Here is a 72,089-nt window from a genome sequence, read left to right as displayed (position 1 = left end):
GAACTCAAACTATCCATGCAGAATAGTTAGAAACCCAAGATGCATCCATTTGTAGTGCATAGTAACTCCCTCCCCCCCCCCTTTTTTATCAAGTGTTGGAGCATTTACTGTGCAAGCTCACACTAAAATCCTCTAGCGCAGCTTGATAAAAGGGGTCCTGTATCTAATTATTGTACTTTTTGTTGTAAAGTACTTTCTCTTGTAAAGAAGTACAGGAAACATTTGTTACTTTTACCAAAGTAATAATTTCACCGATATTTACTACTTTTACTAAGTTACATCTGAGACTCGCAGTTAAAAGGAAAAATGGAAACAAGATATAAATGATAGTTCTTCAGTAAACAAAATAAAACAGCAAAATCTGGAACAGGATTTTGCTATTGCAAACTTTGTTATCCAAAGAGTGGATCATCTCACCTTAACTTTTGCTATTCAGGAATTACAGTCTGTGAGAACATTGGAGCCTGTATTTATTGAATGAGTAAAACAAGCAAAAAAAAATCCAATGGAACTGCAGTGATGTATCGAACAGCGAACAAAGGAAAAAACTTCAGGAATGATGTACATGATGCCAAGTCTTTAATCAACAAACATAGATATGAACAGAAAAGAATTTGTATCCAAAATATGGTCCTAGAAGGTTGATGAGGCGGGACCCGACACGGGCCGTGCTTCAAAGAAACACTTCTTCCTCAGGGGTCCTAAAAAGTATTAAAATCACATACTGGGATACCATATGGATTACAACTGGTTAAAAAGCAATTTTGTGGACAAATAAATGATTTGGGATAGCTCCTTCGCAGTGCAAAATTGAAAGCAGTGCAAAATCGAATGAGTTACTGGTCTCCAGTCAAATAGTGATGAGTTGGTTCACTTTAAAGCAGAGATGAAGCTGAAGCTGATTGTAATTCTTGGTGAAAGGATATATGTCTGTACTACAACAAATTGCTGGCCATCCCATAGAAAATTATACACTGTAGTGACTTTATATTGGATTGATAGTCATTGAAAGAGGAAGTCTGCTTGTCTGGCCTTAAGACTAAAGTGTTCCCACACATTTGACTTTCTTGCCTTAGTTCTCAAAACTATTCAGTTTGCCGTGAGATGAAAAGTTGTGAAAACAACAACACACAATGATTACAATTTTGAGAAAGCCTTATTTAAACTGGACAGCATGACAATGATGACAAAGATGAAAATGCAAGTAATGAATTAAACAGCACTGCTAATGTAGATAATAATGGCAATGATGATGATAATGTATTGATTGCTATATGGAAGTCAAGTGTTTGACAGAGATTTCCCTGATCAATACCTGCAGTTCTAGTCAGAAGACATCAGTAATATTACAGCCTGGCCTGATCTGAAGGGACATCTTATCAGCCAAAGACTGAATAATCCACTTCCTTCTAGTGCAGTTATTGGATTGAACTGAGAACAATAAAGCTGGGTTAAAAAAAAAAGTTAATCGTTCTTTTATTGTAGTTGTGGTACCTTTACTTTAAAAAGTATTATATTGGGCAATAACATTTTACTTTCACTTATATAATTTTTTTAATGTGTTTTCACTGTACTTTTACTTAAGTATTTAAATATACATTTATTTTTACTTTTACTTAAGTATTTAGACCTAATACTTTGAACAAACTGTGCATTTGTGCTATTGTGAGGTGTCTCATCTTGATTCACTATATATTTTCCCATCATCCTTTTTACCTGTTACCTTTTGTAGGGCTCTGGCTTTGGAGATGACTTGTGGAACATTGCATTAAGTACTACACATAAGATACAACAGTTATAAAGAGCTAAAGCTTTCGTAAGTCTTGCAAAATTCCTTACATAGAAAAATTAGACGCAGGGGACAGGCCATTACAATATTTTGACATTGCTCGCTGGTTATAGTTTATCAGTTCCTGTCAGCGCCTCTTAGGAGTAGAACTTCAGATTAAAGCAGAAATCAACAATTTACATTTTAATTTCCCTTGATTGTTTTCAGTGCATGCTGCCTACGCTTCTCCTTATCCTGTACCAAGATGACACAATAGGAAATGTACTCAGCAGCCTTTATTATGCAGATCAAGCTAGCAGGGTGATATATAGATGCACATTGCTTATATAGAGGTGGAATAAAAGGTGAAAATAGTAAAACAAAGCTTGTGTAAGGCCACACATGTGTGGCTGGATTCTATGAATGACAACAAAATCTAGGCACTAGAAAAGATCATCACTAAGTATGATTCTGTAAAGAGTACAAGGTTTTTACAGAATAGAGCTTAGCACTCATTTCCAAGCCCTGCTCTGGGGGTCAGGCTGATGCCTGCTTAAATGATGAATAATTCCCAGTGTCCAAGCTGGGCATGGAGATTACTTATTCCATAACTGTGCAGATTTTCTTATAATTTTCCAGGCCTGCCCATGCCCCTCTCACAACCACACCCTCTTTTGGGTTGCATTCTGTGGGACCTGGGAACCAGGGTTATGAATAGCATGCAGGCAATGTGTGTATAAATAAATTTTAAAAAAATAAATGAATTGATGTTTATTGGATTGTTATATAGTTTATTTGCATGCACTTCTTTGATCTGCACCATATTTAGAATCTGGGGGAAAAGGCATGCAATGACATGCTATTTCTATATTTCTGGAAATGATAAAGCAGAAAAATGTAAGAAAAAAAATTGCTACTTCAACCTAACATTTTCATTGTAGAAATATTTAAAAAATTATTTTTGGAAGGGACAGAACCAGTGACGGCAACAAGGGGGCAATCTAGGTATGAGAAAAGCAAGCTTAAGCAACCTTTCTGTACACCATGTCCTCCACAAAATCACATCTCCTACCACTTTGTCAAAAAACTACAAAAGACACTGCAAGGAAAAGTCCCAAGGGTCTTGCATAAAGAAACCCCTGACTACTATTTAACTAATTACATTATTTCACATATTATGGATACACCAATAATGGAACTAGGACCTATCCCACTACAAGTCACCAAGCAAAAAATATATTTTCAAATTGAGGTTTCATCTCAGAAACAGCAACACAGTCTCCTTCTGCTGCCAAAAAGGCACTCAGCACCTATACAGCAAACATCGAACCCCCAACTACCCTAATTCCCAGGACTCAAATTGGAAAAAACTCAGTGTACAAGAACATAACAGCTGCAGCACCCCTGCTAACTGTGCTTCTGCAAACTATCATTGCCTGGCAAGTTAGTAAATGAGAATGGAAAATAAACCCCAAGGTTTTAGATTTGAAAACTAAAGAAGCTCTGCCCCCTAGTGCACACTGCCTCAAATGGTAATCACATGTCTGCAACCAAGCATGATCCAGAGGCAGGATTCAATTTTGTGTGTGATTTCTTTAAGTAGTTAAAAGTACAGATGGTGCCAGATGCAAACTAAGACAGATCCTTAACAAATATAAAAAAGTGACCACAATCTAGAAAAAGTGCAGAGAAAAAACTGATCCAGAAACCCAGGAAGCTAAACTCTATGCAGTGTAATACTGGAAAAATAGAAATAGAAATGTATTTCCTTTTGCATTGTGCAAAATACAGAAATACTGTATCAGACATGTATATTCCCATAGCAAATAGAAAAGAAAAATCAAACACAACAAAAGAATAGGTTGTTAAACAGGAGAAACAGCATTTAGAGCAGCAAAATACAGTAAAATCTTGAATTGCAAGACAAGCAAAACATTTTATTAAATTTTAACTTGATAAACAAGCAATCTCTTGCAATACAAGTACATACAGTATACGCACTTCATTTGCAGTTACGACCCCTACAATATGGAATTCCCTGCCATTTTATATCAGGGCGGAAAAAAATCTGAACAAATTTAAAGGAAATCTAAAGAGCTATCTCTTTCGAGATGCTTACAACTGCTGAACAAACTTAGAAATAGCCAAGGTTATCTAATAATCTTTATTCCCTTGCTTCCCTATTGTTTACCCTTTATGTTTTCTTTACTTTTAAATTGTAGTTCTCCCCACTTTCCTATCGTTCCATGTTTGTGATGTATTGTTTAGTCGGTATTTATATGTTCAGTGTTTTCCCTTTATTTTAATACAATTTGTTAAATGCTTAGAAATCTTGATTTGCATTTTATCAAAATTGTAATAAACTTGGATCACATCATCACAATGATCTTCTCTCTCCGACGCTGCAGGAGTGTAGTGACTGTTTTAAATGAGCGAGGTCTTCCAATACAAGTACGTATAGTATTTTGTATTGATGTTTTTGGGTTGTGGAATGAATCGTCTGAGTTTCCATTATTTCCTGTGGGGAAATTTGCTTTGATATATGAGTGCTTTGGATTACAAGCATGTTTTTGGAACGAATTACAGTATAATCTCGTTATGACGGACTTCAAGAGACCTGGAAAAACAGTCTGTTATATCCAGAGTTGCATTTTTTAAAAACTTTATTTAGGTCAACTTGAAACGACGTACAATCAATGAACAACAGTCACTGCACAAGCATATCAGCAACATCAATAATAAAACCCAGAAAAACATTGGTATGGCACGAAATGATTACAAAACCAGAACTAAAAGATGTTCTAAAGCATTATGTTGTACTGTACTGGAAAGAAAAATAATCTGTCATTTTCTTCTGGGCTGCATTTTGAGACTATCACCGGCATGCCACGTGCCTTGTAGGCAGAGCCTGCATATCCGTTATAGCAAAAAAAAAAAAAACCCTACATCTAAAAGCGGCTCTGGAGACCAAATTGGTTGTCTGTTATATCTGAAAGTCCATTATATGCGATGATTTTCTGTATGTTTTTAAAGGCACATGGCTGTGACCAGCGGACCTCATCCACTATAGCTGAGGTTCCATTATAAGCGAGTCCGTTATAACGAGATTATACTATATGCTCGTAAACAGAGGTTTTACGGTACATTATATCCAGCCACTGGACAGGAAAGTAGTCTAGGACAATATGAACCAGAAACAAACTCTCCCAGTGGAGTAGTAGGGGGGGATGGTCCACCTTATGTGTCATCTGGGTGAGGACACAGACACCTGTCTTCCTTTCTGCCCCCCAACTTGCTGTCGCACTAGTGTTGGCTCTTCCTCTGCCGTCACTTCCGGGACCCACACCTAGGAAGTGACATCAGAGAAAGAGCTGATGCTGGGGGGCAGCAGCAGCTTGGGGGTTGCTTCTCATGCCAGGAAAGTTACAAAAGTACGGGGGAAGGGAAGCGGCAGGAGGGGACGGGGAAGGAGCGTATGGAGGTGGGCGCAGAGAAGAAGGTGGGGTGGGGCACCCCACCCAGGGCACCTCTCACCCTCACTATACCATCGAACTCTCCCCCACCCCCTATACAAAGCCGCATTATGCTTTTTTTAATCACAGGTGGCCGATGGTATCAGTTCTGACGCTCCTTTATGGCATATTTATACATTACAGTTCTTTTTTAAGTACACTGTATGAGCACGTGCAAAATTAGCTGGATTCATGCTATATGTGATGTCTGCATTGTATTTTAAATTTTTAATTATTGTAAGTTTTTAAGTATTGGTTTGTTTGATTATTTGTAGCTCTGAAACCCCTGATGCAGCCTATATGCAGGCAAAATGTGATCCATGTCGGGTATTGTTAAATACAGGACTTTTTTTCTATATATTGGACTTGGATCTGATCCTTTCTGTGTCTATTTCATTGCAGATTTGTGCAGCTTCTTGTGGATGTTGGCTGTCCTTGCCCACTACAATGATTTTCCCTCTGGGGAAAGGAAACTGCACAGTGCAAACATACACAACAAAGTCCTCTTAATGACTGTTAGATACCTGTCCATAACCCCCAATCTCTTATGTGGCTAAGAAGAGGTTGGTAAACTCCATGGGGAATTCTACATTGGAAAAAGAGACCAAGTAGTACATGTATCTGAGATTCCTGTGGATTTGAACCTATCACCCGGGGAAGATGGAGCAAGCAGCATCAGCTGCTCTGTAGGATGATAGTCTCCATGGGGAAGGGGGCCTACAGTGTGCAGTTAGAGGAGAAGGCTCTCTCTGCATGTTGATCAGCCAGATAGCACATCACCCTCAGACCCGCCATCAGATCTATGAATATGAGTACACAATTACAAAGAACCTCATTTTCACATTACTGGACTTCATTAAATATGAGGTATATACCGCACCGATAGGTGCATCGTCCTGAATCAGCCTAATGGTGCCTATCTGGAGTCACCTGGAAATTAGGCCTGCTTTCGGCATGCCTAAAATATAGGTGTAGAAACAGGCGCCTACCAGGGGCTATTTTCTAAGAGGCCGCCTAACTACAAACCACGCCCATACCCATCTCCATAGGTTAGTCATACCAGATATCTGGGAAAACCCGGACATGTCCTCTTTTTAGAGGACTGTCTGGGCAGCCAGGTTTGTCCAGGTTTTGGAAGTCCCGAGCTCGGGGGCCACGTCTGAAAGCCTTTGCCCATGTGCGGTTGTCACCATGATGACATCATATACACATTCATGTGATATTATCGCGTTGATGTCCAGGCATGTGCGAAAGCTTCCAAACATGGCCCTCGAGCTCGGGGAGTTTTTTTTGGGGGGGGGCGGGGCTGGAGGTAGAACGGGGTATTGCTAGAGGTGGAATGGGATGGGACTGGAGGCAGAACTAGGCGGGGCCAGGCATCTTCTTATTTTCAGAGAACAAATTTGGCAACCCTACCTTAGGTGCCTTTTTTTTTTTTAGTCCATCATATAGTCTGCACTTTATAATCAATTTAAATTTTACACAAGGGTGCCAGGTTCTCATAAAAGGTCATCAAAATAGTAGCAGAACTTCCCCACTATTTCACACGCAACCCTTATAAGTATACCTTCTTCATAGGATCCTCAGCGGCACCACTTAGAGCTCAATAAAATCTCATTGCTCTAAGCTTTACGTATCAGCTCATCATCGGGTCCTTTTTCTTTTTATGTGTAACTACTTATTTACTATTCACTTTTGTATATATTAACTTTTATTTCATTATTTTATGCATATACTTAGCTTAGATCATGTGGTCTCTGGCTAGGGATTTTCATGGCAACATGTTTCGCTTTCTAAGCTTTGTCAAGGCTTAACCCCTCACTATTATACCACCAGAAGCTATGACCACTACATCCTCAGATATCTAGCAACGCAGGCAGTGAAACTAGACCCCTCCATCTCTAACTTGCTAACAGCAACATGCGACTTCAAATCATTTCGAAAAGAAATCAAAATCCTGCTATTCAAAAAATTCATCCAGATATCTTAACCCCCCCCGTCCTTCCCCCTCCCCCTTCCACCTCCCTTGTAAAATTCCCCCTCAAATTTTTACTCCTCTTGTAACTCCCCTTCATAGACTCAACTATGTAACCAGCCCCCTAAATTGTAATTTCCCCGTAAATGTCCAGTTTTTCTTCTGATGTAATCCTCAAATTTCTACCCGTCCCTTAAGTTCTCCCAAAGACTCAATTTATATAACCAGCTCCCTAAACTGTAATTTTCCTGGAAATGTCCAGTTATCTTCTGATGTAATCCACCTAGAACTGCAAGGTACAGGCGGAATAGAAGTCACTAATGTAATGTAAAAGCCCATAGTCTGTTGTTGAGAAAGACACGGAGGAAGCCACTGCTTGCCCTGTATTGGTAGCATGGAATATTGCTACACCTTGGGTTTTGGCCAGGTACTAGTGACCTGGATTGGCCACCGGGAGAACAAGCTACTGGGCTTGATGGACCATTGGTCTGACCCAGTAAGGCTATTCTTATGTTGTTATGTTCTTAACATAGGTGCCCAGGTTCCATTGTAAAATATGCTCCTACTGTGTGGCCTTGGAGCACCTTTATAGAGGTACCTAGTTATAGAATTGTCTTTTATGTTGCGTATATTGTTTTTTGCTCTTGTCCGTACGTATATGTTGGTACTGTAGAACTAAGTGACCAACTAGACTAAGATTGAATAAACCTAAAAGATGACTTAAATCAAGTTGCGCTTCAGCACCACTAGTGAAGCATTGGCAGGAGGCTAAACATAATAAGGGGCATTTTCAACATGACATCTAAATCTAATTTTGGACATTTTGAGATAAATGTCCAAAAATCCAATAGAGAAAATGACTATTTTCAAACTAGAAAAATGTCTATCTTTGGTGGGAGTTTGTTTGTTTTTTACATGGCCATTTCCCAGCTGTGTTTGTACTCAGTGCATCTAGTATTTTCAAATTTTAAAAAAATCAAAATTAAAAATGCACAAATCCCAACAACTGGGACACAAGAAGTGCCAGCATTCTTAGCAGACTGGCCACACAGACATCCCAGGAGAGCAGTGGGGCACTGCGATGAACTTCACATAAAAAAATATCATAGATACACATCTCACCATAACCTCCTTACATTGTATGGTGAGCCCTCCAGAACTCATCCACAACCTACTGTACCCAACAATATACCTCCCCAACAGCCCTTTAGCAAATAAAACTTCCAAATGCCACTTTATGCCATGTTTTGGACATTTTTCTCTTGAAAATGAGCCCCAATATCTCAAATATACTGTAACATGGAGAACTTTATCCATTTCCACACTATCCTCAGCTGCACAAATGTATATATATTTGATTCAACTGCAAAAGAAATCTAGAAAAAGTATTTGCCTTGAGGTACAACTGAAAAAGGTGTGAGCAAAATCCAAAATCTCTGCCTTCTCCTTGCCAGTTTTCTGAAAGCACCTTGAGTTGAGGCAGCACATGAGTGAGGGGGATCAGCAATTAGCTTCTTTACCAGATCTCATTTTATCTCACTCTTCCTTCCATCTTCACCCAAATACTCTACTGGGGGAGGGGGAAGATGGGAATCAAGCAGTGAAGGGGATGCACTTGCATAGCATAATTGACCGATGTAGGAACTCTATAAAATCACATTCATTGTAGTAGTTTCCCACTTTCCCTTATTCATTGAAGATGTAACTCCTTCACCCTTCAGAACTTATTACATCAAAAATGAACAGGTTCCATAAATCAGACCATCAGTGACTCTTTGACTACCTGACATTTGCACCTTCATTTGCCTAAGTATCACCATGACACTAGTCTACAACTTCCATGCAAAGGAAGACTCAACATTCCATGAGGACTGTCTACAGTTCATTTTGCAGTTCAGAATACTGTAACCTTGAAACTGGCTACCAAACTTGTTATGTATTGTAAGAAAGCTAATTGTACTCTTTCAGCCTGGACACAGGATGTCTGGGTTTTCTTTCAATAAAACTTAAAAGCATTTTTTAAAGACCCTCATTGCCCTAATCAATAACGAATAAAAATCATATCAAAGCAAATACATTTAGAAGTCATCCAAAAAACAAGCTGAAAAAATGAGTCAAATATTAGCAGTGCAATTACTGTAGCCCCTAGCAGACTTCTGTCTGCATCATGTAAACCACAGATGATAGCATGACTGCTAGGTTTTGTCCTGTTAAGCCTCAGGACACTTCAGTCCATTGTTGCCTACAAAGTAAGGATGCTTGCAAAATGTTTGGTCCTATCACCTAGTGGAACTGTAGCCTGTACTCCTCATCCTGCATTTTTAATGACTGCTAATCTTAATCACTTCTTTCAATATAAAAAAAAATGCTAGTAAAACTTTGATACTATCTTAAAGAGGCAATAATGGAGAAAGAGGAACAGTTGCTTCACCAGTCAAATCAATTGGTCATGGGAATTTCACCCGAGTTCTTGGCTGTGGAACAGGTTTTCTACCTGCATTCTGAATTTTCATGATTTCCCCCCCTTTTTTAAAAGTATGTTTGGACTTTTTGTCCCTGAGTTCTTTGAAGATCTGAAACTAGCCCTGTTTTCCTTCATGTTTTTCTTTTTAAATATTCTCCCTTAAGCTCTCTTTGGATCCCATACTTTATCATCTGTGGTGGGCTTGTTATTTCTTGACTGGCATAAATAATTTCAATAATAGATTTCCTCAAATTTATTGCTTTGGGTTTCATTCCTGTGCAAGTATTTACTTGATTCTGTATTAAAGTTTGGACTTTCAGAACATCAAAGAAGAAATTGAGAAAAAGCTATATTAATTTAATTTAGTACCTTACCCCAGTTTACCAAAACTGATGGCAATAATTGTATTAAGCAGGATATAAGGGGGGGAGGCATAACCCAATATGTATGAGACATCCCTTGCCTGGGAACCTGAAAAGATACTAATATATAGATAATAAAAAGATAAAGCTGAGTTATAGTAAAAGGATATTGCTTGGTTAGCATTACTGGCAAATGTTAGTTTTTACATAGATGTTTGCTCCAGAATAGAGGAATCACCCTAAATGAAGATGTACAATGCACTGGAATAATTATCACATGCTAGGGGGTGTTCTAAGTCATTATTGTTGTTAGGGAAAATTACTACATTACTACTAGGGGAAATAGAACATTGCTGAAGTATGTAGTTTATTATTGGATCTTAATGAAGCAATTGTAATTTAATTGGAAGATGTGCTAACTATGTATGTTTGATTATTTCCTTTAATGATGTCATAAACCCAATAAAACGGCCTGTCGCTTGTAATTTGGGGAGATTTTTGGTTGGTATTCTACCATTTAGTAGAACGTCAAGAACTCTCAAGGTCTTGATGTTTAAACTACACTTTTGTGTCTGGTAATTATTTCCTTGGCCTCCTCCAGAGATGGATGAAAGAGCTGAGGGGTATGTAACTTGTTCATGTAGTCATTCAGAGCAAACAAAACAATTTATTTACTTAAAACATTTTTAATCAGCCTATCTACCTAGATAGAACTTCCATGGTAATGCGGTATACAAAAATAAAGTTATTATTATTATTATTATTATTATTATGAAGAACAAGCAAACATTCATATTAGATAAACAATATGTCACACCCCCAGTCTGCAGGCATGGGTACTGCAGCCTTACTTCTCAAATATAATGTCTCTAGCCATGTTACCTCAGGCTACTACGCTTTCTCAGAGGTGGGTACATCCAGAGAAAACACTAACCAAATCTTGACTTCAGGCAAGTATCAAGAAGAACCTGGTTAGGAGCTTGTGTTAATTAAAGAGAATCAGGTATGGTGTCACAATGTCCTTTCTTAGATTCGCTGAGATAAGAACAGAAGTGACACTGTTTAAAAGTGCAAATACTAAATTTATTGCACTCTGATCCAATAAATAGATTAAAATTGATTAAAACAGTTAAACAGATTAAAACTTTGTGATCAAATATGTTCTTACTCAAGTCTGATAGAATACACTTAAAAATAACTAATGTTCTCTTTCTCTAGTCTAGAACTATACTAGATCCAGTTGCACAAATCACACTCTACTAGCTTCCACAGAACAAGTTTCTAGACAACCTTCAGTTAAGAATTCTCCTAACCAAATTATTTTCAAATTTACTTTGAGCTCAAATTTAGGCCTCTTCTTTGTAAAACCGATTTTCTCTATTTCTTGTAGAACCACAGTGACCAAAGGTTCAACTTTTCCAGGTAAGTATTTATACTATATGTGTGTCAGTCTCTTAGTGTGGTATTTAAAATGTCCTTTTTTCTTTCTTTACTTATCTTTTCTTCAGGTTCTCTTGTTCATTGCTTCATTTGTCTTGTATTCTTCATATGTAATCTCTCTTAACCTAACTTAAAATAAAATAATTGGATAGAGTTTGCTGAATGTATGCTTCTGAAGTATAAGCTCAGGATACCTGTGTACTGGTTGGCTAAATACAGCAAAAAATAAAAATACTGTAAATGTATTTTCCAGACTGTTATTTATTTTCTTTCTCTAAAGTAGCTATATGAAAGCAGATTCAACTTCTGGACTTCTTCAGGAGACGCTGCCTCATATAACTCAGAACAATTTTCACTCAATTCGTACATTCATACCAGGCATTCTTTAAAATAAAAATGAGTTTCATTGATAAAGCTTCAGCTTCAGCTTCAGCTTTTCACAAGCTCAGAGCATTAACCCACCATCTGAAATCCTTGAAAATAAAGTAGTCAACTCTTTCTATTTTGTCTTAAAAATTAAAATTCCCCTTCAGCAGCTCTAGCAGAGTAAACAATAGTAAACTGTTATCACTTGGGCCTGTTTTACAAAGCCGCACTAGCGGCTGCTGCGTGGTAACGGCCCCGAAGCCCATAGAGATTTAAAGGGCTTTGGGGCTGTTACCATGAGGCTTTGTAAAACAGGCCCTTAGACTTTATTTCTTTTATAAATACAGTCTCCTCGCTTGACCTCCTCTTTAATGACTGTGCGAACTTAACAACCAGCTGTCTAACCAGTCGGTATTGTATGTTGTAAGAGAACTTTGATCATGGAAACGGTAGCACAGCATCTCAGTGTCAAGCATCTCATCTCGCATCACCCTTTCTCAGTCTTAGTCTCGTTCCCGCAGTCAGTTGGTATTCACTACACTAGCATTCGCAATCTCCAAGCCTATATATTATAATCTATACATCTGTACTTTATTGTGCACCCCATAGTACAAGATGCCTGGGCCCTCTCTAGTTCCTGATAACCCTGCTGATAACTCTGATGATGATGCTAATGACCCTGAACCACTACCATTGCCAGAGGTCATGGAAAGAGCGGATAGCGTAGCTAGTTTTAAGAAAGGTTTGGGCAATTTCCTGAAGGAAAAGTCCATAGTCTGTTATTGAGAAAGACATGGGGGAAGCCACTGCTTGCCTAGGATCGGTAGCATGGAATGTTGCTACTCTTTGGGTTTTTGCCAGGATTGGCCACTGTGAGAACAGGCTACTGGGCTTAATGGACCATTGGTCTGACCCAGTAAGGCTATTCTTATGTTCTTATGTACCACACTTTGAAGAATTTGATGACTAAAATGTTAATCTGAATGTATTTTCTTATAACTTTAATTTTTTGGTACATCATTTTAATAATTTTTGCTGATTTTATTTTATATTCTGTAATATGTAAGAGTTATGCAAATTAAAATAAAGTTATCAAGTTGGTGTTTCCTTTAGACCTTTTCTTTATATGGAATAAATAAAAACAATTCCCTGTATTTACAGTATGCAAACCTGATTTCCTCTATTCTGTTTATTACACTATACATTAAGGGCTCCTTTTACGAAGGCGCATTAGGGCCTTAATGTGCAGAATAGTGCACGCTAAAATGCTGCGCGCGCTAGCTGCTACCGCCTCCTCTTGAGCAGGCGGTAGTTTTTCGGCTAATCCAGTGCATGCGCTAAAAACACTAGTGCACTTCGTAAAAGGAGCCCTAAAACAATATCTAAAGATAAGAACATAAGAACATAAGAAGTGCCTATGCTGGGTCAGACCAGAGGTTCATTGTGCCCAGCAGTCCGCTCACACGGCAGCCCAACATGTCCAGGACCTGTGTAGTAGTCCTCTATCTATACCCCTCTATCCCCTTTTCCTTCAGAAAATTGTCCAATCCCTTCTTGAACCCTATTACCGTACTCTGTCCTATCACACCCTCTGGAAGCTCATTCCAGGTGTCCACCACCCGCTGGGTGAAGAAAAACTTCTAGCATTGGTTTTGAATCTGTCCCCTTTCAGCTTTTACAAATGCCCTCTCGTTCTTGTAGTTTTCGAAAGTTTGAAGAATCTGTCCCTCTCCACTTTCTCTATTCCCTTCATGATCTTAGTCTCTATCATATCCCCTCTAATTCTCCTCTTCTCCAGGGAAAAGAGCCTCAGTTTCTCCAGTCTCTCCGTGTATGAAAGGTTTTCCATACTTTTTATTAAACGTGTCGCTCTCCTCTGAACCCTCTCGACGGAGGCACTGGGGACACTAAGGACACAGGACGGAGGCACTGGAGGCACTAAGAACACAGGACGGAGGCACTGGGGACACTAAGGACATGGGAAGGAAGGAGTGAGGGAATAGGAAGGGACAATTGTTGGGCCTGAGTGCAGAAAGAAAGAAATGAAAGAAAGGATACACAGTCAATTAATAGATGTCCCCTTTTGATGAAAAAAATAAATGGTCACGTTACCTCTGACTTACTTTTCCTGAAGCAGAATCGGCAGCTGCACTGAGGTGCAGGAAGGACCTGCGATGACTCGTCTGCCGGCTCTGCTCCGGAAGAGGTAAGTTATGTCGGAAGGGGTGGACATGGCAGATGCAGTCATTGCGGGACTTTGCCACAACTCCCTGCGTCTACCGGGTCCACCACCTCCGACGTAACTTACTTCTTCCGGAGCAGAGCCAGCAGACGAGTCATCGCGGGACCTTCCAGCATGCGGCTGCTGAGTCCGCTCCAGAGTAAGTACGTCGGAGTGGAGTGGACTGGCAGCCGGCAGCCACAGTCATCGTGGGACTTGCTGCATGAAGGGAGAGAAAGGAGGAGGATTGCAGGAATGGAATAGTGGTGGAGGGAAAGAAAGGGAGCAGGGTGGTATGGAAGGGTGATGCTGATGGAATTGATGTACAGAGAAAGAGGAGAGACATAAGGGGGAAGGATATTGGAGGGAAAGAAAGGGGACAGATGCTGATTGAAGACAGGTGGATGGCGAGAGAAAGGGCAGACATTGGATGGTAGTGGGGAGCCTATGCTGGATGGAAGTGCAGATGGAAGAGAGAAGGGAGCAAATGCAGGAAGGAAATGGGAGGAGAGAAAGAGGGGAGCAGACGCTGGATGGAAGTGGACAGAGAGAGGAGAAGGCACTAGATGGAAGGGTTGGAGAAAGAGGGTACATGATGGAAGGAGGGGATAAATAAAAGAAGGGCACATGGTGGGGAGAAAAGGATTGAGTTAAGGAAACACTGGAGGGGTGAGGGAAAGAGGTGGCAAGCTTTAGATAGACAGTAAAAAAGGACATTGAAGAGAGAGTAGTAAGAACGTAATCTAGACAGATGCAGAAAATAAATTGAAAAGGAAAATGAGGGAAAAAAGGGAAAGGGATTGCAGAGGAGAAGTGTGGGAGAGGGAAGGAGAGGACAGAGATGCCAGACCAATGGGGGTGAAAAATCACGCTAAAATTGGGCTAGATATGGGCTCCCTGTGCCCTTTTACTCTTCCAACATCCTCCAAGGAGTGGTGTAGCGGTTTGAGCAACAGCCTCAGAACCCTGAGATTGTGGGTTCAAACCCCACACTGCTCCTTGTAACCCTGGGAAAGTCACTAAATACTCCATTGCCCCAGGTACATTAGATAGATTATGAGCCCACCAGGGCAGATAGGGAAAATGTTTAAGTACCTGATTATAAACTGCTTAGGTAACTTTGATAGACAGTATATAAATACATAAACAAATGCAAATGCAAATACCTGGATGTACCCAGATATCAGAAATGAATAACAACTTTATTTTTTGTATACCACCATACCCAGGGAGTTCTAGGCGGTTCACAGCAATTTATCAAAGTTATAAACATATCAGAGTTACAAATAGTGCACAAACAATAATGAACAATTGACAAAGAATGATAGGTTAGCCGGAGAAGGGAAGTATAGGTTATTGAGGGTAGTGGGAAGGGATAATACAGTAAGAAGGAGAGGGAGGGGATTTCTGTGCATTGAAGAGGGGGTGGGAGTAGTGGGGGATGGGGTATCAGGGGTTGTGTACGTGGAATAGGTGAGTTTTGAGTAGCTTTCTGAAGTCGAGGTAGGTAGGCGCCTCGAACACCATTTGGGCTAGCCATGGGTTCAGTTTAGCCGCCTGAAAGGCGAAGGTTTTGTCGAAGAACCTTTTGAGGTGACATAGTTTTAGTGAGGGGAAGGCAAACAGATAAATTCTGCAGGAGTTCTTAGTGTTGTAATTCAGGTTGAAGTGTGGGTTGAGGTAGGTTGGAGATAAACCGAGTACTGTTTTGTAGCAGAAGCAAACAAACTTGAATATGACTCTGGATTCGAACGGTAGCCAATGAAGTTTGAGATAGAAAGGGGTGATGTGTTCCCATTTATTTAGGCCAAATATAAGGCAGACTATCCAGATATAATGCAGCCACTGATGTTTATCTGGGTACTGATGATACCCTGGTACAGACTGGTACCCTGATAACAGTCTACCCTTTTTGCTGTCTAATGTTATGTGGAGAGTTACCCAGTTAGTAGGTTAATATTGCTACTAATTAGGTAGTTCCTGGCTCTGTCCCCTGACTAGGGTTACCATATTTAAGGATGGGAAAACCCAGATGCATGGCCCCACCGTGTTCTGCTCCACCCTACTTTGCTCTGCCTTCAACATGCCCTGTTCTGCCTCCATCCTCGCCCTGTTCCATCTCCAGCCCCACCCCCCCAAAAGCCTCATCTCTTTTGCCGACTGTCTGGAGGGCCTCCAGCATGTGCGGATGCGTGTGACATCATCATGCTTGCTGAAGGCCCTCCAGATGCGGCTGGTGTTCGGGGCTTTCCAAAATCCGGACAAACTATCAGGTTTTGGAAAGTCTGTCCGGGAACAAGGACAGTCCTCTAAAAAGAGGCCATGTCCAGGTTTTCCCAGATGTCTGGTAACCCTATCCCTGATCACTGTTCCGTTTGAGTGGGAGTCTTCCACTTACAATCCTACCAGCAGGGGTGCTGTTTCATTATCAGATTTTCAATAGTGAGGAACAGGCAAGCTCTGTAGGACTCCAGGAAACATGTCTCTTCCTAGCAATTGAAAACATAATGTTGAAGCCGCACCCCCACTGGCAGCAATGCAGTTATAGGACTTCTGCTCTGTTTAGAGCAGTGGTCTCAAACTCAAACCCTTTGCAGGGCCACATTTTGGATTTGTAGGTATTTGGAGGGCCGCAGAAAAAATAGTTAATGTCTTATTAAAGAAACGACAATTTTTGAATGAGGTAAAACTCTTTATAGTTTAGAAATCTTTCCTTTTGGCTAAGTCTTAATAATAATATTGTCATTTATAGCTAAAGAGACATATAATGAAGAAACTGTTTTATTTTACTTTTGTTATTATGTTAAACATACCGAGGGCCTCAAAATAGTACCTGGTGGGCCGCATGTGGCCCCCGGGCTGCGAGTTTGAGACCCTGGCTTAGAGGGAACAGGTCCTGACCAACTGGTCTAAGAGATTTGGTTGCTGAGCAGAAGGTATGTAATAAGCATATATTTGGGTGAATTAGTTCTTCAGGCTATGAGTAAAGTGAAGTGTGTTAATGAATTGTCTATGCATGGTCAAACTACATTTCTTTTATTCATTTCATTTAGAATACATGTATTAAATTCATCTGAAAATCTGTAATATAACTCCTCCTACAACAGTTTATATTTGGCAAATTCCTCCTATTTGATATCTGAAGGCCAAAAATAATTTTAAAAATCAAGTCCAGTGTTGTCGCCAGCAGATGAAAGTTAATTGAGTACATTGCATTTAACTTGAGACAAATAGATAATAGGGATCACAGGGAATAGTCATGAGATCAGTGAAAAATAAGAGTCCAAAATCTCTTGTGAAGACTATGCTTAAAGGCATTTATACTGCAATTATGTGGCTTGCTTATCTTTGATTTATTGGGCATGCAATATAAAACAGCACATTATTCTGCCAACAGAGGTGCCCTTCTATGCACCATGTGACTTTCCATCACTTTCCCTTACAGTGTGAGCTCTTTGCACTGTGATTGACTTTTTTTTCTTCAAGAAGATGTCAAAAGAATCTTAATTTCAGCCACTTCAGTGAACTATAATCAGTCTCCTTCCCTTAAATGCTAGCAACATTCTATCCACTAAAATTGTTCCAGGGAAAACTTTGATAATATTGGTACAGAAATGTGGAAGTTTGCCAAATATTAGCTGTCATGATGTCTTACTTTCCCTTGGATTGAATTGAACAGAAAATCCTGGAGGTGCTTTTCAGCTACAATATGTTGAAACATGTTGAAAGGCAGCCATGTCAGGGATGATAATGAAAACAATGTGTTTGACCCTTAGAAACATCTGACATTACACTATTGTACATGTTTGTGGACCATTTCCAAATAAGGTTAATATTGCTTCCATAAACGCAGAATTGTTTCACTAGTTATATAGTCTGGCCTTGTTTCCATTCATACTGCTTTATTCATGGCAGTGGTGTGGCAAGCTGAGGGGGGGGGGGGGGGAGTGATCAGCCTCAGGTGCATTCCATAAGGGGGTGTTCCCAGGGTTGGCGTTGTGGTCCAGCAGCCTCAATCTTCAAAACTCACTGCTCTACCGGCATAGGTTTTCCCTCTCTCCCTCCAATAGGGAGCATGGTGCAGCATTTTTCTAAACTCTCCCCTCCCCCCTGATGGGTACTGCTCTTTCTCATTGTCAGCAGCCTTAACAACTCATTGGTGTGCCGGCATCGGGCATTCATATTTGCCAGGTCCTGATTTTGCAGAAGCAGAAAGTAGCTTGGACCCAGCAGAGAAGATAGCCCCATAACAGCAGAGCAATGAGTTGTGAAGGCTGCTGACAATGAGAGAGAGAAGTACCCATCGGGGAAGGGAGATAGAGAAATGCTGCACCATGCTCCTTATTGGAGGGAGAGAGGGAAAGAAGAAAGTCTCCTAATTCGGGAGTGGGAAGTAAGAAGGAAGAGAAGGGAGAAGAGAGAGTGATGCCAGACCATGGGGAAAGGAAGGAGAGGAGATGCCAGAACATGAGGGGGGAAGAAGCGATGGAAGGGAAGGAGAGGAGAGGAGAGAGATGCCAGGGCATGGAAGGGAGAGAAGGAAAGGAGACAGAGATGCCAGACCATTGGGAAGGGAGGGAGGAAATGGAAGGAGAGGAGATGCCAGAGCATGGAAAGGGAAAGGAAAGGAAGAGATGGAAGTGAAGGAGAGGAGAGAGATGCCAGGGCATGGGGAAGGGAAGGGAGGCAGACAGAGATGGCAAACCATGTGGTCGGGTGGGGTGGAGGGAAGGACAGGAGAAGAGAGATACTAGAGCATGGGGAAGGGAGTGGAGACAGAAAGAGAAAAATGGAGAGGTGGTGAAGCTGTTCACCTTGAGTATTGCATTCAATTCTGGTCGACTTATCTCAGAAAGGTATAACAGAACTAGAAAAGATTCAAAGAGCAACCAAAATGATAAAGGGGATGAAATTCCTCTCGTATGAAGAAAGATTAAAGGTTAGGGCTCTTCAGCTTGGAAAAGGGATTGCTGAGGGGAGATATGACTGAAGTCTACAAAATCCTGAGTGGTGTAGAATGAGTACAAGTGGATTGATCGTTTACTCTGTTAAAAATTACAAAGACTAGGGGACACTCAAAGTTATGGGGAAATACTTTTAAAACTAATAGGAGAAAATTTTTTTCACTCAGAGAATAGTTAAGCTCTGGAACGTGTGATAAGAGCGATTAACGTAGCTGGTTTTATGAAAGGTTTGGACAATTTCCTAGAGGAAAAGTTCATAGTCTGTTATTGAGACAGGCAGGGGGGAAGCCACTACTTGCCCTGGATCGGTAGCATGGAATGTTGCTACTCTTCGGGTTTTTGCCAGGTACTAGTGACCTGGATTGGCCAACGTAAAGAAGGGCTACTGAGCTAGATGGACCATTGGTCTGACCCATTAAGGCTATTATGTTCTTATGAAGAAAGCAGAAAACAGTGATGACAAAAGGTAGAAAAAAGATTTATTTTTTGTTGCTTTAGATTAGAATATAGACATATTCTAGCTGTATTGATAAAAATTTATAAATAGAAAATAGAAATGATGTCATCATTTTATTGGACTAATTGTAATACTGTATACTTGAATATAAACCTAGATTTTTGGGCCAAAACAATGACCCAATATGGGGTCTTGGTTTATATTTGAGTCTTCCCCCTCTCAGAATCATCACAAGCCTCTCTTCAGGCCTACTTTAAGCCCTGCTGGTTCATTGGTGAACTAGGGTTTAGTAAAAGGGGGGGAGGGGTATATTTATTAACATTTATTAACCTAGCTACCACACTACTTTAATTTTTCCCATCTTTGTTGGCTGGCCATTTACTTTTTCTGTTTTGGGTTCCAGTTCTGGTTTCTGCTTTCCTCATCTTCTCTTAGCTCTCTTGGCATGATTTCCTGTTTGTCATTTTCCTGTCTAATTTTCCTTTCAGATTTCTTCAATTTATTTTCTGCTTCTCTGTCCAGATTTTTTTTTCTTACTAGTCAGTCTTCAATTCCCTTTTTACTAAGTGTATCTATAGCTTTCCATCTCTTTCTCTCACTCCTGCTCTCCTATTCCATTTCTTCTTATTCCCCAGTTTCTCACTAACTCTATCTATCTATTCAGCATCTGAACTTTTTCTCTGTCCATTTCCATCCAGTGTCTGTTCTCTTTTGCTCTCTCTCTCTTCCCTTCTATCAAGCATCTACTCCCCTCTTTCCCCTTTCCAACCAGCATCTGCCCTCTCTATCTCTGACCGTTCCCCTCTTTCTATCTAGCATCTATCAGCCCTCTCTTTCTTTCCTCCCTTCTATCCAGCATCTGCCCTCTCTCCGGTTTTAGGGAAAGGGACTTGTATACTACCAAACAAAATACACAGTTCCGAATCCCAGCTAGCAGCTTGATATGCAATTGTTTGATGCAAAAATTTCTTATAAGGACATCTTCGCACTGGGGGGCAACACAAACAATGAAGTTATCCTTAACGGATAATCCACCTTAAAAAGTGTAAATTGCTCTAATAAATAACCAGGTGTCTGACCATGTATGGCTTTGTAACAAAGAGTCCCAAACGTAAACCAAACTCTGGCCTCAAAAGGCAACCAATGGAGTTGCCTATAATATGGAGTAATGTAGTAAGATTTATGGATGACTAATCAGTTACATAAACAAATATGTGCCTGTTTTAGTCAGATGCTAGGGAATACCATAATCTCCTTACCCAAGGTTCGTTATTTTGCCAGTTTATACTAAGAATAGAGACCAAGGCTATATGAAGAATTTTATTAGAAATATAAAAATATAATTCATAAGCCAGCAGCAATAATTAATTATTGTTCACAAAATATCCGAATACATATATGAAACTCAGTACATAGTTCTCACACCACACTTGCTAGATAAATGAGTAAAATTAATTCTTACACTCTAAATAATTCCTTATAATAATAATTCCTGATTAGCAGCAACTAAAAATATAGCTTATCACCACAGGTACTTCACTTCCTTGTCCCAAAGACGATAGAATTCTCTCTATAACCCAGCTGAAAAGACAATAGAATTCCTTATTCTCACCACATAGATCAGGTGTCAGCAAAATCGGGGAGAAGGAATTGGTGTCTTTTCTCCGCTTAGCAGATATAGAAATTCTTCTGATTAGGAACAGTCCGTCAGCCACTGGAAAAGCTGTAAATTAGGTTGGCAGCAAAGGTTTCCTTTATGTGATGGAATCCAGATTTGTAGAAAGTCCGATTTCTCTCTCTCAGGCAGAGAGTCACAAGAGGTAACTTTTCAGGTCTTAATTATTATAGAAGAGGTGCAGAGAATCCAAAGTTAAGGTGCAAGCTCCCTTACACCTCAACACAGAATAATTAATAATTAGGCACCTTCTATTTGGTTTGCGTCGGACCAATCCAGCAACATAATTTAGATGAATAGCCTTTTTGTATAGAGTCTCGCACAGGCCGTGAAACAGAGGCGCCTTCGTTAGATAAGAATGGCATAGGAGCAATGCCTCCCTCAAGATTCACATAGGCTGAGCATGTAGGCATAGCTGGATGTCCTTGACTAGAATACAGTTCTGGTACATACCCAGAATGCATCAGGCATCATAAACAGCAAAGATGTTTTCTTCTTTCTCTTCTTGCATGGTTCAGGCTGGAATGATTTCTTGCAGACAATGGATCAGGCTTTATGACGTCAGAGAGGCCTAACCTTCAGGTGTGAATAAGGAAACACCCCTACAGTAATAGGATTTGATTTCTTTAAATCAAAAATTAGACGCACAGCAGCATTCTGGATTTTGTGCAATCTATGTAAATTTGACTGAAGGCCTGCCAGATGAACTAAGTACCAGAGATTGGACCAGTATTCTGAATACAATGAGATTGAAAAAAAGACTTAATTGTGCGTAATTTCTTTTAACAATTATTTGTTCCCACAATTACTTTTTAAAAAGCATCTCTTGGTATACTTTTTTTTACATTCCAATCTCATCTATGCTAACAATGGTGCAAATTCTGCCCAATCAGCTCATACAGAGGGATACAAGGACGAAGGAGCTCATTTACAACCACTCCTGTTCAGGAGACCCTTTCTGAATGCTTTGGAGCCTATATTTTAAGTTATGCCACCGCAAGCTGCATTCTAATTCAGGATTCCCAGTGTGCTGCTGAAAGTCTTTTGAGCTATGTGGCAACTTATCGAAAGGCATTTAATTCACATTACCTCTCCAGAGCTGCAAAGTAGTCTTTCAGTGCACTGTAACTGCCTGAATAGCATCCAAGAGAATCATTCATTCATTTTGTCAGTTCATGCTACGATGACTATTAGAATTTTATTAAACTATATAACATCTTTTCTGACTTTACTGGCCATGAGCAACTACTTGGTTTCTCACTATGAAACATAGTTTAGCACCTGCTCCTTAAATTCTGAGTGACCCTGTTAGCTTTAACACAATGTTTTATAACATTTTCATAGATCAGTCTTAAATTCCCATAACACCCTTTATATGCACCATATAGCACTGGGAAATGATGATCCTTAGCATTCCAGTGGAAATTCCAGTCCTTTCAGAGGACAAAGTATTTCAGATTTTCTAATGAATAACACATGCTGCACTACTCATCTTGCTTTTTACTACTATTAATTTGTTTCTGTAGCGCTACCAGACGTACGCAGTGCTGTACAAAGTCACAAAGAAGACAGTCCCTGCTCAAAAGAGCTTACAATCTAAACGGACAAGACAGACAAACAGGATGGCATGGATACAGTTAAGGGGAATGGTTAATTTGCTGGCTAGGTTGGAGGGCAGAGGGGAGTACAGGACAATCAAGCCATTGTGACATCACTGATGAGGTTGTCTCTTAGGCATTGGTGGAATGAGGCATTATGACATCACAATCTCAGCTCTGCTAGACATACAGTGCTGTACACATTATATGTAGGTACTTTCTCTGTCCCTTGTGGGTTCACAATCTAAGTATTGTACTGGGGCAATGAAGAGTTAACTAGTATTTTACTGTATGGTTCAGAACAATCCCACTCTGCACCAGCTCCATCGTAGTTCCAGGATCAAAATAGTGGCTCTGATGCCTTGTAGTAGTTTCATGGTGCTACCACTAGGAGTCAGTCTGCCAATATTGTCTTTTCAATTGCTATGAAAAGGCAGGTTCCCTAGAGTCCTGCATAGTTTGCCTGTCCCTCAGTTTTTAAAATGTGATAGTGAAACAGCCACCCCCCTCCAGGACCATATGTGGAGGACTCCTACTCAGCTTAGAAGAAACAGTGGGCTAGATTCACTAACCAATCATGTGACCGATCCGTGTCCAATCCGGGCAGATCCGATGGATTCACAAACCGGCAATATTCTAATGGGGGCGATCAGAGGAATGCCCCCATCCGCCAACATGGATCGTTAATGTGCGATCCCAACACATGCGCAGACCATCTGTAAATGGTCTGTGCATGCGTCTAAGACCCATCTGAGCTGCGACTTTTTTTTTTAACTGTTACTTTACTTTTAGTTGCTCAGCGAGCCCGTGGTTTTAACCCGCTTTAAACCCGTGCGTTAAAACCACAGGCTTGCAGTGTGGGAAAGGGCAGAAGAGATTCAGGGCAGCAGGCAGGAGAGATTTGGGGAAGAGCATGACGGTGATTTGAGGTGGCAGGCAGGAGAGATTCAGGGCAGAGCAGGCAGGACAGATTCGGGGCAGAGCATCGGAGTGGCAGGCAGGAGAGATTTGGGGCAGCAGAGAGCAGGGCGTGCAGAGAGCAGGGCGGCAATGGATATGGAGAGTCGGAAAGGACGTTTGTGACTGGTCCCCAGCAGTCGCTTCTTGGGTTGATCGGCCAGCCCAGTCGGATCATAAAATTTGTTTTGTGAATCGCGTCCCTGCCTACTTTGCATGCTGTTCCTCTCATTTGCATGCGTGGATCAGAATTGGATCGGCAGAGAGGTAAGTGAATCAGGCCAGAGTAAACTCGGGTCGCAAAGGGAAGTTCGGTACATGATCGGTTTGCCTAGTGAATCTAGCCCAGTGATAGTAAGGCAAATCCTTTCATAATTCCTAATTATTGCCAATTACATTCTTGTTAACACCACTAATTGATTATCAACTAATTTATCTAATTAGTTTGCAGGCAGTTCTGTGATCTGTGCCCAAAACTGCACACCCAACTTTGGGCAATCTATAAAGAAATTCTGAATTAGATCCAATTTTAGCCTCTAATTATCGTCCTGTTGCAAACATACCGTTGTTAACAAAGATTTTGGAATCTATTGCTTCAAGGCAATTATCGGAATATTTGGATGAATTTTCTATACTTCTTCCATTCCAACATGGATTTCGTCCAAACCATAGTACTGAAACTCTCCTTATTTCATTGGTTGGGAAAGTTCAACATTTTCTGGTCCATGGCCATTGTGCTGTTTTGTTGCAATTTGATCTTTCGGCAGCTTTTGATGTCATAGATCATGATATTCTTATACAACTTTTGATTAATATTGGTCTAGATCAGGGGTGTCCAACCTGCAGCCCAAGGCCCGTGAAGTATTTTGTGCGGCCCCGGTCGAGGACAATGCAGTGTTTTCCTCTGCTGCTGCCGGGTGTTTACCATCTTGCCGGCTCCCTCCTGTGTCTTGCTGCAACGTTTGAAAGTTTGTGCGGCCCCAGAAACATTTTTTTCGGCCAACGCGGCCCAGTGAAGCCAAAAGGTTGGACACCCCTGGTCTAGATCAAAGAGTTTTGAATTGGTTCTGCGGTTTCTTGAAACTACGATCGTATCAAGTACACACTGAGAATACTTGGTCGCCTGTCTGCGGAGTACCTCAGGGTTCTCAATTATCTCCCATATTATTTAATATATATATGATGACATTGAAATATTTGAATTTATCTATCTCAGAATCAATTTTTACGTACGCTGATGATATTTTCATTTTACTTGAAGTTGATCCATCATTATCGAATTTAACAGTAGATATTAATTCTTGTATTTCAAGACTTCAAGATTGGGCTTCTTTTGTGTGTATGAAGTTAAATGCCACCAAAACCAAACTGTTATGGTTTGGTCCTGTTATACACAACTTACCTTCTTCTATAAGATTAAGTTCGGGTGATACCCTGAAGATTGAATTTTCATCTGGATTCCTTGGATTTGTCTTGGATTCCACTCTTTCTTTGACTAACCAAATTAATAACATATCTAAAAAGTGTTTTTTTTAGTTTACGGATGCTAAGGACAGTTCGTTGTTTTTTTCATCAACATCACTTTGCTATATTGGTCCAGGCTATAATATTAGCTTCTCACTAGTATTAAGGAGTTAATAATTACTTGTGTTAACAAATCTATTTTATAAAAATACTCCACAAGTTAGAAAAACAATATGTATATTGAAAGCATAAAATGCTATGTAATAATAATAAATATTAATTAATATAAGTGAAGTGCTCAGTCACTAACCGATCCGTGCTGTGGTATGCAGCCTATGCATGCTAGGAGTGGCCCTAGAGCAGTGCATGGTTTAAAGGCAAATCTCCATTTAAACCTCCATCTGATTCATTAGGTGACTTTTCCTCCTTGACCCATAGAGGGAGCCAGAGAGCAGAAGTGCAGGTGGCCCATCCCCCACTCAATCCTAAGGTAACTCACAGGAAATCCTTTTCACCTGAGGGTTGGGGGCGGGGCTGCAGACTGCTTGCTCACAGAACTAAGCTTCTAGAGAGTCAGAGGGTGGAGGGAGAGAAGGAGGACAGGCAGCAGCGCTCAGGGCTGAGAGCTCTAGATAACGATCAACTGCCAGAATGCATGGAGCTGACAGAGGCTGGAGAGGAGGCACCTTCCTGTATGATTGAAGAGCCTCATGATCTGGAGCTGGACTCGGAGCCATTTGCTGAGCCTTTGCATGAAGTCCTACCAATGGAAGTTTGTTGCATGAAAAGCAAGCATCTGGTATTGCCTGAGTGAGTAGCTGATGCCTTGCTATTTAAGTGAACTTAAAAAAACTTATTTGTTTTTGCAACCTTTTTTGTTTCTCTTTCTGAGAGAAAAGGACTGTGGCCATTCCCGGCAGTGGGGTTTGCCCCGCGTATTAAGTGGTGGGATAGTGGGCCTATTTTGGCAGTTTGTCATCACATGGAGCACACTGCCTGGCCAGCATGTCCTCTGATGGAGGAGTTAAAATCATAGCTCTGATTAAGGCTGAAGTATTCAGCTCTAAAGACTGTTTTTGGTTTTAGAGGGTTTTTTTCTTTAAATGTATGAACTGAGTATTGGCTTTGGGATCAGCCCAGTTTTGAAGAAAGACTTGTGCTTTAGGAAGTTGGGAACTATATTTTTGGACAGAATCTGCTGTGAGACTGCTCATATATTTTTGATTATTGTTTCTTGGGACTATTCCTATATGCAGAAAACATCCTGACAAATTTTATGTTTATTTTGAGTAAAAGAATAAAACCCAAGTTTTTGACAAGAAACCTTACTTAACCGGTGTTGCGGTGTTTCTCTTCATTTCTTTTCTTTGTGCTATCCGCAGCGGCGCACAAGAGTAATTCTTGTCCCAGTGGCTCAGGGCCCATTGTCCTGAGACGGCTGGTGACAGTGCATAAAGTACTATTAAAAGTACAAGCGCTGGTTGTACAACAGGGACCATCATTGCACTCTCAGTCCCTTAACTTTCCTTATTCAGTGTTAATAATAAAAAAAGAATGAAAAAATCACTTATCTTCAGATGGACTTAAGGAAGGTAGCATGGTATTAGTTCAACTCCAGTGCTCATAACAGGTTTCAATCTCAATTAAAGAATCCCCAAGTTTAAAACTCCCATAGCCTCCCTTCGACTCGAGTTTCGCGTGGGCATCATCAGGAAGGGGGCATCAGCTACAGGCAAGAGGGAATCTCCTGTCTAAACTGGTCCTCATACGTCTATTGGTGCAAACCTCCTATAATTTTCGTCACCCTCCTCTGGACCGCTTTAAATCTTCTTATGTCCTTCGCCAGATATGGTCTCAAGAATTGAACATAATACTCCAAGCGGGGCCTCACCAAAGCCTGTACAGAGGCATCAACACCTTCTTTCTTCTACTGGTTACACCTCTCTTTATACAGCCCAGCATCCTTCTGGCAGCAGCCACTGCCTTGTCATACTGTTTTTTCACCTTTAAATCTTTGGACACTATCACCCCAAGGTTCCTCTCCCCATCCGTGCTTATCAGCCTTTCACCTCCCAGCACATACAGGTTTTCAGGATAGCTGTAATGAATATGCATGAGAGAGATTTGCATATAAAGGAGGTGACAGGCATGCAAATCTGCCCCATGCATATTCATTAGGGCTATCCTGAAAACCTCACTGACTGGTGGTCCTCCAGGACAGGGTTGGGAACTACTGATCTAATGGTTCAATTGACTTCCCCATAGTCTTCTTGCTATGAATGTTCCTGAAAAGATTTATATTATGAGTTTTTCCTCTATGTCAAGTTTCTTTCCAACTTCTCTTTTTGCTTTCCTTATCAATAGTTTGCCTCTAACTTGCTAGTGCATATGCTCTTTCCTATTTTATTCATTTGGATCCATTTTTCAAAGATATGCTTTTGGCTACAATTGCCTGTTTCACTTCACCATTTAACCATGCCAGTAGTTGTTTGGACTTACATCAGCATTTTGTAATGCATGGTGTACATCTGGTTTGGGTTTTCATGATGTGATTTCAAAACAATGTAAACAACATTATTTAACATTAAGCTATGTTATTGTCAATTAATGCATGTTAATTGGCAAATAGTGGACATTATTCCTATACTACAGGATAGCAAATACTGTAGATCCTGTTTAGACTGAAGTTCTCTGGTAATAGGAAAATATCTACTGTACCTGAATGTAGCTCATTTTGAGCTATGAGTAAAAAGGCTTCAAAAACATCTAAATAATAAGAACATAAACATAAGAACATAAGAACTGCCATCTCCGGATCAGACCTTCGGTTCATCAAGTCCAGTGATCCACACACGCGGAGGCCCAGCCAGGTGTACACCTGGTGTAATTTTAGTCACCCATATCCCTTTATACCTCTCGTAAGGAGATGTGCATCTAGTTTGCTTTTAAATCCTAGAACAGTCGATTCCGCAATAACCTCCTCTGGGAGAGCATTCCAGGTGTCCACCACTCATTGCGTGAAGCAGAACTTCCTGATATTTGTCCTGGACTTGTCCCCCCTCAGCTTCAGTCCGTGTCCTCTTGTCCGTGTCACATTGGACATTGTAAATAATTTTCTTCCTGCTCTATTTTGTCGATTCCTTTCAGTATTTTGAAGGTATCGATAATATCCCCTTGCAGTCTCCTTTTCTCAGGGGAAAACAATCCCAGTCTCTTAAGTCGTTTCTCATATTCCAGTTTCTCTATACCTTTTACTAGCTTCGTTGCTCGTCTCTGCACCCTCTCCAGCAGTTTTATATCCTTCTTAAGGTTGGGAGACCAATGTTGGACACAGTATTCCAAGTGTGGTCTGACCATCGCTCTATAAAGCGGCATTATAACTTTCTCCGATCTAATCATGATTCCATTTTTTATCATACCTAATATTCTATTTGCTTTCTTTGCCGCTGCTGTGCATTGTGCCAACGGTTTCAGGGTCCTATCTATCAGTACACCCAGGTCCTTTTCTTGTTCGCTCTTTCCCAGAGTTGCACCTGACATTCTATACTTGTGTTCCTTGTTTTTTCTGCCTAAATTCATTACTTTGCACTTTTCCACATTAAACTTCATCTGCCATTTCTCCGCCCATTTCTCTAACTGACACAAGTCACTCTGGAGTTCTTCGCTATCCTTCTGCGATCTGATTGCCCGGCATAGCTTTGTGTCATCTGCAAACTTGATGATCTCACTGGATGTTCCTTCTTCTAGCCATTGATGAAAATATTAAATAAGATGGGCCCAAGTACTGAGCCCTGGGGCACACCGCTAGTCACTTTCTCCCTGTCTGAGAACTTCCAATTTATGCCCACTCTCTGCTTTCTGTTCTCCAGCCATTTGCCTATCCATCTTTGTATATCCCCCTCTATTCCATGGCTTTGTAGTTTTCTGAGAAGTCTTTCATGTTGAACATTGTCGAACGCATTTTGGAAGTCCAAGTATATTATGTCCACCGGTTCTCCACTACCAATTTGTTTGTTCATGGTCTCAAAAAATTGAAGTAGATTCGTCAAACATGATTTCCCTTTCCTGAAGCCATGTTGACTCATCAGGTCGTGTGTATCCAAATGCCGGACTATGCTATTTTTAATCAGTGCTTCAACCATCTTGCCAGAGACAGACGTAAGACTCACAGGTCTGTAGTTGCCCGGTTCTCCTCTTGATCCTTTTTTGAAAATTGGCGTGACATTCGCTATCTTCCAGTCATCCGGTATCTGTCCAGTTCTAATTGACAGGTTGGAAAGTTTTTGCAATAGTTCTCCGATTTCAACCTTCAGTTCTTTTAAGACTCTCGAGTGAATTCCATCCGGTCCAGGGGATTTGTCACTTTTTTAACTTTGTTGATCTGGTAGTATATCTGGTCCAAGTCCACTTGTACTGTGGTGAGACTGTCCTCTATTACTCCTTTGAACACTTTCACTGCTTCTGGTATTATTGCGGTGTCTTCCTTCGTAAAGACAGATGCAAAGAAGGAATTTAGTCTGTCTGCAATTTGTTTGTCTTCCTTGATGTGCCCTTTTCTTCCCAGGTCGTTCAGCGGTCTCACTGCCTCTTTTGTGGATTTTTTTTCCTGATCTTCCATTCCATTCAATTTATTACATTTAATTGTATAAATTTCACAGGGCATACTACTGCAAAGAGGATTTGGTAAAGGTAAATCTTTCAAATGAAAGAGACTCGACTCATGCACATTTATATGATAGAGATGTTTAAATACCATAATGTAAATGTGCATGAATCGAGTCTCTTTCATTTGAAAGGAAACTCTGCAATGAGAAGGCATAGGATGAAGTTAAGAAGTAATAGGCTGCAGAGTAATCTAAGGAAATACTTTTTTACAGAAAGGGTGGTAGATGCATGGCACAGTTTCCCAGAAGAGGTGGTGGAGACAGACACTGTGTCTGAATTCAAAAGGGTCTGGGATAGGCACATGGAATCTCTCAGGGAGAGAAAGAGATAATGGCTACTGCAGATGGGCAGACTAGATGGACCATTTGGCCTTTATCTGCCATCATGGTTCTATGTTTCTTCTTGCTTTTCTTTAGATATTTCAGCCATGTTTGATATAGCTGATCATTCCCTTTTATTGACTAGGCTTCAGTCTATAGAGATTACTGGTAGTGTTTTTTAATTGGTTCACATTTTTTTTTGAATGGTAGAAAATAATAGGTGTGCATTGGAAATGCTTCTTCACAATGGAAGGATATGTTGGCAGGTATGCCTTAAGGATCCTGTTTTTCAGTTGTGTTGTTTAATATATGCCTTCAGCTAAAAACATTAGACGTGCTGTATAAAATCTATGTAGTTGACATCCAATTTCTATTTCCTTTCGACACCTTGATTGATCTTGCTATTGAACATTTCAATTTGTTTTTTCCCAGATCAGTTCATAGTTAAAAGAAAATAGATTGGTTTTGAATGTCTCTAAGACAGAGGTAATACTGGTAACCTGTACTGTGATGGCTGACATTCCAAATCCTGTTATGTTGAATAAATGAAATCGCCTTCCAGATTAAGAATTTAGAAGTAATTTTGCATTCTGCTTTACCCTTTCGACCATAATTCCAAACACTAATTTAAAAAAATCATTTTTAAAATTCCTTTGACGGAGTAAATTAAAACCAGTGGTTCCGGCAAATGATTTTCAGTCAGCATTGCAGAAGTTGATATATAATGATTTGAATTATTGTAATTCATTGTGAAATGTATTGATCAGCTTCAATTCAAGAAACAGCTAAAAACCCAATTGTTTATCAACACATTCTTATGACTTAACAGTTCTTTGGAAAAGAAAAGATAGTTCTCCCCTGTTGATTTAAAGATTTTAGTTTGGCATAATTATTATGTTTGTTTTTAACTCATGTGAACCGTTTAGTTCTTAAGCAATATAAAAATTTTTGAATAAATGAATAATAGATCTACCTGTTTATTTATTAGACTATTTATGCTGCAGCATGTTTGCTGTGTGACTCACCCCTCTATCATCCCTTTTACTCCTTATCTAAAGGAATTACATTGGTTTCCTATAGAAGCACAGACAAAATTTTAAAATGTGCTACTCGTATGACAGACAACAAGACATTAAATAGAAATGTTCAATAGAATCAGAGGTAAAGGTTTCAGGTTTCAGGTTTATTTAAAAATTTGATATACCGCCTTATCAAAATTCAAAGCGGTTTTACATAATATAAAAACAAAGAATAAAAATGGCATGAGTTAAAAACAAATTACAATTAATATTACAAACAATCAAACGCACAGACAAACATTAACATATCGATACAAAATGGAAAAGGGCAGAAATACATTTGTATAATGAGAAAGAGAGGGAGAAGGATCAAAACAAAAAGGAGGGAAACAAAAAATAAATAGTCTGGTACTTTGTAAAATAGGTTAAAATGATTAAAAAATGGCAGGGAACAAATTTCCATTGCAGTCCTTAGAAGGACTGTTATACTCCAAATGCGTCTTTTAAAAGAAAGGCCTTCAAGTTACTTTTAAATTTATCAAGTGATGAAATTTCTCTTATATAATTTGGTTTTGAGTTCCAGATGGAAGGGACCATAACAAAGAAGATATTAGTGCACTGCTGTTCACCTTTTAGAAGTCGGAGAACCAAATCTGACTTCCTACTGTTTATTTGATAGGAATGAAGCAAATCAATTTGCAGTTGTACTGAAAACACCCCTATTTCTGATCCAAATCAAAAGCTAATGACAAATCTAATTGTATCAAAAACCCATACCATCATTGTCCAACAACAGTTGCTGGTCCTCCAGGAAGGTGAAAGAACCAATACCAAATTATAAATCCCTTCCAAAATCCATACTGTGATGAATCAAGAAAGCTACAGGATTCACTGAATTATTTAGCCATAGAATGCTGAATTAACTTGGCTAAAAATGGTATATTGGTCACCAGCCTAACATTTTTATATTTAGTAGGATCCATGGAGGGGCACTTTTGATATGACATCTACGTCCAATTGTAGATGTTTTGTTGAAAATGTCTAAAATTCTCATTCTGATCATAATTTTTATTGAAGAAGACTAGGGAACAAAGGAAACAAAGTCTGCAACTAAGTACAAAACACCACAGAGAAATGTCTATTTTTTTTGTTTGTTTGTTTGTTTTGAAAATTGCTATTTTCCAGACTTTTTGCTTAGTATGTATTTCTTTAGGTAAAATTTTTAAATAAGTCTAGAAAAAAATGCATAAAAGCAAAATTGACAATAACATAGCTTAAGTGTATGTGCACGAACGCAAGGAGCCTAAGGAATAAGATGGGGGTATTGGAAGCTATGGCACAAAAAGATAACCTTGACATCATCGGCATCACGGAAACATGGTGGAACGAGGAAAATGTCTGGGACACTGTGCTACCGGGATACAAGATATACTGCAGAGACAGAGTGAGTCAAAAAGGTGGAGGTATTGCCCTATACGTCAAAGAGGGAAATGAGTCTACCGGAAAGAACAAGCCGGAAAGAAAAATAAGTTAAAGTCTCTATGGGTCAAAATTCCGGGAACAAATGGAACAGAAATGAAGATCGGCATCTACTACCGAGCCCCAGGGCAGTCCGAAGAAATTGATGGAGAAATGACGGATGAGATTAAATGCAACTGCGAGGGAGGCAATGCAGTTATCGTGGGTGACTTCAATTATCCGGGGATAGACTAGAACCTAGGCACCTTTGGCTAGACCATGTTCCTAGATGCTGTAGATGATTGCTTCTTGGAACAACTTGTCAAGGAAAATACAAGAGGAATGCAATTCTGGACTTAATTCTAAATGGACTACGAGGACTGGCGCCAGAAGTAGAAGTAGAAGGGATGCTGGGAAGCAGTGATCACAATATGATCCACTTCAACCTGGACACGGGGGCAAAACATCGATCTAGAACAACGGTCACTGCACTGAACTTCCAAAAAGGGAATTACGAAGGGATGAGAATCATGGTGGGGAAAAAGATTATGAAGAGGAAAAGTACTATAAAAACCCTAGAGCAAGCATGGTCCCTTTTTAAGGACACAGTTACCGAGGCGCAAAATCTATATATACTGCGTATCAACAAGGGATCCAAGAGGAAAAAGAACAAGGAACCAGCATGTCTCACTGTAGCGGTGAAGGAAGCGATCAGAGATAAGAAGACTTTGTTTAAGGAATGGAAAAGGTCAAAAAATGGATTAAAACTGGAAAAAGCACAAACAGCATCAAAGCAGGTGCCATAAGACGGTAAGAGGGGCCAAAAGAGACTACGAGGAAAAAATAGCCAAGGTGGCAAAAAACTTCAAGCCAATATATCAAGGGGAAACGACCCGCAAAGGAAGCAGTGGGGCCGTTGGATGACTATAGAATAGAGGGAGTGCTAAAGGAAGACAAAGCCATCACCAACAAACTGAACACATTTTTTGTGTCTGTATTTACTGAAGAGGATATGCACAACATACCGGAAGCTGACAGGCTATATGCGGGAAATGAAGATGGGAAACTGACTGGGTTGATGGTCAGTCTAGAAGAGGAGGTATGCAGGCAGATTGATAGACTTAAAAATGATAAATCCCTGGGACCGGATGGCATCCATCTGAGGGTAATCAAGGAACTGAAAGGGGCTATAGCTGAACTGCTTCAACTAATAGCTAATCTGCCGATCAAATCGGGAAGGATTCTAGAAGACTGGAAAGTGGCAGATGTTATGCCGATCTTTAAGAAAGGTTTGAGGGGAGATCCGGGAAACTACAGACCGGTGAGTCTAACCTCGGTAACCGGAAAGATGGTAGAGGCGCTGATAAAAGACCGCATCATTGATCACCTTGACAGACACGATCTGATGAGGACCAGCCAGCATGGCTTCAGCAAAGGAAGATTTTGCTTGATGAACTTGCTGCACTTCTTCGAGTGAGTAAACAGGCAAATAGATAAGGGTGACACGGTCGATATTGCATATTTGGATTTTCAGAAGGCATTTGACAAGGTTCCGCATGAACGACTACTTCGGAAAATTGCAAGCCATGGAATCGAGGGTGAAATACGAGGATTAAATACTGGCTGAAGGGTAGGAAACAGAGAGTGGGGGTGAATGGACAATACTCGGACTGGAAAAACATCACAAGTGGAGTGCCGCAAGGTTCAGTGCTTGGACCCATACTCTTCAACATATTTATAAACAACCTGGAAATTGGTACGATGAGTGAGGTGATTAAATTTGCAGATGATACAAAGTTATTTAGAGTAGTGAAGATGCAGGGGGATTGTGAAGACCTGCAACGTGACATAAACACGCTTGACAAATGGGCCGTGACATGGCAAATGAGGTTTAATGTGGATAAGTGTAAGGTGATGCATGTTAATAACAAAAATCTTATACACGCCTACAGGATGTCCAGAGTGGAACTTGGAGAGACCTCCCAGGAAAGAAACTTGGGAGTACTGGTCAACGGGTCGATGAAGCCATCCGCGCAATGTGTGGTGGCGGCGAAAAGGGTGAACAGAATGCTAGGAATGATTAAGAGGAGGATCACGAACAGATCGGAGAAGGTTATCATGCCGCTGTACCCAGCCATGGTACACCCTCACCTGGAATATTGTGTCCAGCACTGGGCACCGTACATGAAGAAGGACATGGTACTTCTCTGGACTAAAATGAGAGAAGAGTGACTAAAATGGTTAAGGGGCTGGAGGAGTTGCCATACAGTGAGAGATTAGAGAAACTGGGCCTCTTCTCCCTTGAAAAGAGGAGGCTGAGAGGGGACATGATCGAAACATTCAAGATAATGAAGAGAATAGACTTAGTAGATAAAGACAGGTTGTTCACTCTCTCCAAGGTAGAGAGAACGAGAGGACACTCTCTAAAGTTAAAAGGGGATAGATTCCGTACAAACTTAAGGAAGTTCTTCTTCACCCAGAGAGTGGTGGAAAGCTGGAATGCTCTTCCTGAGGCTGTTATAGGGAAAAACACCCTTCAGGGATTTAAGACAAAGTTAGACAAGTTCCTGCTAAACCGGAACGCACGCAGGTAGGGCTAGTCTCAGTTAGGGCACTGGTCTTTGACCTAGGGGCCGCCACATGAGCGGACTGCTGGGCACAATGGACCATTGGTCTGACCCAGCAGCGGTAATTCATATGTTCTTAATGACAACAATCTAGCTTAATGTTATATAATGTTGTTTATACCAAATATGTATAAAAATTGTATTGAAATACCATCTTGAAAACCCAGACCAGATGGGCTCAGTTCCCAATGCAGCTCCTTGTGACCTTAGGCAAGTCACTTAACTCTCCATTGCCCCAGGTACAATACTTAGATTGTGAACCAACAAGGGACAGAGAAAGTACCTGCATATAATGTATACAGCATTAAGTATGTCTAGTAGTGCTATAGAAATAAATAGTAGTAAGTGTACCATGTTTCCCCGAAAATGAGACAGTGTCATATTAATTTTGGGTACAAGAAATGCACTAGGACTTATGGGGATGTCTTATTTTTTTTTGTGTGTAACAATCAACTTTCCCTTCCTCTCCTCCACCCCAATTCTTCCTCTTTCCTTTCCCCCCCCATCCCATGTGCAGCAGAACCCCACTTCCCCTCCCACCATGAGACTGACATACCTTCACTCTGAGGCCTCCTAAAGCAGCAGGGGCGGAGGTTGCTGAATCGATGAGTCCGATTTTTTCAGCAAATCAGGCAGCACTAACGTTAGGGATAGAGTCAGGGAGTGTCGGGGATATTTAGGGGGGCTTCAGGAGTCGATCTTAAGTAGGGCTTATTTTAGGAGCATCTTTAAAAATCATGCTAGGGCTTACTTTTGGGATAGATCTTATTTTGGGGGAAACAGGGTAGTTAGAGTGGGATATGGACTTGGGTCTCTTTCTCTACTGTATAGTCAACTGCACTGACCTATTCCTGGGACCTATTGCTGATCTGAAGCAAAAGGTACAAATATAAGCGTTACCTTCTTTACAGCCCACAAATAAGCAGTCATAAAAACAGACAGTTATTACACAGGCTGGCTCAGCATTCAGAACGGCTTCTAGGCACAGCTGCTGCACTGCTGCTAATTAGCTGCCTCTGTTCAAACGTATCTCAATGCCAAAACCTCAGCAAAACAAAAATAGGAAAAAACGTTTTCTCTGATCTAGTTTTGAAAAGACAAAAACCACTAGCTCAGAAACATTACAGTCCATAAGCAGGAAAAACTTCTGCCAGCACAAGCCACTTCCTTCTAGGCAAAATATTCCCAACAAAAACACAGTTCAAAGTAATGTCGTCCTCAGAGAGTTATGGCACAACTCAGCACACTCACTTTTACAGCAGATGATTCTCCTAAGTTCCACACTAGGTTCTGGTACACTTTCTGTTGTTTCAAAATCCATAACTTCCCAAAATATTCACCTCTCACAGTCTGGTTGGGAAAGCAAACATCGTCTCTTCTGCTGGGCACTTCCCAGCTCGTACTTCCTCTTCTCTCTCTGTCTTTCCTCTCTCCTCTGCCTTCCTCTCCTCTCTCTGCCTGACTCCCTCACCGGCTTCCATTTTAGGGAGCTCAAAACCACGCCCCCTCTGCCTGGCTGAGGGGGGTAGGTGAATCAGTTCTTTAAAGAATGCTACGACTGCCAGGAGTCAGATTTCCTTGCTCCTTTTTTAAGGAACAGCAAGCATTTCGGGAACAAGTTTCCTGCCAGGATTTCAAGGCTCTGTACAAGAGTATAAGCTTTCCTGCAGTACTTTCCCTATCTCATCCTGGCTATTCCAGAGATAGTCATTGCCTGCAAGTTTCAGGGCACTGACCTGGTCAACTCTTCTGCACTGGGGCTAAACTTTACACATTTCATAGGAACAAAACCTCTGCAGGCAGTGGGTTTGCTACACTACGTGGGTATTGTCCGACTCAAGAGCAGCAAATTGATGAAGATTTTGTTGCAGATATCCAAAAGCTGGGGAAGAAAAGAGAGGTACTGTTGCTGGGTGATTTCAACCTGCCAGTTGCTGATTGGAAAGCTCCGTCTGCGGAATAGGAAAAAGTATGGAGATAGTGGATATCCTTCAAGGAGCTCTGCTCAGACAAATGGTGACAGAATTGACAAGGGAAAAAGCAATACTGGATCTGGTGCTCACAAATGAGGGAAGTGTCTCTAATGTCCACAGATGACTAGACAGTGGCCCTACAGTTTTTTAAAATAAATCTTTTACAAGGAGCAAACAAATTCATATCAGGTGCCCCCAAATTGTAGAATTATGCTTAGCGTTTTATTAATGGAAGTCACAGGATACATTTTCCAGATTCCTATGGTCAACCAATCAAAATCTCCTTTCTGTACCCTCCTTAAAGATTATCAGCACAAGACGTTCCGAGATCTTTTCTGTCATCACACCACAGTTAAAGGAACTCGCTCCCAGGCTATAAAATTAAAACCTTTATTTTACAGATAATATTACCATTGGAATACATTTTCATTATTTCACTTTAAAAAATGATCTACTCTTTCTTTCTCCCCAACCTATCATGTTACCCTTTAATGTCACCTTTCTCTTAAAATAATGTTGTTCTACCCCTTCTCCTCCTGTTTCTGTATGTTTGTCTTCAGAATTTGTCCTTGTAAGTATAATTATGAGTTTTTGTTACCCCTGATTTTTAATAAATGTAATGCACTTTGAAATAATATTATAAGCATTTGCATCAAATTTTAATCAACTTGAAACTTTACGGACACAGTTACAATGCATCAGATGACAATTGGCACAATTAAGAGAAAATCACAGCAGAAAAGTAGAAATCTAATAGGGAACTTATTCTCAGTTCTCTGCCCCCAGGAAATGTGAGGGCAGTGGCAGGTTACAGACACCAGCTCTAAAGTCACAAGGCCATGTTCTGGTTCCAAAATGCAAAAAAAAAACCCAACCCTGTACATTCCAGCCTGTATTACAGCTCAGATGGCCACACAGACACAGAATGGCACATAAAAAGTCCCAGTTACACATCACTATATTGTATGGTGAACCCTCTAAGACTCATCTAAAACCTACTGTACCTACCTGAAGATGACACCTGCAGGCAAAAGGGTTATTGTTGTTGTGTACAGGTACAGTAGGTTTTGGGTGGGTTTGGGAGGGCTCACCTTATAATGACATGTGTACCTGGAACTTTTTAATGTGGTGTTCACTGCGGTAGCCTTTAGAGTGCCCCTCTGCTCTACTGTGCTCAGCTGTCTGTGGCCAGTTTGCTAAGAATGCTGGCTACTTAGATGTCCCAATAGCTTGTTTTTGTGCTTTTTTCATTTGGATGTCTTCGTATTCAAAAATGGCCAAAAAAGATAGATGCACTAAGGGCCAAAATGTCTAGACAGACCATGGTTAACATGAGCGGCACCTCATCCTCCCCCTGGACCCGACTTGTGGTGTCCCACAAGGCTCACCCCTCTCCCCAATCCTCTTTAACATTTACATGTCCTCCCTGAAACTACTCCAACTATCCCCCCTTGAAACTCTTTACACTTATGCTGATGACATCCTCGTCCTCCTTGAGACCGACTCGAACCTCACTAACCTCTCCACAAACATATCCTCATGCATAAAGAACCTCCAATCCTGGGCATTCACAATGCATATGAAACTAAACGAGTCCAAAACAAAACTCCTTTGGCTCGGCCCAAAATTAGACCATCTACCTTCCTCCATCCCATTGTCTTCCGGCCCCCCATTACAGCTCGAGTTCTCAAGCAAAGTTCTGGGTGTCACCTTAGACTCTTCTCTATCCTTCAACGAACATCTCCAATCCCTGGTGAAGAAATGCTTCTTCAGCCTTCACATGCTAAGCAAAGTCAGACCCTATTTTCACCAAAAACACTTCGCAGTCCTAGTACAATCCATCATCCTCTCCAGATTGGATTATTGCAATTCTATCTACCTCAGCCTAACCAAGAAAAGCCTCCACAGACTTCAGCGGATTCAGAACACCGCAGCTAAGCTTGTTTTCGTGAAAAGCAAATTTGATCACGTCTCACCACTCCTGTCTAAGCTCCATTGGCTCCCAGTAATCCCCAGGATCCACTTCAAATGTGCGTGTCTGGCCTACAAGATCCTACATGGCATCCTTCCTGCCGTTATCCCTCTATCCTGGAACTCCCCAACCCCTACTTCCTCCAGATCCTCCCAAATTTTTAAACTATCCTTCCCTTCCATAAAAGGTATTTCCCATGTAGGCAAACTTGGGTCATCCCTCCCCTTTAGAATCACTGAGATCTGGAATAACCTCCCCTCCCCTCTCCGAACCTCAAGCTCCCTCCAACTCTTCCGCAAACACCTAAAAACCTGGCTATTCTCAAAACTGTAACACTTCCCCCCTCTTAGGCCTCTCACCTTCCCCCTTTACACCTAACTCTTTAATCTCTCCACTGTAATTCCTCTCTCATCTTTCTTCCTGTAAACCGTGCCGAGCTCCGCATTCGTGGAGATGGTGCGGTATATAAACCCAAGGTTTAGTTTAGTTTAGATTAGTTTAGTTTAAAAAAAAAAAAAATATATATATATATATATATATACGTATATATACATATATATATATATTTTTTTTTTTTTTTTTTTTTTCTTTTCTCTCTGTGTAGATTCTCAAAAATTGTATAAATAAAGAATTTTAATTTTCTTTTTTTATTCATAAGCCAGGATGGAAGAGATTCTCTTACACGATCGACGTTTCCCTCCGATATTCTTTGTCATCCACTCCTTTTTTTTATCCAATACTGTCCCTGTCTCCACAAATTTCTTGTGTTATGTACAAATTGATAGACGTGACGGTGGATATTTTCCATACTTAGTCCTGCAGTTTCGCTGAGTCTGCGTATCCGATTTTGTTTCAATAAACCACGATACACATTGCTCCTTTTCTTGAGGAATAGCCATTTGTTTAGGGGTTTATTCAACAGCCTCTCTTTCATCAACAGGGTAGCTGAAATACCCAAATGCAATGTGATTACAAACTTTGATAACGACATTGTACATAGGACAAATTTGATTAACTTATCTCATCAGTTGCCTTTTTAGTAATTTTTTGAAATTGTAAAACAACTTTGTGGACACCCTGTATATCCCTTGTTGATATTGATCTTTTGGCCTTAGAGTTAGAATTACAAATTAAAAACTTGAACTAATCCAGAGACATCAATAGTTTCATAAAATCTTGTAAATTAATTTTGAATGATCCTTCTAGAGCGGAAGCTAAAAATTTGACCTTTTATCCTTGTAGAAATAAAACAAAAACATAAAGAAAAGAAAATAATACTTCTTTTTATTTGACTAATTTACCACCCTCCCCCCCCCATCCTTTTACAAAACTGCAGATCGTATTTTAGCACCAGACGGGGTGGTAACAGCTCCGACACTTATAGAATTCCTTTGAAAGTCAGAGCTGTTACCGCCCCAACCGGTGCTAAAAACCGCACTAAAGTTTTATAAAAAAGGGGGGGGGGATTAATGTGGTAACCTTCGAAAATTAATCATAAACTACATTGTTAGTCTAATTTTTTTTAAAAAAAGTATTTTTTTCTTTATATTTTTGATTTATTTCTACATATTACCTTGAAGAGTGAATTAACACGGCCATAATACCATTTCACCTTTTATCCTAGAAATGACATGAAAAAGAACCAGTTCATTAAAGTCCAACACATGTGAATCTGATGAGTTTACCCCAAATTTGGGTTAAAAATTTCTCCTTTGTGGTAGGGATGGGGAGCAGATAGACTGATTTTATCTGAACTAGGATGTCTACCCTTAATGATAATCCTCTAGTGATAAGAAATGATGCATCTGACTCCAAAAGATAATAAATAATGTTCATAAATAAAATCTATCAGTCTTAGTTCACAACCATTAACAAAACTATAAAGATTGTTGACTCACAATGTGTCATCCAAGATGTGCCCATAATTATTAGAATCACTGATTTATTTATGGCATTAAAATGCAAAAAAAATGGGCAGAGCTATTACACAGGAAACAAAATGGGCTTGTTATCAAATTCTGCAGTGAGTATTCAGTCAGACTTCCTTATGTCTGACGTTCAGACTCAGTGAACAAAAGCTATTAGGCAGACAGTGTTTACATATACTATCCAGAAATGATAATGCATTGCACTGCATGTATCTGCGGGCTTCCTCAAACCTCTTCCATCCCCAAATCTCAGAAAAATGTTTTGGAGACAATTTTCAAACTACCCATGTTGCTTCAAAGTCAGCTTTTTACTGGCAGATGTTTATTTATTGAAAACTATATTACCTGCAGCATCCTACAATTCTATAAAGGATATGATAAAAACACATAAAATAAAATTGAGACATACATGTAACCCCCCCCAAAAAAACAAAACAAAAACATAAACCCAAAACAGAAGTTGCAATAATATTTTCACTATGAAAATTACTTAAGGAAAAGACTACCTAAAGAGAACTGTGCTCACTTTTCTTTTAGATAATTTTTCTGACCAAAACTGTAGATTTGAACACCCCCCATAAAAAGCAATAATGGTGATTTTTTTTTTTTTAAAGGGTTTACCATTCAAGTTTCACCCTTTGAAAACTTACTAGATCTATCCCTAAATTTAGGAGCCCATAAACTGAGAAGATGCAAGGAATTAGGGCAGAGGGAAATGGTCAGTTGCTAGCACTGATTTTCTACTCCAGTAGGTTGATTTTCAGAGGACTTAGGAGTCTAACTTTAGCTTTGCGCCCATTTAGAAAGCATGCAAATTCAGTATGCTTGATTGAAATTTCCTAAAAACTTACAAAACAGCAAAGGGTCCAATACACTATGGGGCTCATTTTCAAAACACTTAACCCCTCTTCTACTAAACCGCGCTGAATGGCCCACGCTGCTCCTGATGCTCATAGGAATTCAATGAACGTTGGAAGCAGCGCGGCTCCCCGCGCTAAAACCGTTAGTGCGGTTTAGTAGAAGAGGGGGTTAGGGCTTCTTTTACAAAGGTGCACTAAGCGTTTTAGCATGCACTAAATATTAGTGTACGCTAACCAAACTCTAAATGCTAACACATGAATGTTAGTCTATGGGCGCGTTAGCGGTTAGCACACATGTATATTTAGCACATGCTAAAATGAATAGCACACCTTAGTAAAACAGGGGGTTAGGCACACAAAGGGCTCCTTTTATCAAGGTACGCTACGGGGGGTTAGCACATCGGACATTTCATCACACGCTAATCCCTGCGGCAAGCCAAAAACCTAACGCCTCGTCAATGGAGGCATTGGCGACCAGCGTGGCAGGTGGTTGAATGCGCGGTATTCCACGCGTTAACCGCCTACTGCACCTTGATAAAAAGAGCCTAAAGTATCTAGTGTTTTGAAAATGAGCCTCTATGTAACAACATTTTATTTTATTTTTTCCTTCCTGGGTAATAAGTATTCTTTCTTAATTGCCTATGCCACAGAAATATAGAAAATGGCTATCATTCCCCACAAACTTTGCTTTTGTGGCCAGGACATAGATATTTTGAAATTTACCTTTTTACATTCCAGATTGATTCCAAGCTGAGTAAACTTAGGGGCCCTTTTATTCACTCATCCAGAGAGAAAGCAGCTGTCTTCAGGAGAGCATAGCAAGTTAGAGAGTGAGGGAGACATTGTAGATCCAGTTTACAATATCGGTGATGCAGCTGATGAGAGAAACCCATATTATCCAAACCAAAAAGACCTCAGTGACTTGATCTGAGATCTTGGTCTCACCAGCTCCAATGCTGGAACTTGTTGGATGAAAGTGTGCAAGTCACAGATCAGAGGAACCATCACCAAGCTTTTTCCACCTTCTTCACTCATCAAGATGGGCTCTGCTTCTGCCACAATGTGACCAGTCTGTTTGAGGCAATTGGAATCGCCAGTAACCTGAATGAGTGATGTCTCTTCACTGACAACTCATCCAGGAGCATTAAAACCATAATAGGAATAAGTTCCATAACAGGAATAAGTACCCTGGCTCACTCAGTGTACCTCATAAAAATTGCTATACATAAGAATTGGAACAAAGAGAAAAGAAGGGGACTAGCCTCGACAATAATTCAAAAACACAGCAAAGAGGCAAGAGAGATGTCTGAGCCAACTGATAGTTACATTTATTTAAAACACTAAAGGGCTCATAATTGAAAGAGAAAAACGTCCAAAAACTGGCCTAAGTCGGCACTTGGACGAACATTGTCAAAATACGTCCAAGTGCCGATAATAAAAATCGGGTTTTGGACGTATTTAAAAATGGCCTAGGCCTTCATAGTGCCGCTGAATGACCAAAGCTAAATGGGGCATCTCAGGAGTAGTGTCAAGGGTGGGAGTTCAGCAGGACATGGGCCGGCTTAGACTTAGTCATACTGCATGTATAACTAAGTTATACAGCACAGGATCGATGGAACTTGGACATTGTAACTTAGACCATTTAAAACATGGTCTAAGTCACAAAAACCCACCTAAAGTGACCAGATAAGCACTGCAAACTCATAATACAGATCCCCATACACTACCCCAGTGATCACCGACTCTCCCCCCCATAAAAATATTAATCACAACTTGAAAATTGTGCCTCCAGAACATCATCATCTGGCAGCCTGGCATAGGACAGCCTAGTCGTGCTGCACAGAGGCATCTTAAGCCTTCTTGGGGGTGGGTTAGGGACCCATGGAAAGGAGGACCCATGCCCATAAGCCCCTGTAATCACTGCATTGATAATGAAACATGTGCACTCCCCTATATACCCCCAAACCCTTTTTTTTTTTTAACTTTATTGATTTTCAAACTTTGACAGTGCAGTACAATTAATTAAACATAAATACTACATAAAACACACTATTAATTACACAAGTAAGATATAAAATAATCATTTTCTCCCACCCTTCTCCCAATTATTAATTTAGTAAGACATATTATGTGATTACATTATTATAAATAAGTAATTTTAATCCTCAAAATACATTTAATTCCCCCCACCCTGGATGTGTAAGGAAAAACTAAAAAAAGGAGAGATACATGCAACAAATGCAGTCAATGGACTCCACACTTTATTAAATGAATTACTAGACCCCAAATGTTCCGCATTCATTCTCTCATATTTATATGTGGTACACACATTTGCCCACATGATAAGTGATGCAATACCAAAAAGTGTAATTAATTCTGTCATGGCTTTTCCAATTATGTGTGACCATTTTAACAGCTATCCAAAGTAGGCTTTTTTTCTTTTTCAGTTCAAACGTTTTATTGAGTTTATAATAAAGCATAAAGCATACAACAAGATCAAAGGATGCATAATACAAATGTAGTTGATAGATACATGGAACTCGAGTACATCCAAAGATCAAGGAACAAGACAAAATATAAGGGAAAGGGAAGAAAGGGAAAAATCGTACAGAAAAAAGAAGAAAAGAAACATGACTCATCAATCATCTATAAACACTAGCAATATATAGCAAAGAGCCATGAGAATAACAATAACCTTGGTAGTCCAAACTGGATGTCAATAGAAAGGAACAGACAACAAGTAGCAGTAGGAAAGGCAGCTGAAAAAGAAATAAGGTGGCAGTATCTCGAATGGTTGATCATAATCCGAGGTTGATTAACCAGTAGTTTGACATGGCAATATAGAGTATTCCAACAGCGGGGTCCACATTTTGTTAAATCGATCAAGTGCATGAGCGCGTTCTGCAGCTACACGTTCAAATTTAGCTATTAAGCATACTGAATTCCACCATACGCCATGTTCTGCTTTAGCTAAATTTTTCCAATTAGATAGAATAATTTTAATAGCTATCAGGAGCAACAAATGGAGTAAGTTATTTGCATCATCAGAAAGCCCTAAATGGCCAAGTTCATCCCCGAGTATTAGTATGGAAAAAGTGAGGGGCGACGATATTTGTAATATCATGCAGATGTCCAACCAAATTGCCCTCCAAAAGTCATGCAATAACGGGCATTCTAGTAGCATATGACGTAGAGAACCAGTGTCCTGACTACAGGACCAACATTTGCTCTCCGCATTAGTATTGAGTTTAGCTAATTTCTGAGGAGTCCAATACGCTCTATGCATCAGAAAGAAGAACGTCTGCCTGTATGTGGAAGAGCGACATATTTTCAAAATCCTGGTCCAAATAGTAGGCCACACCTCAGTAGCAATTTCCATGTCCACATCCCGTGACCAACTGGACTCCAGAGCTGTTAATTGCTGGATTTTCTCAGATCTTATCCACTTATACCACTGAGATGCTGCTTTACGATGTTGCGACACAGTGGAACTAACTTGAAGAATATCAGGAGTTGCGGCTAGCAAAGCCTTATTTTTTAATACCAACTTTAATGAGTGTTGTAATTGAAGCCATTGGTAGTAACACGTAGGTGGTAATTTGTAGAGCAATGTCAATGTGTGAAAAGGGATCCACTCATCTCCATCCAATAATTGATGAATTCTCCATACGCCCGCTTGCTGCCAGCATTTCCAAGCAATAGAGGTCGTTCACATCATTGAAAGTTCATTACAAGTTCCTTTGCTGTCGACTCTTCATGCCCCCATCTGGCACAATCCTGATATTAAAATACAGAATACCCCAAACCCTTTTATACTGGCATATAAGTGGCTCCTGAAGCCATAAGGGCTATTGGGGTGGTAGATAAGTGGGTCTAGGGGATTCTGGAGGTGGTTTGGGAGCTCACCATGACCTATAAGGGAGCTGTAGTGAGATGATGACATGGCACCCTTTTTGTGAAGTTCACAGCAGTGCCCTGTAAGGTAACCCACTATTTAGGTGCCATGTCTGGGTGTTCAGTCCATCACTTTGCAGATCCCTCTCACGTCCAACAGGGCTTGTTCTAGGCGTTTTTGACTTGGACAAAAAGTTGGACGAAAATGTGTTATAAAGATGGACGATTTGGCGGCTTGGACAATCAGATCGGCAGGACGTATAGTTAGATGATTTTCGAAACGAAAAAAAATTTGAATGTGTTTTTCGAAAATGTGTCCTATGCTGTTTTTTTACTTTGGACGACTTGCTACTTAGACGAAAATGGATTTAGACGTTCCGTTCGATTATGCCCCTCTATATATGCAAACAAAGGTATAAAACTCCTAGGTCTTTAGAAAGACGATTTGAAGTCCCAAGTGAGTGGAATCCTAGGAAAGTCCCTTTTATACCTTTTTTTGCATATTTTGTTCTAAATAAATGTAACTAACGGTTGGCTCAGACATCTCTCTTGCCTCTTTGCTGTGTTTTCATATATAAGAATTACCATACTGGGACAGAGCAAAGGTACATCAAGCCCAGTACCCTTTTTCCAAGAGTGGCCAACCCAGGTCCCAAGTAGTAATACAGATTTTATGCTGCTTATCCTTGGAGGAGTGTATGGCGCAGTGGTTGGATCTACAGCCTCAGCACCCTGGGGTTGTGGGTTCAAACCCCGCGCTGCTCCTTGTGACCCTGGGCAAGTCACTTAATCCTCCATAGCCCCAGGTATGTTAGATAGATTGTGAGCCCACCGGGACAGAGAGGGAAAATGCTTGAGTACCTGATTGTAAAAACCGCTTAGATAACCTTGATAGGCGGTATATAAAATCCTAATAAACTTGAAACTTGAATAAGCACTGGATTTCCCCAACCATCTCAATAATGGCCAATGGACTTCTCTTTTAGGAAATCATTCAAACCTTTTTTAAACCCTGCTAAGTTAGCTGATTTCACCACATTCTCTGACAATGAATTCAAAAGTTTAATTACATGTTATGTGAAGAAATATTTTCTCCACATTGTTTTATATCAGTATATAGCAGCTTAATCGCATGACCCCTAGTCCTAGTATTTTTGGAAAGAGTAAATAAGCAATTCACATCTACCCTTTCCATTCCACACAGTATTTTATAGACCCCTATCAAATCACCCCTGAGCCATCGCTTCTCCAAGCTGAAGAGCCCTAGCCTCTTTAGCCTTTCCTCATAGGGTAGTCGTCCTATTTCTTTTATCGTTTTCATCGCCCTTCTCTGTACCTTTTCTAATTCTGCTACATCTTTTTTGAGATACAGTGACCAGAATTGCACACAGTGTTTGACATGTGGTCGTACATAGAGTGATACAAAGGGCATATAATGTAGAAATTACATAATAAACACATTAATGGCAATGTTTATTTTGTATAGCTTCAAACATTTCTGTTTTAAGTTTGCATATGTGCAGTTGCACAACAGCTTACACAAGTATATAACACATGGTTTAGCAACAGTGATATTGTTTGTTTTACCAACACACATTGTTCCATATCCAGATCAATATAAGTTTTTTGAATTAATAATATGATATTCACATTTTTTAATTTTTTTTATATGTACCTACATATATGTTTTTATTTTAGCTTCATTTTTCTTGTTTCAAGAACCCATAACAATAAAGTACGCTTCACTCATAATAATTATTTTTTCTTTTTTTATCTTTGGCCCTCCTTTACAAAGCTGTGCTAAAATTTTTAGTGCTAGCCGCAGCAGTAAGACCACCGACAGTCATAGGAATTCTATGAGCGTAAGAGTCCTTACTACCTCAGCTGATGCTAAAAATGCTAATACAGCTTTGTAAAGAAGGTAGTTTATTTTCTTTCCCCTTTTTTCCTTTTATCTTTACTTTTTTTCTCCCTTTCCTTTTTTCTTCTCTCTTTTTTATTTTTTCTTTTCTTCCCCTTTTTTCCCTTTTTTCTACCTTTTCCTCTCCCTTTTTCTACCTTTTCCTCTCCCCTTTTTTCCACCTTTTCTTTTTCTTTACTTCCCTTCTTCTTTTTCTTTCTCTTTTTTTTTTCCTTTTCCTTTTCCTTTTTCTCTTTTTTCCCTTTTCCTCTTTTTCTAAATATCTTCCACAGACTATTCATATAGGTGAATTCATTTAGGGCTTCTTTTACTAAGGTGCGCTAGCATTTTTAGCGCACGCACAAGATTAGCAGCGTGCACTAGCTGAAAAATTCCCACCTGCTTAAAAGGAGGCGGTAGCAGCTAGCACGTGCGGCATTTTAACATGCGCTAAGCGTGCACTAAAACTGCTAGCGCACCTTTGTAAAAGGAGTTCTTAATGTTACATGTACAAGATTCAGGTATGCTTCTTAAATTCAGATCAATGTTATTATATTAATTCATGTGGGATTTAACTTGTATAAGCTGTCTAAATGATAAGTGATGCAATATCATATCTACACATGTTATTAGAAAATAGCATTTCGTAATCTGTGAAAAGTGTTTTAAAGATCTCCAAAAATTTCTAAACTTTCACAATGATTAATGGAAATTTTGTTTAAAATCTTATATATCACATTGTCAAAATTTGGTTTTATATTTCTAAACTAACAGTCCATATAGCATGGTAAATTGATCATTTATATATTTTATACTTATTTTTTAGTTAATATACTATTTTTGTCTTAACCATATGTTTTCATTTCTCACACATATGTGTAAAGTGTTGCATTCGTTAATTTTAACTTTTTAGTGTTTATTATTTAACTTTTTATTGTTTATTATATTAACATTTATTGCTTTTAATTTTTTGATGCTATGTTGCCAATATTTTAATTTATGTCCTTTTTTATACAAATGTTGTCTAATATTTAAAAATTCTTGTTAATTTATTCAGACTCCTGAAGCAAACCCATGTAGCCTTGATTGATACAATAAAGAAATTGACCACCTCAGGTCATAGGCAGCGGAACACTTTTTTTGTATGGGGGGGCCCACAAGCTATGCCCCAGACCACGCTCAATCTCCACCTCAGATGCCGCCCCCTTAATAGTACTAATTGAAATACCATTTTTTTATATATGCACAATATAATCTTATTAACAATACATAATGGTTAACCACAAAAATAAACTACGCAAAGCACACTGTATGTTTCTCAACATTCATTCCTACCAGAACACCTGGCCTTGGTCACACATGCAGAACACACATAACCCCTATGCAAATACAGGACCACAAACTAAAAGTACTAATAAAGACGGATGTACGTATACAAACAAAACCCTAAGATGCAAGACGCTGCATGCAGTACAACCCCCAGAGAAATAGAAACAAATGCATTTTTTCCTGAACAATGCAATATATAGACAGCAGGTGTAATTTCTCAAAACTGACACAATTCAATCACTAAATTAAAAATAAAATAATTTCCCCTACCTTTGTTGCCTGGTGATTTTGGTTTTCAAACCATCTTTCCCAGTCTCTGGCTGCATGTCCTTCTGTCTGTGCTCTTTACTGTGTATCCAGGGATACCTTATCCATTTGCCTGTTTTTCTCTCCTTCACTTTCTGCCATAAATCCGTCTTTAGCATTAACTTTTAACATTCAACTTTCTTCCATTTTTCTGCTTTCTTCTCAATATCTACTTTTTTCTACTCAAAATCTACAAAATCTACTTCCCTTCCCATCTATCCATGAGAACCATCTCCTCCCTCTTTCTTCTCTCCCTACTCCCATCTATCCAAAAGAAGCATTTCTTCTTATCTCTTCCCTGTTGTACCCAACGCTGTGCACCATCTCCTCCATCTGTCTTCCCTTCCACTCCATCCCTATACACCATCTCATCCCTCTCCCATGGTCAGACATCTCTGTCTTTCCCCTTCCCCCCTCATGTGGTCTGGCATCTTTCTCCTCTCCTTCCCATAGCCTGGAATCTCTCTCCTCTCCCTTGGTCTTGCATTTCTCTCTCCTTCCCTCCCTCTTCCCGAGGTCTAACATTTCTCTCCTCTCCTTTCTGTGGCCTGGCATCTCTCTCTCACCTCCTTCCCTTCCATTCTGTGGTCTGGCATCTCTCTCTCTCTCCTTCCCATTCCAGTGGTCTGACATCTCTCCCTTCTTTGGGTCATCTCTCCTCCCTCCCAGTGTAACATTTCTCTCTCCCTCCTCTTCACCACTATCATGTCCCTCTTTCTTCCTTTCCCCATATACATCATCTCTCTCGCCCTCTCACGCCACACACCTATGTTCAACAATTCTTCGTTCCTTTTCTCTTCCACACTGGCAGGATTTCTTTCTCTCCTTTCCCACTACTCTACCTGTGCAGCATCTCTCTTTTCCCAATCCCCCCCCCCCGCCACAAACACAGCCAGTGCGTTTGTCCTTCCCAATCCTCTCCCAGTACGTGTAGTATGTCTTTCCAAACCCCCTGAGCATCTGTACTCCCTACCTTCCCAACTCCTTACCCCCTGCACCCAGCCTCTCCCTGCCAGGCTCTGTACCCAGCCCCCTTCCTCCCCAGTCAGGCACTGCACCCAGCCCTCTTCCCTCCCTCCCCTGTCAGGCTCTTAACCCAACTCCCTTCTTTCCTTTCCTTCCCTTCCCTCCCTCCCCTGTCAGACTCTGCACCCATCCCCCCTCCCTCCCAACCCCTGCCAGGCTATTCACCCAGCCCCCTTCCTTCCTTCCTACCCTCCCCTGTCAGGCTCTGCACCCAGCTCCCTTCCTTCCCAACCCCTGTCAGGTGCTTCACTCGGCCCCCTTCTTTCCTTCCCTCCCTCCCTCCCTTGTCAAACTCTGCACCCAGATTCCTTCCCTCCCAACCCCTGTCAGATTGTGCACCCAGCCCTCCTCCCTCCCAGGCTCTGCTGTGCACCCTGCCCCATCCTCCTACCTCCTCCCAGTCGGTGGCAGCTGATTTCTTCTGCCGCTGAGCAGCAACCAGCAAGAGCGCACATTGGCGCTGCCTGTTCGGTGATCAGCAGCTTCTTTGACTGGCTCTGGTTGCCACTCAGAGGCAGAAGAAATCAGTTGCCACCGACCAGATTAGCAGCAGGTAAGCTCACTCATGCCTGCTGCTCCCCTAGACCACCAGGGATCAAATTTTTGGGGAGGCCACGGCCCCTGTGCCCCTCCCTCCCTGTTTTGGCGCCTATACCTCAGGTCACCTTTGCTGTTGTTCTTGGTTTTCTACCTGCTTCTTTTGTGTCATACATAATCTATTTTTAGACAAAAACCAATGCAAACATAAAAAGCAGTATAATTCTTCATGTTATCATTAATTCAACAGCAAAACTCATTTGCAAAATAAGGGGTCCTTTTACTAAGGCGCTCTAACCGATTTAGTGTGCGCTAAATGCTAAAGCGCCCACAGAATATAATGGGCGCCTTAGCATTTAGTGCATGATAATCTTTAGCATGTGCTAAATAGATTAGTGCGCGCTAAATCAGTTTACGCACGCTAAATTGATTAGTGTGCCTTACTAAAAAGATCCCTAAATGAGTTTTAAGTAATTGCCTAAATTGTTCAACATTTTTACATAATTGTATTCTCCCTGGCAATGAATTCCACAATCTAGAACCTCCCACTGAAAATATAGCTTGACTTGATGCCACATAATGTACTGAATTCACTGGCAAACACATTGCTGTTTCTGATCTTAATGATCTATTTGGCAAATATAAGGACAACACATGTCGCAAACACAAAGGTTCCAGGCCATATAAAGTTTGATGAATTAAAATCAGAACCTTGTACTGAACCCTATACTTTACCAGCAACCAATGTAATTACTTCAAAAGAGGGATCCTATGCAATGATTGATTTCCCCTTGTCAAAACTTAAGCTTGCTGCATTTTGAATTAACTGCAGCGCCTTGATTTTACATTTTGCCATTCCTATATACAACGCATTGCAGTAATCAACTTTACAGAGTACTAAACTCTGCAAAATTGGACAAAAATCATATTGAGAAACTTAACAGTTTTAATCTTTTCATAGGTGCAATTTTTAAAAAGATGACCACTATCTGTGTTACTTGCACATTCATCATCAGCTGTGAGTATAACATAAATCTCAACAGATGCAGTTCTCACTAGATAGGAATCGCACAATCACTCAATTTCACATCCATAGGCCAGGCTTCTTCCTCCTTTTACCCCCATAAGCATAACTTGTGTTTTAGCAATATTCACATGATGCACCGGGGAGGGGAAGGCCCGCCATTTTGTACTGGCAGGTCTATGAGCGGGATGGACTGAGCTTCCCTTCTACTCCAACTTCTCTGAAAAGGTACAGGAGAAGTTTGGGGGATGGAGTTTGGGGGGACCTTCGGTGGCAGGAGGGCGTGGACATCCTTCCTGCCTTTTTATAAAACAGGTTTAGCGACAATCGCTGGCTTTAGTGCATCTGGGCCCCAGTGGGCAACTCTTATGTTCTTCTGCATTATACTGTTAGACAAAAAAGGAACTGGAATATGAAGAAAAGAGGAAACAGTAGTGACAACATGGAAAATGGTGTGGCTGTGTCTCGAGGGAGTTAGATGGTTGTAATTTATGCTTTGCTTATTCTTCAGTTTTCCACTAATTAAAATCATCTTTTGATACCTGATCTGATGTTACATTACATTAGTGACTTTTATTACGCCATTACCTTGCAGTTCAAGGCGGATTACATAAGAGGTTATCTGGATATTTCCAGAAGTGTTACAGAGTAGAGTGGGTTGCTTCAGGGGATTGAAATGCTTCCTGCGGTGTTAGTTTGTCTGGTATCATAATCAGTAGGTTGGAGAGTTGGTGGTCTAGTTTTGCTGCCTGTGTGGTCAGTAGGCCATCATACATTTTTTTGCGTTTGATGCCTCTGATTGGAGGGTGCGTGAATGGTGTCTGGGTTCTCCTTTGCCTGGTTGTGGTAGTTTGGATTAGCCGGTTGTTCAAGAAAGCTGTGCTGTCTCCATTTATGGCTTTAAATAGTAACTGATTTTAGACCCAGAAATTGGTGCAACCCTCCCCAGAAGCTGATGTGCAGGAATGGTAAGAAGAATGACTCTCCCTGCAGACTGATGTGTTGTACTAATGGGCAAGACTCTTTCAGTAGGTTGGTATCTAGTAGTGAGCGACAGTGACTTTCCCCAAAGGTTAGAGAGCAGTAGACGGGGTAAGGAAGTAATCGTCACCAGAGGTTGGTGTGCTGCAATGATGGAGGGTAACTTTCAGAAACAGAGATTGCTCCTCAGGGGTAGAGATCCTGGTATGTTCTAATTCTACTGCTTCACACTGTCACCATTGCTCACATTAATCATGTATTTTTAAAAAAAAAAAAAAATTTAACTAAACAAAATATAATATATAATAATAATGTGAAGTGCTCAGACCCACAACCAAAATGCTACGTGATAGAACACAGCACTGGTTGCCAATAAGACCATCACAGCCTTCACTGTCTTAACCGCCCTGATATCCTTTAAAGAGACAAGTATTATATCAAATATTGATCATATTATCACTTATCTGTGCCTCCTTGGCAGTTATTCCTTCTACTGTGGCAACCTTGTGCTAATCAAAACAGTGCTAGTGACTTCTGTGCATTGTCCCTATCTGGTCAACCTCATCCCCCCCCCCCCCTCACCCCAACTCGAGTTTCACCAATGGAGGGGGCACTGTAACAAAATAAACACAAGTCAACACACTCACACAAAAACACCCATACATCCACACTTACTTCCATAAAATCAAAATTTGTCTTTAAACTAAACTCTATTAACCTTGACTCAGCCAAACTTCTAATTCTACACAGGAAATATTAATTTTACTAACTTAGGCCCCTTTTAGCAAGCTGTGTAAAGGGTTTTAAAAAATCATAGACTACTGCGGTAAAAGCTCTAACGCTCATAGGAATTCTATGAGTGTTGGAGTTTTCACTGCAGAGGTGTGCGATAAAAAAAAAAACCCTTATGCAACTTGATTAAAGGGGGCCTTAGAATTCTTTGAATTGAGTCACTATTGCTGGGCTTTACTAAACACCGTTAGAGATTTTTAACGTGGTCTGGTGAGGTAAATGCTCAGACACTCATAGGAATTCTATGAGCATCAGAGCATTTATCTCGCCAGCCCATACTAAAAACCTCTAGTGCTGTTTAGTAAAAGGAGCCTTAAATTAGATTAATAGCATTTTAGCAGTTTAAAAAAATTCATTTTTCCTAGACCATCCAAATTTGTGCTGTAGAAGGTATCTATTTCATTTTCATTCACTTTTATTTAACATCTAGTGATTCATTTATAATTTGTGAACATTTTAGAAAAAGTTACTGCACAGGTAAAGAAAATCTCTAAAAAAAGAATACTTTTAGATGATAGCAGGTAGGCAGCTTCCAACTCCATGAGCTTGATATGTAAAATACAAAATCTGGGCTATATGAACATGTCATATATTTTGTGGGTTTTTTTTTTAAATTGATCTAAGCCTGGGGGTTCAAAAGTCTCACTTCATGCAATCAGATTCTACTTCAACATGATTGGAGAATTATTTTAAATTGAAGACACATGTGCCAAAGTTGAGTTCTCTGTATTATTCCAGGATGGCGTCCATTAGGGCTTATCCGCAGGGGCTATCTTCAACTTTTGCTATGCTCAAAGCATTCTTTATGCTTCAGTACAGAACTGCAGTTGGTGAATTTACAATTACTCTGCCAGTGAGCATAACGTGATGCTAGTAGGGGGAGGAATGGAGGTTCGGCAATGAATTTGCATGCATAATTCAAAACACTCAGGCCATCTCTTACTTAGATTCATTCCCTGAAGCTCTTTGGAAGTGCTGCTTTAAACATAACCATTTAAGACATCGTAGCTTTTTCCATTTGTGCACTGTGGATTTTCATTTTGTGCTATCTCAGCCATAACCTTAATTCCATGTCAGTCTAGAATCTATTTCAAGATTCTTAATTGCTTTTATACATGATTACACCATTACATGCTGTTCGGTTCAAATTTTTCTAACCTTAATGTCTTTTGTTTCAATTCTTGCCCTTTATACTCAATAAAAGCTGGTCCAGTATTTTCAAGGTAATGCCAGATGAAAAAATCATACATAAACTAGGTATTGCTATAGGGCCTTGGTCTACATTAATTTTTAAGCTGGGTCTACTTTGGGTTCGAATGAGCTGAAGAAGAATCACCAAATATCTTTCCATGTGGGGCGACAACACTGCTGATCGAAGTGTGTCAATGACATCCATTCCCACCAGTCCACCTTCACTTGTAGAAGGGTTACCTTCAAAAGCTCATCATAATACATTGAGCTAGTCCAATAAAAAAGGTATCACCTTATTCCCTTTGTTTTTTGTTTTATTTCTTTATATTACATTTCAAACTCTGGAATAAGGGGGCATAGGATGAAGGTGAGAGTGAATAGATTCATAAGAAGCCTCAGAAATAATAATAATAATAATTTATTTTCTTATATACCGCTCTACTAGTAGGTCTGGGCGGTTCAAAACAGGAAAAAAAGCTGAGACATTTCAGCACATGATACAATTTCAAAACATACAAACTGCGTACATCAATAAAATATTACATAAAATTAAAAGATTAAAACATGCGTTAAAAAGAATAAGAACCGAAACACCTCATTATAATATCAAAAACAGCATTATTGTTTGTCAAATAAATGGGTTTTTAATGTTTTCCTAAAGTTAAGGTAAGAGTAGGATTGAACAATCATCGGACTTAACCAGGAGTTCATCTTCCCTGCCTGGTACGCCAAAGTCCTGACTCAAAAAAGTCTTATAAAGACAGGCCTTTGGGGTAGGGAAGATAAACTTACCAGAATTTCTAGTACCTTTTGTTAAATAAGATAATTTTAAATAGGAAGTCAGATATGAGGGCAATAATCCAAAAAACGCCTTATAGCAAAATCACCCAAACTTAAAAAAACACTCTGGCCCCAAAAGGCAGCAAGTGCAGTTTGGTATAAAAAGGACTGGCGTGGTTGTATTTGTTAAGATCAAAAATCAGGCGAACTGCAGCATTTTGTGTCAGTCAAAGTCTTAATAAAAAATTTTTGGGTAGCCCCAAATAAACTATATTGCAATAATTCAAGGTAGATAATATGGTAAATTGGACCAGTAATCGAAAGGATTCTCTATTAAAAAACTTTTTGATGGTTCTTAATTTCCATAATAATGCATAGCTTTTTTAAATTAATAAATCTGTATGTTTCCTAAAAGTTAAATTACGATCCAATGTAATCCCCAATTTCTCAAGGAAAGGTTGGTGAATGCTTGGAATGGCCTCCTGGTGGAGGTGGTGGCAAGAAAAATATGTATCTGAGTTCAAGAAAGCTTGGGACAAGTTCATTGGATTTCTAAGGGAGAGGAGGGGATAGTAGATGGGAAGGTTAGGCAGACTAGATAGGCAAAATGATCTTTATCTGCCTTCATTTTTCTATGTTCTGTGTTTCATTAAATGCTATTAAACCCAAAATGAGTGAGATAAAACCAAACACTGGCAATGGCCCTTGCTCATTAACGAAGCAAATGTTTGACAAAGTGTTGCAAGGAGGCTGCTTAATGCAAATTTATGTAGATTGTTTCCTGGTGCAAAATCTTCCTACACCAATTTTCTTATTCATCCCTCTTTCTCTTTGCTTTGGAAGAGGAAATATTATTTTAGTCACAGCTCTCTTGATTTTATTACCTGAGCATGCCCATAAAAATGACAAGCAATAGATCTGACAGGCCCCAGTCTTCTGTTTGTGATGTGATTTTGTATCAGTTCCGAGATATCTCACTAACAAACATTTCTACATAGGAAAATGTATTCTATGTTCCTAAATGGAAGCTTGCTATTTAAAATGACCAAATTACTTAATTCTCTTAGAGAAAATATAATGATTTAAAATATCTATACCTCCAAACTGAAATAAATTTATAAAGCAACATTTTACTCATGGTATACATCAGTGTATTGCAAACTGTGTGCCATTTCCGGGTGTATCACGAGAAGCTGGAGAGGAGGAGAGGTGCCGGCACTGGCTTCCTGCTTACAGGACATGCCTTTCGCAGTGAGAGGTAGGCAGTCAGCCGGCCCTGGTGCCTCTCCTCCTCGCCAGTGCCCCTCTCCGCACCTCTCCTCCTCCAGCAACCTCCACTGGCGTAGTAATTGCAGGCTCGGGGCCCTGTCTGGAGGGCCTACGCGCATGCACGGACGTAACCGTAATGGCATCAGACACATGCGTGACATCATTGCATTCATGCTGCGCATTTCTGGATGCCTTTCAGCCACAACCCTGAGTTTGGTGTGCTGCGGCTATAAAATGTATGCGGGACACTGGTATGCATGCCAAAAAGTCTTTAAAATTAGTCACAATGGGCCTGATTCTGTATAGTGTGACCAAAGTTGTGTGTGCAAATCTGTGCACATCGCTGATTTGTGCGTGTATATACTAATTTATTAACAAGCTTTAGTTCATTGCCCACTTCCCTTCTGCTGTCCAGAGCTTAGCTCAGCCCATTCTTGGCGGGTCGTTTCCGGCTCCTTTCTCCACTGAGCAACCTGAGTTTTTCCCATTTCCTTCAGATTTCCTTTCAAGACCATTATCTCTTGTTGGAGAACTGCTATACTGTCTTCTTCCTGGGTCCTACGGGCCCCTTCCTAGAGCTTGGATGCCTGGGGTCTAGCTTCAGGGGTTCTTTCCTGCTCTCCTTCTGGCCCCCCACTATATTCCCCTTCTTCCTGGTTCTGGGTCAACTTCATCGCTTGGGGTCCATTGAGGTGGAACCAAACCCTCTTTGTCCTCTATTTGTACTGGGGAAGTGTGCCCAGAGCTCCAACCTAGCATGCCAAATGCGTTCGCAAACCATTTGTACGATGCAATCTCCAGGCTGAATTCTATAGTCAGAGTTAACAAAAAAAAAATGGTAAACTCAAGTTCCCTTGGTTGATACTAATACAGCTAAATTGCCTCTGAAATCGGGGTCTATTACACTCATGGCCACATCCAGGGAGTGTTTCAAGGCCAAGCCTGATTGAGGCGCTATTCTCAGGTAGGAACTTGGTGGAGGAGAAACCTGCAGGGCCCACCCATTAGCAGAGACTAGTTGTTTATGAGCAGCATATAAATCATACCCTGCCACTCGTGAATAAACTTGCAACCTTTGCGACTTTCAACTGTTGTTCCGCTGATGGTATCTCCTAGGAAAAGGTAACCCTACTGGGACCCTCCCCCTTCTAACCTGTGCTCCCAGTACCCATATGACAGGTCCTAAAAGACTGCCCTGTTGCTAATCCTGTTGATATCCAGATTAAATAAGGCCAGTCCCTTCCTAGAACCAAGGGATAGAGAACAGAGTCCACGATGGCTACTTCCAAGTTCTAGTCCTTTCCCTCGAATTCAAGAGTGATTCTGGGGAGAGGGTATTCCCTTGTGTCCCCATGGACACATAAAATGGGTACCTTTTCAGTGCTATCTTTCCAAGAGCCTTCCCCCTGTATCTGGTGCCAGAACTGCTGGGACATAACAGTCTGCTCTGCCCCTGTGTCTACCAGGGCAAAGACCCTATTCCCGGCCACAGAAATGTGTACCTGGCATTCTCCCCTAGCATAACTGTTGGGTTTTAGGGCTGCTATAAAATCCCTCATCTGGGCTCTTCTCTAGGCAGGTTTTGTCTGGGACTTGTAGGGACAGGATTCTTATGGGGTGACTTCCCAAAGTCAGCGCCTTTTACTACCAGTGGGTGCTCCCCCAAAGGTTCAGACATTGATGGGGTTTACATTCCTCTAGGGAATCCTTGGCATCCAAATAGGTCTCAGCCACTTCCAGTACCTGTGTCAGGCTATGGCACCCTTGCCTTCAGATCCAGCCCCTAAGATTCTTGGGGACCACTTCCAAAAATTGCTCCTTCATGATCTGCGTGAAGAACGCTCGTGGGTCACCAAGGCAGGGTTGGAGCCATCTTTCGGCTAGCTTTGTAAGCCTCTGCAAAAGGGCTTTAGGTCTTTTCCTATCTAACATTTGAGTAGCCCTAAATGTCTGTTGGTAGTGTTCATGGGTGTACCCTAGGTAATCTAGATTATGGGTCTTTACTAGTTGATAACTGTTGGCTTGTTCAGCACTTAGGCCCAAATTCTGTAACCAGCGCCTAATGTTAGGCACCTATTTTGGAGGTGCCCAACTAGATAAGCACCTATCTAAATTGAATAACAAGCCCAATTAAGATTTTTAATTAGCAATAATTGAAACTTAGGCGCCTATCAAGAGAGCGATTCTGTAACAAGGCACCTCTAAAAAATTTAGGTGGCCTTCAAAAAAATAGGCGCTATGCATGTTAGGGGTGGGTGTGGCTACGTGATAGGTGTATTGTTACAGAATTGCTGCTCTTAAACGTGCTTAAGTGCTCGCATGGCCGCCTAACTTTTAGTTGTGCCTAGAGCTGAGCTATTTATTGGACACCTCCAAAATAGGTGCCTCTCAGCGTGATTCACTAAACAGCAGCCAATTGTACTTGAATTGCGTTGAATGGTAGCTATTTCAGCACCTAACTTTTGGGTGCTTCTTATAGAATTTTCCCCTTAGTGTCTGAAAGGCAGCCAGAGTCTCCTCTGTTAAGCAAGGCAGTAATCTGAACACCCATTGTTCTGGTGGCGAACCAGCTGTGAAAGCTATCCTTTCAAAATAATTTAAAAAATCATCCAGAGCATCGCCCGGTGCTATCTTGCACAGGTTTAGGGTAGATGGTGTATTAGATCCTACCATAGGCTGTGTGGAAGGATTCTGGATCAATTGTCCGGCAAGAGGTTTGACAGGCTGCTGTAACAACTGCGTGAGCGCCTTGGTCTGTTTTCCCATTGCCTTGGCCAGTTCATTGTGATGGAGTCTTGTCACTTCCTGGCTGGTGAGCTACAGGTTTTGGTTGGCCTTCAAGATCTCCCTCAAGTCCTCGATCTACTTCTGGCGCTCACAGACCAGTATTGCCAACACTTACTGATGCTCCATCATGAGTATCTGGAAACTCAAACAAAAAAAACCAACAACAACCCAAGTTCTTTAGAATTCCTACACTAGTACCACTGTATCCTCACAAGACCCCTGCTAGGTACTTTTTATCTGAGGGACTGATAAGTTTGACCTTTGGGGCTCCTGCCCCCTCCTTCCCCCAGGCCTTTTCCAATCAGCTCTACTGCGGAGCTCCACCAGGCTGGATCAAGTAATTGACTCTCAGGATCAGGTTCTGTTCCCCACTGAGCCTTGCCTAGACTCCAATCTTCCAGGCCTCTGCTTCTGGCATCTATCAGGGTATTCCTCGGATGTTTGGATCCCCAGCTGCTTGCTGGTTTGATTGCAAAAAGAATGAGTTCAACAACAAAACAAACTGTTAAAATTTTTTTAGTCCTTGCTATATCTGGGTGTCACCTTTAGGGGGTGCTACATCCCACCCCTGACAATACTTTGTCGCCCCAGGGTCCACAAACTTTGTAGCAGTAACCCCACCACGTGACACAATAAGGAACTGGTGTGTTTCCCAATTAGGGATAGCTCTACAATGGGTGTTGGCAATAAGCAGTAACCACACCACTTGCACGGATCCAACCCAGCACATAGCATTCATGGCACAGAGTCTATAAACTTGGCTTCAGATAGTGCTTTTATTCCATAAACAACCACAGGCAAGCAGTAGTTCAACAAGGTAAAGCAATGTCAGAGAAAAGGCAAAACAAAGTGATATCACAACACACAAAAATAGGCTTCAATATGGCTTGAGCTCACAGCAGTATAAGCCTTGCTTGTAACGGCTTCTGTAGTTCTCAGCAGGCCATGTGCCACACCCTAGTTACAGTGGTAGTTCAAGTTTGGCCAGCACTTTCTCTCAAAAAAAACCCAAAATGCATTCAAAGCGAGCAGGAAAATCCACTTAAGGGCGCACTAGGACCATTGTTTACTGCACTTTTAACACCTTCGCCCCCCTCTCCCCCCCACACACTCTTTTACAAAGTTGCGCTAGTGGCTGCTACACAGCAAAAACTCCAAAGCCCTTTAAATCCCTATGGACTTTGGGGCAGTTATCACAGTGGCATCCACTAGCAGTGCTTTGTATAAGGAGGGGTCAGTAAAAGGACCCCTTAGATTCTTGTCCTGAAGATTCTAGCATGCTTTATTTTAACATGAACTATTTATTTTAAAATTGTTGTTGACCCGTAGGATGAGGGTAATGAGGAGCTAGGCATGACAGAATAACAGGAAAGGATATAACTCATCCTTTATCAGGAGGGCAAATTTTAATCCTGAAAGCTACAGTTGACAATGGATTTATGGTCAGTCACTGCTGTGTGTGGGTCTGTCTGTGTTAGGTCATCGGTTCCTTTTCACAGAGCATTAACTGCTAGTAAATACCCTCACTCGTAGGGGTTATTGCTTAATTAGCTTCCCAGTCAGATATTTTACAGGTTAATGGCAAGATGCCAAATCTAATGAAAGTTAGATTCGCAACAACCATCATCTTTGGGCAGTATTTTATCCTCTGAAGAAATTAACCCTCTCCCCCTTTTACTAAGCCGAGGTAGAGGTTTCAATAGTGGCTCGGAGCACTATATACTCCAACGCTCATAGTATTCCTGTGAGTATTGAAGCAGCGTCCCGGCCCGCGATAGAAACCTCTACCGCAGCTTAGTAAAAGAGGGCCTGAAAGAAACAAAAGTGATAAATGTGAATCAGCTTGAAAAGGGTCCTTATCAAAAGCAGCCAAGACTATTCAGGAGCCAAAATTTGTCAGATATAACAAGATGCTGCAAACTATTGGAAGACTAATATTCCCCCCCCCTCCCCTTATACAAAACCGTAGCACAGTTTTTAGCGCCTGCCGCAGCAGTAGCAGGTTCAACGCTCATAGAAATCCTATGAGTGTCGGAGCTGTTACTATTATGGCCAACACTAAAAACCACGCTATGGTTTTGTAAAAGGGGGGTTAATTCTAAATAGCTTCTAATAAAAAAGAAATTTTAATTTACTGTAATTTAGCACCAACACCCCTCCCCTTCCCACACACACACACACACACTTTTTACAAAACCACATTAGGCTTTTTTATCGCTGGCTGCAGTGGTATTAGCTCCGACACTCATAAGAATTCTATGAGCGTCAGAGCTAATACCGCCGCAATCAAAGATTTAAAAAGTCTAACGCAGCTTCTGAAAAAGAGCCCTGAGGTAGTTATATATTGCCTATCAAGGTTATCTAAGTGGTTTACAATCAGGTACTCAAAGATATTTCTAATAAAATACCATTCGAAGAATTAAAGGTTTTTACAAAAACGTTTTCATGGGTCAAAGTGAAGTTCATATATAGGGTCCTTTTACTGAGCTATGGTAAGAAGTAACATGCATGCACTTACTGCAGCTTCAAAGGCCTTACCATGGTAGACACTGAGGGAGGAAGGGCTGTAGCTCACTAATAGAGTTGCTGCCTTTGCATCCAGAGGTTGTGAGATCAAATCCTGGTACTGCTCCTTGTGACCTTGGGCAAGTCACTTAATTCTCCAGTGCCCACTGCTTTAAAGGTCAGAAGGATACAAGTCCCCATTCCCTTTCCTGTGGTAATTTTGCATTCTACATCTGAACACCGTGACCCCAATTCTATAAATGGCATCTAAGACCGAGGAACATAGCACTTGCCAATGTTCAGTTAGGTGATGTTTAAAGAATCACCCCTAGTGATGCTTATTTGCATGCAATTTTTTTTTTTTTTTGATTGGCTTAATTGGCATAGTAATTGACCGTGCTGGTTTTCAGCTAATCCCCCCAAAAATTTTTCATTAACAATTAGGAGTTCAATGCCAAACTTATAGGATGCCTAGTGACACCTAAGTCGAGGCACCCTCCAACACCTGCTTGAAAAGTAGGCCTGGTTAGGGGCGGAGAATAGGCATGGTTGGCTTAGGCGTCATTAGGCATCTGAGTTAAGTTGCTGGTAAATTAGGCCAAGTAAAATCTGGCCTAATATACCGATGCCTACCTCCAAGTTGCCTAGTGACAACTAAGCATGCCTAGATGCTGCTTGGTGGGATTCTATAAATGGCATCTAGAGGTTGATTCACAACTGGTGCCTAAGAAATAAGCACTGAGGAATGCGGTATATAGTGCCTGTCAACCTTCAGTTAGATGCTGTCTATAGAATCGCACCTGGCAGCGCCTTAGTGGACTTAGGAACCTCCTATTTATGCTAGGGTTTTCTTGGCCTACATACTGGCACCAAAGTTAGGCACCTAAATGCAAAACATGCCCAAGGTCCGCCCATGATTCACCCCCCTAACCACGCCTATTTTGGTGTCTACCACCCAATTAATTTTAATTTAAGCTAATTATAAAGTGCTAATTGCTCATTATCGGCATTGATTAAGCTTTTTAAATAATTAAGCTGGTGCCTAGATTGGCTAGGCACAACGATGTAGGGGCCTAACTTTAGGGGCTCCTTTTACGAAGGTGCGCTAGGGCCTTAACTCACACAATTGTGCGCATTAAATTCCCGAGCGCGCTAGCCACTACCGCCTCCTTTTCAGCAGGCGGTAGATTTTCGGCTACCGCGCACTATAGCGTGCGGTAATTTTGTGCGTGCGCTAAAAACCCTAGCGCACCTTCGTTAAAGGAGCCCTGGGTGTCGTTTATAGAATCAGGGCCCATGTGCTAAAAGCTTTTTATTTTTATTTTTTCATGGAGGGGGCATATTAAGGGGTGGAGATTATATGCTATATTAATTAGCGTGTGAGCCCTTATCGCCTACAAAATATATTGCAGTTAGGGCGCACGTGCTAATCTTTTTTAATCTTTTTCGTCGGAGACGCGATGGTGGAAACACAATAGTTGAGAACGGAAGAGGGTGCCTTGACAAAGCCCTTAAGTAATATGGGCGAAACATGTTGGTGACGGATGTTTCTACCCTCCCGGCTAGCGTCAAAACTCTAAGCTAAGTACCTTTAGCATTCATATATTTAAAATGTATTTTCTACAAAAATAGAGAGTAAATAAGTGGTCCAATGACAAATAGGAGCATAAAGCCTCGCACAATGAAAAGGTTTGAGTGTGTGGTGGCCCGCTGAGGACCTTAAAATTGAATAAAGTAATCACTTTGAATGAGGTGTGGTAAGACAGTGGAATAATTTTTCACTGTTGTGGGAATCTTTTTTAATGGTCACTCACTAATGGCAACATTAGTGCATAGCCATTAATGCTGGAAATTGATCATTTTCCAGCTGTGGAAAGAAATGGCCTTAACATGTGGGAAAGATCCACGTGATGGCAAGTAAAGACCAAATGGCCCATCCAGTCTGCCCTTCCGCAGCATCCAGTATCCCAAAGTAAAATGTTGCACAGCAAATTCCACTGGTGATAAGCAATATACGTGTCCTAAGACATTTGAACTGGTTCTTAAATCACAGTTTTTTGGCTTCATAAAAACTTACTGGGGCAATTCTATAAACGGTTGCTTAACGGTAGGCACCACTTAGGCTCATTAAGAGCGCCATTAGTTGACAATTAGGCACCTATGTGCACAAGGGCCCTGAATCTATAAATGGTGCCTAAAGATAGGCATCTGAATCGATTTACCTTGCCGATCTAGGTGTCTAACTTAATTATTTAAAAACTAAAATCAGCACAGATAACAAGCAATTAGCGCCTCATAATTGTCTTAAATTAAAATTAATTGGGTGTTAGGCACCTAATTTGGTAGGCGCCTACCACTTTCCCAGGTGGCTAGGATTTAGGCACTTTTTTAAGTTTAAGATTTGTATTGAGTTTTAAGAGTACTAAAGTAGAAAACAATACATATTCTTGTATCCATATTACACAAACAACCCTCCAAACATAGGAGAATACAAAACTGTATATAAATGTGACCTATAACAGTGAAATTCCCTGGATCCCTCCCACCCATCCATATTCTCACATAGGCATAAAAGAGAAAAACACCGAAATAACATACTGCAGTCCGTTTTACCTTTTCCCAAGGTTGAATGCCAGCAGATAAGATATTCCAATGGAATTGGGTTTTCTTTTCTTCTTTTTAACAGATCCTCACTCAGCACCTTTAAAAAAAAAAAAAAAATGCACACCAAAGAAATTGTGTATAGTGCTATTCTATAAACTATGTCTCAAGGTAGTGTTGGTTTATAGATTATGCATAGTGTCCTTTCCCATGAGTAAACTATCAACTAAAACCTGGTATAAGTGCCCATGCCTAACTTAAGCATGGATCAGGCATATTCTTTAAGAGTGCATGTAACTTATATGAATGCCCATGCCCCGTCCATGCCCCTCCCCTGTCCATGCCCCCTTTTGAGATCTGCACAGTAGAATGTACATGCACAACTTTATAGAATATGCTTAGCAAGTTCTGAGAGTAAATTCTAATTAGTGTTGATAATTTTTTGATATTAGCGCTGATTAGCTTGTTAAATAATGAAGTGCACGCAAATTTGCAATGCACACAGATTTGTGCATGCAACTGTAGTTATCATATATAGAATCTGGGGTGCGGGGGATAACTGGTTTACATGTGCTTTATGTGGGAGTAGAGAATGACACGGCGACTGTTTATCACGGTAAATCATGGTCACCGCAGTAAATCTGCAGGAATGGAAATATTTGCAACTGGTTTACCGCAGGAATGGGGACAAGACCTTTTACTGCCCAGTGGGACTGGTAAAAAAAAACTGCGTCTTTGTCAGACTCGGCATCATCTCCCCAGCTCCTCTTGCACCAATTTTACCTTCAGGAGCCAGCCATGCCACGATGAAGAAAGAAGGAACCCAAAACCAAAGCCTGAGACCAATGTGATTTGAAGAATAAAATTACCAGACAACAAAAGGTAAAAGAAAATAAATTTATTTTATATTTTGTGATTAGAATATTTCAGATTTGAAATATGTATCCTGCTAGAGCTGGTATTAGATATAACTGGGGACCGCAAACCAGACTGTGCTTCTTTAGCTTCCAGCTGGCTTAGGGCTCTCTCTATGACCAGGGGGCAGTTGCCCTAGTTGCACTCCCCTAACACTATTCCTGCCATGTGTGACTGAAGTATTCTGTTAGCTTGATTTTTCTGTGTAGCATTCTGTAGTAATTTGTTTTGTTCAGTTTTCACAATAGTGGAGGGCATATTTGTGAAAGGGAGTGGACAAAGGGGTTTTGTTAATCCTTGCTCTGTATTATTTGTGTTTATAAAATGACAATTGTACAGAATATTGTCTCTTTTTATACTTTAATAAAATAAGTTCAGTATAAAATCATAACTATTCAAGGCTTTTGCGGATGGGATCTGATAGTTTGCAGGATGGGGACTGAGCTTGCGGGACGGGGCAGGAATGGGGACTGAGCTCACGGAGATGGAGCAGGGGCGGGGTCAAGCTCATGGGGACGGGGTGGGAATGGTGACAAATTTTTTCCAATGTCATGCTCTATGTGGGAGCCCTTAGCACCTCCTAAATAAGAGGATGTAAGTACATCCATTTTTTTTCAGTTGCCGCACTCTAACATGAGCATCAGCACATGAACTGAAAAATAAATAACCAAGAAGATAAAAATAAAGTGTGCCATGGAGAATAATCAAAGCAAGCAAAATACAGTGGGAACACACCAGGCATATGAATGGGATGGAATCAGATTGGCTCTTTATTGTAGACATGCAAAAGCAGGACTCAGCACAGGCTGTGTTCTGGCAAGAACCTTTATGAGGAGTCCAGACAAGGTCAGTATGTTCCTATTATTTGCAAAAATGAAGAAAGAGCTGTGTACCAGAGTTATTAAGCTTGATTTCATTCCATTCATATGCTGAAAACAAAAATTAATCAGAAACTGGCAATTTCATGGCTGTAGTAAAGTAAATCTGGGTTTATTGGGAAGAATAACCCGCATCACAGTTACCGGATGCTAGAGTCCACCTTAGGGGTTAGCACCCAAGAAAAGCATCTGGGTGTCCTCGTAGACAATACAATGAAACCTTCTGTCCAATGTGTGGCAGCAGCCAAAAAATCAAATAGGATGCTAGGAATTATTTAATAAGGGATGGTTAACAAAACTAAGAATGTTATAATGCCCCTGTATCGCTCCATGGTGTGACCTCATCTGGTCTCCTTATCTCAAGAAAGATATAGTGACGCTAGAAAAGGGGACACTTGATGAAGTTACAGGGAAATACTTTTTTTAAAAAAATCATTTTCATAAATCAAATATACACAATAGTACAAGAAATACTGAAATACAAAACATTGTCAATTAAAATTTACCTAAACAAAGATAATCAAGGTAATATATAATTTAATATAGTCCATAATCGGGAGAGGAAAGCAAGAAAAAGAAATCTCTTGGGAAAGGGAAAACACATTTTTTAAAAAAATTGTTACCATAAAGTTCTTGAAAAGTTCCTGGAGGGTCATAAACCTAGCTATTGGAAAATTTAGAATCCTCAAGTTCAAATTTTTATGTTGGTTTTCTAAGTTTTCGATCTTCCTCAGGAGCATCAGTTTATCTGATACTTGTTTGGTAACCAAATTCTTTGTCTCTGTCATCAGTTTCTCCATCTTATCCAATTCTAACTTTTGCTGTTGAACTGAAGTCTCCAATAGGCTTATTTTGGAAGATGAATTTAAAGTTATAGCAACAAAGTTTGTACATACCGAATGTAAGTTCTCTAACGCTGTCCAGATAGAATCCAGTGTAACAGCCTGTGGTCGCTCCAACAGCTTGAGAGGGGAGATAACTGCCTGATTTTCCTTGGCTTCTTCCCCAGGGAACAAACCCTGAGTTCCCTCACTCTCACCACCGCTTGCTTCCAGAAGCTTAAGGCTCCCAACACACAACGGCTCCAAACCAGGAGTCGATGTCAATATATTGACTTCCGGGTCAACTTCAGGTTCAAGACATACCTCACCCAATACATTCAGGGAGCCCCCCAGCGACATCTGATCCACCAAAGTTTCTCCGGGCATTGGGGGGGTGTGGTTCTCATGGGCTCAGCGATAAATCACCATCTAGGCTGTGTCTTTCCTCAAACACAGCAGCAGAACCGCCCGAACTGAAAGGTTGGACTGTAAATGCTGTTATTACAATCTGATGCGACGTTGAGATAGCAGAGGCGGTTGGAGGAACACCCCTCTGCTTTCCTCGTCTTTTGGGCATCAAAAAGAAAGTTATCACAATTATTAAATCAGAAAAATCTCCCCTCAGATCAGGAGCTCTCAGTTTTGCATAATGCTCAGATGCCATCTTGCTTTCCTCTCTCCACAGGGAAATACTTTTAAAACCTATAGGAGGAATTTTTTTTTTCCACTCGGAGAATAGTTACATTCTGAAACACATTGCTAGAGGTTGTGATAAGAGCAGGTAGTGTAGCTGGTTTTAAGAAAGGTTTGGACAATTTCTTGGTGGAAAAGTCCATAGTCTGTTATTGATAAAGTCATGGGGGAAGTCACTGCTTGCCCTAGATCGGCAGCATGGAATATTGCTACTCCTTGGGTTTTGGCCAGATACTAGTGACCTGGATTGGCCACCATGAAAATGGGCTACTGGGCTTGATGGACTATTGGTCTGACCCAGTAAGGCTAGTCTTATATTCTTAGCATATGAGAAAGTCCTATATTCAACCTTGGCTTTGTAAAAGGACCCTTTTACTGATAACCCCCACTCCCCTCCTTTGGTGGTAATAGCTCTGATGCTCAAAGAATTCCTATAAGCATCAGAGTTAATGTTGCCATGACCGGTGATAAGAAAAAAGCTTAACACAGCTTCGTAAGAGGGGGTAAATAAGATAATAGAAAACCTTTCATAAGCAAATACAAAAGTACAGTATACAGATTCTTGTAATATCACAGTATCTCATGGGACCTGCTACAATATAATAAATCCATTCATTTCATGACTGTGTACTATAACATAATCAACTGTATAATCTGTGACTCCCCAACAGTTATTCTGGGCTGCCAAAGAGTATGTCCAGCATCTCCTAAGAGCAAATTCAGCCACTTATTAATTTCTATTGTTGGATCAGTGCACTGGAACAGCGCACAGTAGCTCTGGGTTACATTTGCAAATCAACAGAGCATCTGTATAGGCCAGGGCTGTTCTTAAACTGAACTATGTAAGATAGGAGAAATTTATTATGAAGAAATTCATGGCAAAGACGATATGATCAAGAGCTCTGAAGTGCCTCTGTTTTCCCTTTTCCTAAAGTTGCCAGATCTAATATACGGAGCTGTCATGAATTTGTTTTTCTGTCGTGAATGAAGCATGGGGCCCTGTCTTAATTTTCATCGCTGCCCTCTGTCAGGTAATAATCATAAATATTGGCCTGAATCATTAAGCCACAACCTGAAACGTGATCCTGTTCAGCTCCCAATCAGACAGCCATCTGGAAGATGAAAGAAGTCTAGTCTAGCTTCAAAATGACCCAGACCCTAATTTGTAGTAACAGTCTTAACAGGCTGTTCAAGAGACGTTAACCAGAGGCCAGTCTCAGTCACTCAAGGAAGGCACCTTGTCTGCTGCCAGTCCCAGAGCCATGCACATGCCTTCAAGCTCATAGTGGCAGAGTTTCCTCCCCAGACCTACATTAATGTATTGGAGACCTGCTCAAAAGTCAGGAAAATAAAATCTTCTGGTTAGCTAACAGACGTCCAACCTTTCATTTTAACTCCGATTGTTGAATCATTTGAAGTTTGGAGAAGGAAGGGATGGGAATGATCGTTTTGCTGCACCAGGCAGAGCTTCTGAATCTCACAATGTTGCCTTCAGTGTTTTCATTTGTTTATGTGATGCTTTGAGGTATCTTTATTATGCAAGGTGTCCTTTGCCAAGCAGTAGTAAGCACTAATGTGTCCTTACCGCCTCTTAAAATCCACGACCATGAAGTGTATTCAGACACTACGCACTAACTTCACCACGCACTAACTTCACCGACAACATGCTAAAAAATACTTGTATTTTTTAGCACTGGGGGCGTGTTTGGGGGCAGAGAGTAGGCGTGCACTGTGCTAATCGGTTAGTTTGGGGGCATTGGCGCATGCTGACCAATCAAAGCAGGATTAGTAAGAGAGCCCTTACTACTTACAAAATAGCTGTCAGCAATGGCTCATGCACTAATAGCCAAGAGCCAATTTCAAAATTAGTGCAAAGCCGTTAATGGGAAAAGCAAAATTGTTTGTATAATGATTCAAAATGTTATGTGATCGTGGCACCGAGGTACCCCCCCTCTTCAAACCCAGCATGCACCCAAAAAGAGGGAGAAAAAGCCTCAGACTAATGTAGCAGTATAGAACCAAAACGTACAAATCAAAACTGCTTTTGATACTTTCACTGGCAAAAAAAGGGAAAAGTCACCCGGAGGCACGTTCAAGGACTTAGCTGACAAAAGATGACTTGAGCTCCAACGCTGTCACATCTTCTCCAATCTTCCCAACAAGCAACCTTGTTTCACCAATGTTTGGCTCATCAGGGGAACAAACAATACAGCTTGGTCTCAGCATGGCTGCACTTTGTACCTTATGGCTATATACTGCTACATTAGTCTGAGGCTTTTTCTCCCTTTTTTTGGATGCATACTGGGTTTGAAAAGGGGGGTGTCTTGGTGCCACGATCACACAACATTTTGAATCATTATATGAACATATTATATGTTGTGCGTCCTCGTATAATTTGGTAAAAGCATAATTGTGCCATTTTAGAGCCGTGATAAAAAGTGGCCTCAGCATGCGGGAAACCCATGTGCTAAATATAGCACAGCCCACTTTTTAGTGTGGCTTTGTAAAAGGGCCCCTAAGTTTGCAAATAATGTTTGTCCTTCTGCATGTCTGTTGTATGACCATTTTATAGGTTTATCACAGGTTGTTGCAAGCCAGTTTTTAATATTGCATACCCAGCCATTTTACTTGTTACAGAGAAAAATAAAACAGAGTGTAGAGCACTATAAGTTATGGATTAAATTCTATAAATGGCACTGAAAAATCAATGCCGATAAAAATTAGCTCCAAGTGCTATTTTATAAATGGTGCCCAGAGTTGGGCACTATTTATAGAATAGAGTTTGGCACTGGAATCCATGCACAACTTTGGGCTTGAGGATTTAGAAAAACTGAGACCTGATGTGGATTCTCATGCCTAAATTAGGCACAGATCTCCCTTATTCTGTAGCACGTTGTGCAAATTCTAAGAATTCCCCTAATTGGCTTGTTTATAAATTAAATTGCATGTGCAAATTGGGTGTGTGCCTAAATTTGCAAGTACAATTTTTAGCACCATATATAGAATCGCTAGTATTTGGGCAAAGAATTTAGATGAGCTCTGTGCCTGCCATTAAGGGCTTCTTTTACTAAGCTGCAATAAGCATTAATGCATGCTTACCATTGTGGGTTTAGGAACTGCAATACAAGATAAGTGAATTTGATATACTATAAAGTTTGAAATCACTAAAAAGTGAGGTAGATGAACTTTAAAATGCAAAGTTATGACAAAACTGATAACATTGAAATTTAAGATTACTGAGCCGATGAGGAGGCTAGCGACTAAGGAGCTCATAATAATTAAAAAAAAAGTCTAAAAAGTGGCCTAAATGGGTACTTGAACAATCAAAAAGCCTGGGCAAGTCACTTAATCCCTTCATTGCCCCAGTTACACTAGATAGAGTTTGAGCCCGCTGGGACAGCTAGGGGAATATGATAAAGTGCCTGAAAATAAACCACTTAGGATATAAGTGGTATATAAATATTAAAATAATAATAATATCCGGCTATGCTAGGATTTTATAAAGAAAAGAAGGCACCTACTTGGGCATATAAATCCAAGTATTCTATGACATCATGCCTAATTTCTGGGAACACTCCTGACCTGCCTATGCCCCTACAGAAACAACCAAGAAACAAAACCCCACAAAAAATATTCAGAACCAGGAAAAGTGGGAATGGAACAGTACACATCAACCAGGGATTAATGTACAAGGTTTAGTCTTAATAATGAAGATATGTACAAGTGCTATATTTGTTTGATATACTGCTGAGTGTAAAATGCCTTGAATAGTTTCATAAAGGTGTTAAAGAAATGTAATGAACTGCCTTTTACTA

This window comes from Geotrypetes seraphini, chromosome 2 (assembly GCF_902459505.1).
Source record: "Geotrypetes seraphini chromosome 2, aGeoSer1.1, whole genome shotgun sequence".
In the NCBI taxonomy this organism is placed as follows: Eukaryota; Metazoa; Chordata; class Amphibia; order Gymnophiona; family Dermophiidae; genus Geotrypetes; species Geotrypetes seraphini.
This window is presented reverse-complemented; position numbering follows the sequence as displayed.